At 41.1% G+C, this 70744-nt stretch overlaps 4 protein-coding genes and 1 long non-coding RNA gene across 13 annotated transcripts; 4 read left to right on the top strand and 1 right to left on the bottom strand.

The window, feature by feature from the left end:
- The first annotated feature begins 17179 nt into the window (after positions 1-17179).
- Positions 17180-29816, top strand: LOC117550349 (zinc finger protein 239-like). Of its 2 annotated transcripts, XM_034222760.1 has the most exons (4): positions 17180-17499; positions 18614-18691; positions 19031-19089; positions 28442-29816. In XM_034222760.1, the coding sequence occupies exons 3-4, from the start codon at positions 19057-19059 to the stop codon at positions 29459-29461; spliced, it is 1053 nt and encodes a 350-aa protein (XP_034078651.1). In that variant the 5' UTR covers positions 17180-17499; positions 18614-18691; positions 19031-19056; the 3' UTR covers positions 29462-29816. The 2 variants fall into 2 exon arrangements, with proteins under 2 accessions (XP_034078651.1, XP_034078650.1); XM_034222759.1 differs by lacking the exon at positions 18614-18691 and having other exon boundaries at positions 17184-17499.
- Positions 29817-34403: 4587 nt separating this feature from the next.
- LOC117550353 (ladderlectin-like) lies at positions 34404-66289 on the top strand. Of its 3 annotated transcripts, XM_034222770.1 has the most exons (8): positions 34404-35500; positions 35582-35617; positions 37040-37075; positions 37474-37574; positions 38374-38508; positions 38806-38914; positions 39591-39701; positions 66055-66289. In XM_034222770.1, exons 1-8 carry the CDS (start codon positions 35338-35340, stop codon positions 66060-66062), a joined length of 699 nt encoding a protein of 232 aa, XP_034078661.1. In that variant the 5' UTR covers positions 34404-35337; the 3' UTR covers positions 66063-66289. The 3 variants fall into 3 exon arrangements, with proteins under 3 accessions (XP_034078661.1, XP_034078662.1, XP_034078660.1); XM_034222771.1 differs by lacking the exon at positions 66055-66289 and having other exon boundaries at positions 35591-35617; positions 39591-39803; XM_034222769.1 differs by lacking the exon at positions 66055-66289 and having other exon boundaries at positions 34407-35500; positions 39591-39803.
- On the top strand, positions 42510-50518 carry LOC117550350 (V-set domain containing T-cell activation inhibitor 1-like). Of its 2 annotated transcripts, none has more exons than XM_034222761.1 (6): positions 42510-43540; positions 44091-44435; positions 46251-46416; positions 47509-47573; positions 49061-49213; positions 50044-50518. In XM_034222761.1, exons 1-6 carry the CDS (start codon positions 43495-43497, stop codon positions 50190-50192), a joined length of 924 nt encoding a protein of 307 aa, XP_034078652.1. In that variant the 5' UTR covers positions 42510-43494; the 3' UTR covers positions 50193-50518. The 2 variants fall into 2 exon arrangements, with proteins under 2 accessions (XP_034078652.1, XP_034078653.1); XM_034222762.1 differs by having other exon boundaries at positions 42516-43540; positions 44094-44435.
- On the top strand, positions 54504-62645 carry LOC117550351. 5 transcript variants are annotated; one of them, XM_034222765.1, is made up of 7 exons: positions 54504-54815; positions 55672-55974; positions 59825-60070; positions 60383-60427; positions 60850-60870; positions 61780-61911; positions 62313-62645. In XM_034222765.1, exons 1-7 carry the CDS (start codon positions 54785-54787, stop codon positions 62363-62365), a joined length of 831 nt encoding a protein of 276 aa, XP_034078656.1. In that variant the 5' UTR covers positions 54504-54784; the 3' UTR covers positions 62366-62645. The 5 variants fall into 5 exon arrangements, with proteins under 5 accessions (XP_034078656.1, XP_034078658.1, XP_034078655.1 ...); XM_034222764.1 differs by having other exon boundaries at positions 54507-54815; positions 60386-60427; positions 62310-62645; XM_034222763.1 differs by having other exon boundaries at positions 54512-54815; positions 62310-62645.
- On the bottom strand, positions 64974-65962 carry LOC117550357. The gene is made up of 4 exons (XR_004569616.1): positions 65926-65962; positions 65628-65659; positions 65376-65450; positions 64974-65070 (listed from the first exon to the last, which is right to left on the bottom strand). It is a non-coding gene; the product is annotated as an uncharacterized LOC117550357 (long non-coding RNA).
- Positions 66290-70744: the final 4455 nt, after the last annotated feature.

The raw sequence follows: 70744 nt of genomic DNA, 5'->3' as shown, positions 1-70744 counted from the left end.
GAGGAGCAAAACTGCAAGACTGCAAACTCACAAGACAGAGAAATCAAAGTTTTGTTCTCCAGAGAAGAGGTTGATTTCACTTCAATTTTTTATTTCATATTTTCTAAAGATGTGGAAATGGCAACAAAAAAACACGTGAGAGCTGTAACCAAGACAACTGTAACAACAGGAGTAGAGAGCCACCAAGGTTTTTCAAGTCCCTCTCTTACTCCATTTTGCCAACCCAAAACTTCCAGGTACATGACGGGACACCTTGCTTGTTTTTGTTGTTTGCTCTCCTCTGGCTGGGTGCTGGCAGGTGGAGGGCAGTGATGTTGGCAAGGTGGAGGGGCAGTGATGTTACGGGTGGAGGGGCCAGTGATGTTACGGGTGGAGGGGCAGTGATTGTTTAGCTGGGTTGCTGGCCAGGTGGAAGAGCAATGTTTAGTCCAAATATTTCCATTGCAACGGCTAATGGAAATGATTGCAGCTGTTGATCTGTTTGGGGGTTGCTGGATGTGGTATCTTGGCTGCTGTTGTTCCTTTTCACTTTTTGGATTGGCCTCTTGCTTCCAAAATGGCCATCTTTTAATTTTATTTTTTTTTCTGTCATTTCTGATTTGTTTTGCCTCAATTTCTCAGCCTCAGCCGTATAATCTTTTTACGAGTTTTTGTTTGTACTCCACAGCATGACGGAAGCCTGCTGGAGAGGGCCTGAGCTTCTTTCTCCAAGGACACCCACTGCGTTGGGGAGCTGCATGAGGGAGGAACCAGTCTTGGTCTCCTAAATAGTTCCTCAATTGGTGGAATGAAGTCAAAGGCTTCTTGGGAGGGACGACAAAGAGCACCTGCCTTGAAGTCTTTCAAGTCCACTAACAAGCTGTTGTCACCAGAAGGGACTCTCATCATGGTGCTCTGTTGCAATTTTGCATTTTTCACAGATGCTGGCAAAACTTGATGATTTTGTGGACGATTGTAGCCTGCAAGATGGAAGAGAATACATTTCTCAGTTTTTGTGAGGTCAGGTGCTGCTGCTCTGTTCACCGCCCATCAGCTGTTCCACTCTGACTGATGGAGTGATTTTTGGCTCCCCTGTGGTCCAGGAAGTCTGCCAAAAAGCTACTGTGGTCTTCCTGGTAGCTCCCAGAGCTGATGGTGGTGAGGAACTGCCCCACAGATATGATTCTCAGTGCATGTGATGGAATTCCACTGGAGTTGGGACAGGATTTTTAGACCTCACACAGCTGAATGTATGTTTCAAGGCAGTCTTGTGTGAACCTTGACGTTAACACAAACCTGTGTCCTTGTTGTAAGCATCTCCTCTTGTATGGCCAAATTGATGTTTGTTGCCATTATCACCCCTGTTTGAACAGGCTTCCAACCTCCCTTTTGACCTATCTTTATCCCACGAAACAGAATGGACGATGTTCTGGAGGAAGGTGATGGCCTTTTGGTACTCCTCCATCTTGAGCCTGCTCAGGGCTGTTGTAATTGGATGGCGAGATGACATCAGATCAAACCAATGATCAACCTGCTCCAGGAACCACGCTGTCGTCAGGTATGACAGAGGGCGGTTTTCTTGCTGCACCAGTATTTCAGCCCAGCACTTGTAGCCTTACTGAACACATTTAGAGCAAGACCAACCTTCATCTATCAAAGTGACTTGGCTCGATGGCTGCAGCTGAAAGATGGGGAGCTATTTTTAAGGCCATCCTTCCTGAAAGTTCAATAAGTCCTTAATGGGGACCACAGAAACCTCGTTAGAGGGGAGGTTCTCTCTGTTAACAACATCCTCAGGAATTATGAAGACCTGCCCACGGACAAGGGCACTTTTTTAATTTTTGTATCCAGATGTGGGGACATCGGGCATGAAATAGAGCTGCCTGTCTGGTTTTGCCTGGATGTGGCACCGATGTTTTATTTTGGTCCACCCCAAAGGATTTCCACATGGCTCGGTTAGTGGCTACCCATGTCGTGGTGACATCAAGCACATGTAGCCATATGGATGCTGCCCTCTGTATTATCTCAATAATGATTGGCCTGTACTCTGCTCCCTTGGTAGAATTGCCAGTAGTGTAATGAATGCCACTACTTGCTTCCACCGTGTTGTGTTTCCAGCCAACATAAACACACAAGCATGTGTTGCCACCCCTGTGTGACCTGGTAAAGTCCACATCACCGTACAGTTTGCCTGTAATCATGTCTAACTCCACACTTGGTGTGATTGCCATTTCATCCAAGGTCAACACACACTCCCTTTCAAGGTCTGTCAATTTATCTGCCTTCAATTTTTAGGAAATCAAAGACCTCTGTCAACACACCAGGCTCAAACTTAACACATATGCATCCTTCTTTGCAGTTGTCCTTATTCCTGGAAGGGGAATCTTCAATTCCTGCAGTAGTTTTGTAACCGTTTGGTCCGCTCGCAAAGCGAATTTTTAAAGCCTTCTTAATTGTCTCATGCTCCATTTCATCCCCTTTGTGGTGAGTCTTGCCTAATGCCTTCAGTTGGTCTTTTGAAAACGTTTTCTTATATTTCTTGTCCCTAATTTTCATTGTTTTCTTGAGAGCTGAATTTTCCTTCCTCGGTTTTCTTAGTGCAGCCTTTGCTTTTTTGGTGCATTTCCTTCTTGGCTCTTTAATTTTTCTCTTTAATTGTTGTAATAGATCCTGGTTGAATGCGCTGCTGGTTCCCTCGTATGCTGACTGGCTGCTGGTTCCCTCGTATGCTGGACTGGCTGCTGGTTCCCTCGTATGCTGAATGGCTCTGGCTGAGTGGGTGGTGTCCGCCCCTCCCTGTCTCTCCTCACAGCCATGTCCTCTCTTTCTTCACCCTCACTTTCCTTCTCTCAGTCTCCTCATCCCTTCTTCCCTCAATCTTTGAGACTAATGTAAGTAGAAGACATGGGCACTGTAAATGTCGAACATTTAAAAATATTATACCACTAAAATAAGAAATATTACTTTTGTTACTAAGAGTTCATACTTATTATACCTGTTGTCACCTTTCACCACTATAGCTGTGATCATGAGCTATGGGCTTTGTAGATACAGGTCCCGGGTGAATCGTGGTGCAGGGGCCCTTCTCTTTTGACCACAGGGCGATGCACGAAGATGGTGGGTATAGCCTCTGCTCTCAGCCTAGTCTTGCCCTTTTTTGTCTTGACAAACTGGTCTGCATCAAAATATGCCTGCGGAGTGACTTGAGGTTACTTCACACACAGAACAACTGTGTCTGAATCTTGTCTGCCCACATACATATTCCATAGTGGTTGAATACACAGTATTAGGAAACACTTTATACTTACTGGACATGTTATACTCATTACATACTGTATATAAAATATGACCAAGAATGTGAGACAACTTTATAGAAATTCATATCACATCTGTTACTGATGCCATTTGTCATACTTTATTAAATTCACAAATAATAAAGTTCCATAACTTCAGTTGGGAACAAAGACCACACCTTATCTCCCCAAGGCAATTTCCCATCCAATAGGTGTGCTATATAGGTGTGTATAACCCTTTCTCCTGTCTGTTTATCCCTCTTTCAGCACAAGAACCAGAGGGGGATTCAATGGAGCCTGAATACCTGCACTGAGACCCTCACCCTGCACCCTGAGTCTCAACTCTGTGTTTTTCAAGCCTTTCCCTGTTTTTTTTGTATTAAACAAAACATTAAGCTTTCCCAATGGTGTGGTTTTTCGTTTTGTGAAAAAGTGCAAATGCTGTGTTTGTATATAATTACCTCACATATTTGTTTGCTGTTGGTCGTGAAATTGCTCCTGCTGACTTGAGCCAGCCATTTTTTCCTCCGCTCTGTGTCAGTGGAGAAGCCGTACATTCGTACTCCTTTCTCGGAGCGATTTGAGCATCCCCAGGCAGCACAGCAAACCATGGTGGCGACTGGGAGGCAGCACAGCAAACCAGGACAACACGGAGGAAAAGGCACAGACAAACTGCATGATATGCTATTCAATGTTTATTGAATTCCATGTATTTGCAATGGATGTTCCTAAAACAACACATTTAACATCATCATCATGCTGCTGCTGCTAGTCCTTTGATAGTCACCTGTCGGTCTCCTGTCCTTTCTGAAAGCCATAAAGATGACATTAGTCATTTAGATAACTTGTGTCCTCAATTACCATGGGATTACTGAAAACTACCATGAATTTAAGAAAATGGTAGACATTAATCTAATCTGAATTTTAAAGCATTACTTTAGATCCCCTCCCTCTAAATATATCAATAACATTAGAAAGTGATGCTCCTGACCACCATACAAGTTTAAGAAGATAATATTGGTTTTAAAGAATTCAAAGCTATAAATAAACAGCAAAAGGCTTTTTAACCAAGGCACTGTTAGCCTAACATGTAAACTAGTTGTTCACACTAATCCTAATATTATCACTTAATATTAGCAAATTCTATTCTATTTTTTAAAACATATTGATGTAAATACATACACATATCGATTTGTTGTATAAATATTGCAAATCAAAACCTTTATTCACTAATAATTACCAAAAATCGTAGTTCTATCTCCTGTTATCAGTGCATTCACATTGCCCGCCATGAACTTCCGGGGAACGATCCTCGTCTACATGAACCGCGTGACGATAACCGTTTTTGGACTTCCGTTGTCGTAACTCTTCTTGCCAACCCTCCCGATTTTCGCGGGAAACTCCCGTTTTCCTTCCGGGGTCATATTTATCCCGCATTTCTCCCGATTTCTGACTAAATCTGATTTGTTTCATTCTAACATAACGCACCAAATGTTACTGTTTCCACTCGGACTTCAATACAGCTACACCATTGTGGTTTCCATGGTAACGTGTCTCTTTAGTAGCGCGAGCAAATGAAAGTCTGAGAGGGTCTTCAGGAGGAAGATAGTCAGAGAAAACAGAACAAGAATGGACAACTCAACCCTCTGCTCACTCCTTTCCTGAATTAAACTATACAGACCAGCCCACACATATGACAGCGCAGTTGCTCATTCCATCTCTTATTTTTTCCTGCTACGCTTTTGTTTGACAAGCTGAATGTTGACTGGTGTTTGACTGAAGTAAACTCTGTGAAAAGTTACACGCCGTTTGACAGCAGTAAATCTGCATATTTCACAGAAGGCTCGTTTAGTGGTTTTGCAAATAATTAACCACTCTCTGTTTTTGTACCATTCTGCATTGAAGTACCTTCTCTTTGCCCAAATAAGCTTTTATTTGCCAGTCACAATGTCCCGACAACAAACCTCCATGCAGTCGGAACCAGCCTGTTTCGGTTCAACGATGCCGGCGGCGGCGGTTTTGACAGCCTCTGCGGCCGCAGAGCTGCTGCTGGGGTTCATCTGGCTGCGCTGGCTCTATGGTTGAAGGACCAGGCTCCGGAGTTGTGGATGTCAGGGATGTGACATTCAAGATGTTGAATTTCAGCTTAGTTTGACTGTATTTTGTTTGCTTATGCGCCGGTTCTTCTGACATGTTTGCAAGTTTATCTATCTAGGTTAACGGCTGACACACACTGAACAACGTAACACATAACGTAAACAACGTAACAAATAAACACATCTAAGCTTTGTTATTGGTTGTAATGTACATGGATACATTTGAATGGTGTGACAATGTCCTATTTGATTGGATTAAAATGTACATATTCTTCCTGTTATGTCTGCCTGCTGTATTTTACCTAATGCAAAGTGACCTGCTCCATCGAAATCAGTCGCATTGATCCGAAGACACATTTTGAGTTACACTGTTGGAAAGAGGATATTCCTAGCTTTCTAATGATATCAGGATTGTTTTTGTACTATAGGCTATTAAGCAAAATATGTCACATTATATAATGACTGTCACCGAGTCATCATTTTGAGAAAAAGGCCTTTAAAGTTAATTTCCTCTTCTCTGGATCGATCTGATTGATTAGCGGAGCAAATGATCAAAGTATACGGAGGGAAGATATTTTCGTTTGGATTACTGGTCTAGGGGAAGCTCGCGAGTGTGTGCGTGTATACGTGTGTGTGTTTGTGTATTTTTGCGTTTGTTTCCCGGGAAAAACTCTCAGGAGAAACACCGGCTGTTGTTATGCCTGCTGTGACGTCAAATTACTCCGTTCTCCGCTTGTAATAATGCCGTTAAAAGCTTCAAAGCTGTATTTATCATCTGAATTTGCCGAAATAAGTTTAATATTCCGAAAGCAAAGACTTTGTTTATTTGAAATCAGATGAAAACAAACTGTAACGGACCCTGCGGTGTTATCTATGATTACTATGCCTTACATTCATAATGTCAGCGGAGGGAGGGGAAGCGGCGCTGTGGAAGAGCAGAGTGGCGAGTGAGAGGCGAGCTGTGTTCTTCCCTTTACAAGCTTCAAAAATGCCTGTAGCTAATGAGATTGAATATAACAATAAAAAATAACAACATATACACAGCTAGATCAGATGGCGTTCTTTTTAGATGCGACTTTAGAGTAGAGGGGAATTATTGAAACGGGATGTGTACAGTGTTCCGCGGCATCCGCTGCTGCGAAAATGTGGGGCAGGGCCGTAAAGTGGGGGGGGGGCAATGGCCCCCCCGCTTCCGGCGCCCTTGGCTCCCATTAATGCCCTTATAGCCTTCATTTCAGTACTGTTATTGCATTGGAGAATAATACAATCTGTTGATCAACTTGACATGCATTATATGCAATCTGGATTGCATCGATATTAGCTGGCTTTCCATTTTTGTATATTCTTTCTCCAGGTAGTTGGAAACAGTTTTCCGTCCCATATGCCGTGTGCCGCCCGGACATGGTATCATGCTAACTAGCTCCCTGAAAGCGGGTGACTCCACTGTAGCAATAGCCTGCATGTGTTCTACAACATACCGTGCAATGGCTTTATCGACTTTTCCCTGGCCAGCAGTCCCTTGGTTAAAATCCAGCCGCTGTTGCTTAGGTGGAGGTGGAGTGGCGTCGGCTGAGTCTCTGTGGTCTTAGCTACTAGCTTCGTCCCAGCATGTTGTTTTTGCAGATGTTTTAAGAGATTTGAATGACTGGTTTGGGCAGTAGATAGGATCTTTGACCCGCCAAGACACAACTTACATTTAACTAAAACGTTCTTTTCTTTGTGCTCGACAAAAGTGAAATAGTGAGAATATCTCCGGGTGGAGAAACTAGACTTGAGCTCCGCCGCCGCCATGACATGTTAGTAAACAACACAAACACGCCCACAGCCCGTCTCCGCATGTGACACAGGAAGTATCTAAGTACATTTACTCAAGTACTGTACTTAAGTACAGTTCTCATCTCTGTTCGCCTGGCTGTTGACTATATAAAAAAAACTAACACAGTAACGGAGTAACGCACCATGTAGTAACGGTAACTGAGTTACTGAATTTAAAAAGTAATGCGTAGAGTACTAGTTACTGCCAAAAATAACGGCGTTGTAACGCATTAGTCCCAACACTGCTTACAACACACATCCTGATTACGTTGGAGGAATCCTCTGGAATAAATATTAGAAGACTGAGTGGGGCAGCCGTTCTTCTGTTCTGGTTTGTGTCCTCCAGGGGGGAAAAAGACAAGGGTAGGTAAATATGAATCCTTATTTTTCCCTCATTTGTTAGCTTCTTTAACATGTAGGCCTCCTTTCAAATGTTTTTTAAGTAAAGCTTGGGATTGTGTTCAAACTAGTCTTCATAAATACAGATAAGGCCTGAACACCTTCAATGATGTCCATGACGCTGTTTATAATGCTGAATTATTCTTCCTTGCCAGGTGGAGGAGAACGCACAAAACTTACATTTCCACTTCATGAACTGGACATGCTCGTTCACACCTGTAACACAAAATAAATGCACGTTAATCACCTTGATATTGACCTTCCAGAAACTAATTTGTATTAGCATTTATGTTTTCATATCAGCAGAGATTAAACAAATTGCTTTAAAAATTACAATGAGGACAATTATGCTGGGGGTGATTAAAAATTACGTTCCAGTGTTCAGGTTACATTGTTAATAGCAGTTGTCCCCTATTTCTTCCAATCATACCACAGCAGTGGCGAGTTTCATGCAGCAGAGCGATCAAATATGTCACTGTTTGTTGTTTTTGTGGTCTTTATTTATTGCTGTTGTGAAGTGATCCAGACATTAGATTTAAACTCAAGAGCTACTGCTTTCCCTCTCTCTATCCCACGCCCCACCGGCTGTTCTGTAGGAAGGAGGAATATAACAGAGTGGGACTGCACTCAAAAACGGAAGTTTGTTCCAATACGAAGATTGTGACTATCTGAAAAGTGTCCTTAAAACGAGCCTCCTCGCAATTGTATGCACATTATTTATTCAGCCGTTTGCTGTTTAATCTGATGGGAAATATATCATTCAAAAGAGAGAGAAAAGCTTTTTAAACTAGACGAACGCTCAATACAGGCGATGACGTCACGTTTGCGCGTCCCCGCGAACAGGGCTTCAATCTACGGCAAGGCTTCAATCTACGGCACAACACCGGTACCAAAGTGGCCGGTCGGATAAGTCACTAGCACATCCCCCACTCCCCCCGTTGACAATTTACTAGCGGTACCGAAGTGGGCCGGCCAAGAGTCCCGGGCTGATTTTTAGTCCCAGTCCACCACTGGGGCCCTTTCTCATTTCATCAAATCCCCCTCCTCGACTCCTCGACTCCTCGGTCCTCCGGTAGTGACCCGGAAATGAATTTTAGCGCGCCATGTTGAAGGACATCTAATTTCTCTCAATGCACTTCGAGGACCGAGGATCGAGCGTCGAGGAGGCTCTCTGGAGGAGCTATAACCGAGGATACACTGATGGTTCCTCCACGGTCCTCCACGGATGCATTTCCGGGAACAGAGATGTTTCAAAGCGTCGTGACGCACGGCCGGACTTATCTCAGCCAATGACAGCTCTGCATGCATCCCCTGGATATTATTTTATTAACTGCTCGCAACGCAATATTTACAGAGAGAACAGCTGTGAGGTCCGTGCAGAAATCAGAGCAGTGTGTATAATATATATCACTCAGTATAACAGGCCTACTCTCTTTATTTGCTGTAGTTTAGTAGATAACTACAAACAAAGAGTCGATATTTTTCTAAAACCATTTAGTGCTTCACATAATAAAATACACAACGGCTGTAGCCTGATAATATGCTTTCTCAAACCTTTTCATACCAAGGACCACTTAACCAATAAAAAAACACTCGCGGACCACCTAACTCCACAAATATAAAAAAACACATGGTTTTTCTAGAACAGATTACAAATCGCCTGAAAATGGTATAAACAGGTGGCAACATGTGTGACGAAGGTGTTGCCCTGGGCTATATCATGCAATCGAAAGTGAAACATAAGCTCGCTCCATTGCGGAGATATTCCCGCGAGAGTGCGGAAAACTGAAATGTATTTATTTATTTCAAATGTGAAATGTTACCAATATACTCACGGACCACTAGGGGGCGCTCACGGACCACCAGTCGTCCGTTGACCACACTTTGAGAAGCACTGCTTTAGGAGCTGTAGGTGTGTGTTGGTGTGTGTGTGGTACAGTGTGTAGGTGTGTGTGTTGTACAGTGCGTAGATGCAGCGGACAGACAGGTCTCAGTTGGTTTGGTGTCCTCTGCTTACTTTTAATACTTGTAAATACAACTTTTGGCCCGTAATTTATCTCCCTCATTGTAGCGACCAGAGAGGGGGGGGGGATATATCCAGTCTCTGATAGTGTTACGTTATTATGAGAGTGCTCTGTTTGATTCTGAAATGGTATATATTTATATATAGCCTATATATATATGTGTGTGTGTGTGTGTGTGTGTGTGTGTGTGTGTGTGTGTGTGTGTGTGTGTGTGTATGTGTGTGTCCGCATCTGTAGCCTGTTATTGTCTCATTATACCGCATGGTGAATGAATTCAAAGTAAATATATAAGTCGTCATGAACACATCTGTCCATCAGACAGAGGGCTGCTGTGCCTCCTGTCATCATTAATGGACGTCTCTTTAAAATGACCGCTCAGAGGAGAGGAGTTCTCATTTCTCTAACCGCCTGCTGCTTCCCCTCCTCTCTCCTTGGTTCCCCTCCTCGACTCCTCCGTTCGCATCTCCTGTGGGCGGGACTAAGTCTCGAGGATAGGAGTCGAGGACGGGAGTTAGAGAAATGAGAAAGGGCCTGGGTATACATGACTGTATTATCGCCCATATTGACGCACCTAATTCCTAAACTTCTAACAGATAAAACATAAAGCAATCCTTCAGCCTCATATGAGCTCTCAGACACGTTCAAAATTAAACTGTCATCGCTGCCTGAGCTTGCTGCTGTGTGCGCCATCGTGCGTTTGCATGCAGATGCTGGGATCCGGAACCGTGCAGCTGGAGCTCTTGGCCCGCAATTACGTCACACATAATTTGAAGAATTCCCGAGAAGATCCAGAATATGGTCAACATTGAAGGGCAGATTAATGGTTATCAAAGTACAAATATCCCAAATCAGTTCAGTAACGGTTTCAAGGGGACAATATTTACTAAAATTGATGGGGTTGGATGATGGGTGAAACCTGTGTCACAGGCTCTTTAAGCTTCCTGTAACTAATCATTTACTGGGTCTTTTATTTTAAAGGTCCCATTTCATGGCCATTTCCACTGATCATAATTTCATTGTTGAGGTCTACTAGAATAGATTTATATTGTGCAATTTTCCAAACTCACATTGGTTTCTCATACAGCATCTCTGTAAACTACGTGTATTCACTGAATTTCACTCTCTGCCTTTAACGGCTCGTTGGAGCTTCAATAGCCCCAGCCCCCACACTCCTTGTGAGCACAGTGTGCTCTGATTGGTCGGGACGTTGTGAATCACACTGAGCTCCGTGGAGGTGTGGTTTCCTTGTTTAGTGATACACAGCCAAACTCATCCTGAGCACACACAAACTCACAGCCGAAGTAAAAACAATAAGTGTGGCTTGATATTGAGTAAGAAAAAGGTTGATAAATGCTGTGAGAATGGGTCTGCAGCAGTGACGTGCGGTGAGGTTCATGGCTGGTGAGGCACTGACTCTTTCAGAGTCAGATTTACAAATATTATATGTTGTTGACCTTAATCGAAATATTCGGTTATTTTCAAAAGCTTTTTTAGTCTGATGCTTCGATTCATTTTAAACGTTCAACAAAAGGATACCCAAAATCTAAATATTGGATTGTTCTCTCTTAGTAAGATCCCATTTTCATTACAATTGTGGTCTTACCTTGACTTGAAGATGAAGTCCATGCTCTCCTTCTGGACAACAATCTCTATTACTTTTTTGTAAAAGTCCTCCTTATCTCTCTAGTTTCAAAAGTCTAGTTTGTTGTTTGCGTCTACCGTCTCTGTGTAGAATAACAGTAGCAACAAGAACCTGTGGGCTCACTTGCGCCCCCTTCAGTGCGGCAGAGGTTATGGCTGCCTCCCCTGGTGCTTTGTTCATTGCCGTTGTATGATGAGACCAGCGAGCCTAAATATAATATATATATATGTGAAATAAGTTATTTAGAGACTATGGATGGCGAGGATAAATGTAATAAAGGGATCTACAAACATTACATTGGTGACCTACAGTGAGATGGTGCAGGCATGCGCTTAGGGCCCGCTTTCCAGCCAGTTTCTGTGGGGTGACGCATTCTGAGGTGAGGCAGAGCTCATCTGTGCCTCACCTTACCCCACAGTAACTGGCTGGAGCGCGCTCACAAAATAAGTGCCCGCGTTAAATTAGTGCCCGCGCTCCAGCCAGTTACTGTGGGCTTACGAGAGGCAGAGCTCGTCCCTGCCTCACTTCTCACCGCTACCCGTAGTTGTAGCGGAGCTCTGCAAATTTGCTGATTTTGACTATAAAAAAAGCGATTGGAATCAAACATAAATCACATTTACAACACAGATCAGTGGAGACATTTTATTATTATTACTATTTAGTTTTTCTTTAGTTGTTTTTCCGTTACATTGGAGTATGACAGGTGAGGCTCTGCCTCCCCTGCCTCCCCTGACTGCACGTCGCTGGTCTGCAGCATGGGCGTCGCCTGGGGTATGCATCCGGGGGCTAGGTACTTTACCTAGAGGACGACAGAATTGTAATTTCCCGTGTTCAGTGAATGCAACAGAGGCAAGACACCACCAGACCAATCAGAGAGTTGCATGGAAATAAACGTGTTTTATTGGCTGACAGGTACGTACCTCTCCTCTGTGGCAGTGTTTAAACTTTAAACTGTCAGCCACGGACGCGGAGTTTCTGAAGATGGACAATAGACATTTTTTTAATAAAAAAGACGGCAATTCCCAAGTGGTGGTTCACACAACAACCCCAGAGCCACCACCTGAGCCAGGTGAACAAGGTATGTAAATGTCAGTAAACTTACAAGTTATGCGAACATGTAAGCAAAGCATAAATTATAGCTACGTTGACGTTACTTTGAATCGCGCGGGTAAGCTAAACCGTTAGCAAGTAGCTATAGCTAGCCAGATATATTAAATAAACACTTTGTCATACAATCTAAATGTTGTGTTTTTTAGCGTTACCTGGTGATTTCAAAGAAAGCTCTCTGGGAAATGTTGACTTACTCCTGTCAGTGTTCGACATGAAGCTAGAAGCCACAGTACACAGTTGATCCTGAGTCCTGTCAGTTAAAGTGTTTCATAGTTAGCTTAGCTAAGCATCAACCTAGCACTGAAATATATGGATGTTATGTGACAGTATTTCTGAGAAAAAGTCAGCTGAAATGGTGGCATAGTTGCCACTGCTTTCCGTGTTTGTTCCAGGCTGCATGCCTGCCATTTTGTTTACCCTGCTATTTAAAATAAACCCCTTTTTATAATTCTACCAATTCCAACTGGTGTGTGTTGTTTTCCTCTACCCCTAGAGGGGGACATAACAAGGAGAAAGGGACACACAAGAAGGAGATACAACAGACAAGAACGACAATGGAGACAACAATGAACAGGAGGAACACCAGAACAGACAAGAGTCAATGGGCAACATGACTGATTTAGGGACTGCAGATACAGGGCCAAGGCAAGTGAGACATCACTGCTTTCCATCCAGCATGTTTGGCCAGCAAAAGAGATCATTTCAACCGCAAACAGCAAGAGATGAGGGAAGCAGCAAGAGATGAGGGAAACAGCAAGTGATGAAGGAGGGATTATTATTTCCTCCTTCCATCCCTTTTTTCTGTTTAATCTGATTACTAACAACTTCTAATAATTTGACATAGTTTATGATTTAATTGGAAAATGAAGTATTTTTAAATAATAAACCCATGTCTGATTCTGATTCTTTGATTTGTTTTGACATATGGGTGTCGAGAGATGTATCCATATCTCTTAATGTTGCTCTCAAAGTGCACAAGATTGATGCTTTTAACTTCAATATTTAAAAAAATCTTCCTGGGAGACCCCAGAGGAGGTGAGTTCCCCCCAGAATAGCACTTTATCTCTGCTTATGTAACTCCGGTGTAGTGTCCCCTCGGCAACAGATCACTCAGAGCTGGTGATTACTTTCCTGCATTTCAATGGACAGCATATAAAAAGGACACGTGAGCTGCATTGCTTAAAGGAACTATCATGCTATATTTAAATATATATATATATATATATATATATATATATACACACATATATATATACCACGCCCCCCTGCAGGAGAGGGGAGTGTGCTCTGATCAAGTCAGAAGAGGGGGGGAAAAATAGATCTCCGTCGTCCGTGTTTATTATATTATTATAAAGAGTCGTTATTCATTTGTTTTAAAGCTCAATAAATAACAAAGAAGACCTTTGACCGGCACTTTTCAAATTTTGTCCGGAAGATTTCAACTTTAACGGACATCTTGACCGGCGAAAGAAAACCTAACTGAAACTCTGCCGCATGGACGGTCCCCTCGTTCCTTGGAAGAGGCGGAGAGGTGGGTGTTTGTCATCTGCTGGTGGACTAACCGGACAGAATTACAGTGCTTGCCTTGACGGGGAGGGATTGCATTGAATTACAGCAGCGGGAGCAAACGCTTGCCTCGGGGAGGGAGAAAAAGAGCCACAGCGGAGAATAAACAGAAGGGCAACCATGCGCGGGAAGTCTTCTTCGCTGCTTTTGTGGCAGACTACAGCGCCACTTACAGGCCTGGCATATGTACTACAGCATCTCCAGCGCATTCGAGCGGCAATGGCCGGCCGTGGCCCAACCCCACATTCCCCTGATAGGTGGAGAGTTGGCCCAATAGCCGTAGCGCCACCGTCCTGACGTCAGGACAGTGTTAAAATCTGGATCAGTTTTTATCAGATCTGTTGCAGCCCCTTTTTTTAGGGATTTGGGTATGGATGAAAATAGAGAGGGTTGTGTTTTCTGACACTTAGTGAGTTCCCTGGAACACAGAGGACACATATTCATGTATAAAAGACGTACAAAAGTGCATTTTGCATGATAGGTCCCCTTTAAGAGATCCTCACATGCCATCTCTTTTACAAAATAAGTGTCCAGTCAACAACAAAACATCAGTGATTAGTGGTAGTATATTTTTCACAAGCAATGTGAAACATTAAACTTATACAAACTAGTGTACAAAACTCACACACCTGCGTTGATCTTCTGGAGTACTCTTTCTTCTCCACATCTCTTGTCCACCATCAGAGATTGCAAACATTTCAGAAACAGCTAGAGGTAGGGGACAAACAACTTGTTCGCTGGGCATGTCAAAAATCTCCCTGCTTTGATCAAGACTTTAGGGAGCCTTTCAGCCGCTCTAGCAAAGGGACTGGAAAGCAAGCTTTGAAAATTCAGTACCATCTACATGCTTGTCATGTTCCAGACACTGCTCTCAACCACTCAGGGCCTGCACAAATATCTGCAGAAAGAAACAATTGACTTGGTGCAGGCAGTGGATTACAAAACAGCAGTTGAGAACACACTGAAAAGTTACCGAAGTAACGAGAAAGCACATGAGGTCTATAACAAGACCAAGGACCTGTGCAATGATCTTGATATTCCCGAAACTGTGACACCCCTTTCACACCAACGCGTTTTCAGCTCCGGCTCGGAGCTGGAGCCTGAAAAGTGCCGGTTTTTCCTGTTCACACCGCAGCGGCGCCGCCTCTTAGCTCCGGAATCCGGTTCACTTCCAGCTCCAAAGAATTGTCGGTCTAGAGGCACGAGCTTCGGAGCTAAGAGGTGACGTCGCTTACGTCTCTCTTACGTCGAGGCTTGCAGGAAACTAAACCCACCTCCTCTGAACATGTGTCGACTGTCATGCCTGCCTACAAGCAGTAGTGCTTATAAACACACTTTATAAAGTCAGGCAACACTAACCAGGCTTCGTGTGATTCTGTTTATTTGTACCTTACTTTGACCATCCGTTCACTGTTATTGATAATTGTGGAGAGAGGCAGACGTTTTGTTTTGTATTATAGCAGCTATCGGATGGAATCAATACATGGGCTGCACAGGTTGCCGTGTCCGACTATCACAAGTAGAATCATAATAAAAATACGCCGGTAAAATGTGCCTGTAGAAAACGGTTTATGCCACAATAGGATAGCAATAGCAAGTAGTCAGTTTAGCTTCGGTTGCTATGCTAACATCACCCATTTTATACCAGAGAAACTTTCATAACAGCGTTGTGATGCCAAACAGCATCAATTCAGACTGACAAACATTCACTTAAGGGGAACTGGGGATATGTATCAGCTGCTTGTGTGAGTCGGACAGTGAATAATTTAGAGCGGCCGCTGCAGTGTGAGCTAACCGGGAGCTAACGAGAGAATAAACTCCTGTGGAAGAGCAGCCAACACTGCAGCGGTCGGTATGCCGCAGAAACACATTAATAAACAATGAACCACGGCACTCTGGAGCAAAGTATAAGGTTGGAGAAGTCGTTATTTAATTTAATCTGGCTTCGTGTGATTAAAAGCAACACGATCATCGACCCGAGGCAGTTCCCCGTTGTTGTGAGCGCCGTAACGCCATTGGGGAGCAAATCAGCGATGTAAACGGTGACGTCATGACGCAGCAGCGGCAGCACCAGTCAGGCTCTGGGCGGTGTGAACAGAGCGGGAGCAGAAAAGGGAAACCGGAGCTGAACCAGAAAAGCTCTAGCTCGGAGCTATAAAGGGATAAGCGCTGGTGTGAAAGCCGCAACAGAGGAAGAAGCGTAGAAACATGGAAGACTTTGAAGTCGAGGCATCATGTGGAGCAATGTGAAACATTAAACATAAATAAACTGGTGTACAAAACTCACATACCTGCATTTCAATGGACAGCATAAAAGGACACGTGAGCTGGGTTCTGTTGGAGAAATAGCACCATTCTGCTCACATTAGCTTATTAGCTCAGATTAGCTATTCTTTTACACACACATACGGGTATTGGGTCGACGGCGACACCGTACTTCCGGTATCCACCGTTTTACGCGAGGTGCAAGCAGGCCAAGGGTTTAGCTGTACACCGTTTAGGTGTTGCTAAGCTTCCTGTACTGAATATCATAGTCTATTGCCTTAATCAATATCTAGTCAACTCTAAAATACCACATATATGCAATGGCATGAGAATATTATTGTGACAAGTGGGGTATTCACCTGGTGTTTCCAGAAATTAGACGTAGATGCAGTCAAAATCGACGCAGTCTGTAAGGGCAATCCGACAACCCACACAGCTCTAGTTTACGCTGGTAACGACCTAGAGCACACCCCTCAAGTCCAGAGATGTAATCCGAAGACATGCAGCGATTTCTTCGGTCATTAATTCAGAAAAAAAACCTAGTGCGCTCTGCCTGGCTACGTTAGCTAGCTGTTTATATTTGCACTTCCAGGATATTTGCACCTCCATGAAAATGGCGTATTTATATATATATATGGGGCGTGTTGCATTGTGGGTAGCTTGTGACGTCACTGTGTGTGAAATAATTGATGATCACGTTGATAAATCATATAAAACAAATAGCCAATCACACAAAAAACATGCTGCTGACTGTGAGCATCAAACAAACACAACAGTACGTTATTGTCCTTATAAAATAAAAACATACATTTTGTCCACCGACATAATACAGGCACCTTACCCTCAAGAGATCCTCACGTGATATGATAATCTCCCACAATCCATGTAGTACCCCAGAATGCAGTGCGCAATACCTCAACATGGGCGGGAGCTCAACATGGGCGGAGCCTCCATTAATCTGACTGTCAGAGAGCGGGAGATGGGAGGCGGGGCTTAAGGGAAAACTCTACTGCGCATGCTCTGTGGGCCCACATCCGGGTACTTCTGCTCTCGACCATGCTCTCAGGCAGGATCCAGTTGTTGTAAAGCTTCCATCGGTCGGAGTCTTTATCAGCTCTCATTAATATATAACTGTGATATATTAGAATATAACCCGTTCCTCTCAGGAGAAGAAGAGACGAGAGGAGCTTCAGAACAATTCCACCTCTTCATCCGGGTCCTTATCTGATGTTAGCTGCTTCATGCTAGGTGGCTAATGCTAGTCGGTGAACATCAACAAACTGACGAACAAAGAGTAGCAGAAACACCGGGTAATACTGTGTACTTTTACTATAATACTGTGTACTTTTACTACTGAGATTACTGAGTACTTTTACTATAACACTGAGTTGTTTTACTACTGATGATACTTAGTACTTTTTTATAATTTGGAGCTGTTCATCGATCATTCCTCACAGCAGGCTAACCAAGATGGCAGCACAGACAGCAGTAGCTAGCTCTCCCGAGTCTTTAGTGTTTTTAACGTGTGTTCGTCTAGTTCACTGCTAACATCCTGAACCGATAGTACAGCCAGGAGTATACAGTACAGTCGTGAGTTCCTGCTGGACAAGGAAATAACATCAAAACAAACGGAGGAAGCACAAGAGGGGTAAGCGCGGAGGCATCCGAGCTAGACTAGCAGCTAGCCCACACAGGCCCGCTATTCCGAGCATCATAGCAAATGTTCGTTCACTCATAGAGTGGCGAAGTCACGCCCATCTACTTCCGCCCCATGGGACCTTATTTCTGAAAAATCATGTGTTGCAGTCAATGGGGAGAGAAAGATTATCTTTCGATCCCGTTTGAATGATGCCACGAATTACACATATGATGTTTGTCAATCTTAAAAAATCATTTCCATGTCAAAAAAGTCACAGTTTGTCTTAAAACTGTTGAAATATAAGACTATGAAAAATATGCAACTAGAAAGACTACAAATCCCAGAGTCGCGTAGGTGAATTTAGCTAGCTGACATTAACGTTACACATTACACTCCTGTTATTCACCAACACCTTGTAAAGCCAGTCCCGCATGCTGGAACCGACTAACTCCCCGTTTGTGTATGTACAGTTCTCAACATGGCCAGACTTGTTGTGATTTTCACCTATTTGAATACTTTTCGCTTCATTCTGAAAGAAAGAGGTGAAATGTGCTAACGGGACGGCCATCTTGGTGTTGGTGACGTATGACCAGAGTTGTAGTTCATTGAGCGCTTCACACAAAAAAATGTGTTACTTCACAGTTTTACGGCACATTTCAATTTTTACAAAATTAACTTTTAAATTGACAAACATCATATGTGTAATTCGTTGCACAATTTAAACAGGATCAAAAGATAATGTTTCTCTCTCCATTGACTTAAATGCATACTTTTTCCAAAATAAGGTCCCCCGGAAGGGGAGGGACTTCGCCACTCTATAACATGGACATCATAAGACTACTCCGGTCGACCCAGAGTGGTGGGTACGTTTTCACGGAATCATGGCTAAATGACAACATCCCAGAATCTCCCATTCAGCTAGACCGGCTAAGATGCTACCGCTCAGACAGAACTACGGTTAGCGGGGGGAACAGCCGCGGCGTCTGTGTAATTGTTTACATCAGTGATGCTTGGTGTAGGGACGCTGTGGTTTTCTACAAACATTGTTCGCCGCTGGCGGAGTTTATGTTCGTGAGGTGCAGGCCTTTCCATCTTACCCTAACCTAGCAGGATGGAGTTAATTTCTTCCCACCTCTACTGTTAAGCTTCTTCTTAGCTGTAGATTGGTTTTGTGTTGACTGTAGTGTTCATACTTATTTCAGAGACCCAGAAGGAGCACTGGAGCAGCATGGAGGAGAACAAAGAGACCCCCAGAACTCAGGTCAGTGTTCACTTCATCACAATATATTCCTAACACTGTTATCCCTTACACTGGGGGACATTTGTGTTATTTAAGGACTTTAAACCTGTACTTTTGTTTAAGGATAAACAACCTTGAACATTGTGGTTTTTATTTTACAGACTCTTACATTTAGATATGGGTTCAGGTGTACATCAGTATGTAGTGTCTCTACTTTAAAGATTCTTCTCCTGCTGATGTTCAGGTGTATATCATTATGTAGTGTCTCTACTTTAAAGAGTCCTCTCCTGCTGATGTTCAGGTGTATATCAGTATGTAGTGTTTCTACTTTAAAGAGTCCTCTCCTGCTGATGTTCAGGTGTATATCAGTATGTAGTGTCTCTACTTTAAAGAGTCCTCTCCTGCTGATGTTCAGGTGTATATCAGTATGTAGTGTCTCTACTTTAAAGAGTCCTCTCCTGCTGATGTTCAGGTGTATATCAGTATGTAGTGTCTCTACTTTAAAGAGTCCTCTCCTGCTGATGTTCAGGTGTATATCAGTGTGTAGTGTCTCTACTTTAAAGAGTCCTCTCCTGCTGATGTTCAGGTGTATATCAGTATGTAGTGTCTCTACTTTAAAGAGTCCTCTCCGGCTGATGTTCAGGTGTATATCAGTGTGTAGTGTCTCTACTTTAAAGAGTCTTCTCCTGCTGATGTTCATGTGTATATCAGTATGTGGTGTCTCTACTTTAAAGAGTCCTCTCCTGCTGATGTTCAGGTGTATATCAGTATGTGGTGTCTCTACTTTAAAGAGTCCTCTCCTGCTGATGTTCATGTGTATATCAGTATGTAGTGTCTCTACTTTAAAGAGTATTCTCCTGCTGATGTTCATGTGTATATCAGTATGTAGTGTCTCTACTTTAAAGAGTCCTCTCCTGCTGATGTTCAGGTGTATATCAGTATGTGGTGTCTCTACTTTAAAGAGTCCTCTCCTGCTGATGTTCATGTGTATATCAGTATGTAGTGTCTCTACTTTAAAGAGTATTCTCCTGCTGATGTTCATGTGTATATCAGTATGTGGTGTCTCTACTTTAAATAGTCCTCTCCTGCTTTGGTTCAGGTGTGTATCAGTATGTCAGGGGTCTGGGACCCGGAGTAATCTGCGGCCGCGAGCTGTTATGTGCCATCATGAAGCGCATGGTGTTATTTTTATATATATTTTATAACGAAGAGCAAGTTGTGTGCTCGAGTCTTCCTGTCTGTCGGCTGAACTCTGCTGCTCTGCGATGAGGGTCTAGCTTCAGCAGCTACATTACCTACGGGTGCGTTCGTTAATAGTAACTCTGCGGTCCGGTGTCACTGTGGCACAGACTGGACCGCTGGTGAACAGCTGTTAGAACGGGCCGTTCAGGTGTACAGAGCAGAGCTCCCTTTCGGAGCGGCAGAGCGTGATGTGCACTGAAACGTTTTTCTGTCGCAATATTATTTAAGGAATCGTTGAACTAGCTAACTATTATACATAGTCACTATCTGCTAATGTTAGTTTTAGCCTTTGTTTTCTAATAGTTTTTTTCATAGGCTATAAACAGAGGTCGTACAAGTATAGATATTGTACTCGAGTAAAAGTAGAAGTACTCAGATCTTGTACTAGAATAAAAGTAGAAGTACCAGAGTGTAGGAACAATCCTGCAATCAAATGTTCCTCAAGTAAAAGTAGATAAAGTATTATCAAAATATAGTTAAAGTAGCGACAGTAAAAGTAGTCATTGTGCAGATTGGTCCATTTCAGAATAATATATATGATATGTTTTATAATGATTGATCATGAAAGTGTTCTCAAAGCTGATAAAGGTGCAGCTAGTTTTAATGACTTTGTATACTGCAGGGTAGCTTGTGAATTTACTCCAGAGGTCTGTACTACGAAGCCGGATTTTCGTTTAGCGAGCTAACTTCAGGGAAAACTCTGGGTTTCCGGTCCTACGACGCTGGTTCTCTTCTTAGCGGGCTAGATCTCCATGGTAACTGATGCTGAACGGCGAGCCTGCTCCGGAGCAGGTTAGGTTCCAGGATAAGAGATCAACTCAGAGCTCAGTGTGCGGAGTTTAAAGCGATCAAGTCATATTACAGGAGAAAGGAAATACAGTTTAGAGCGCGTTTGTTTTGGATTAGGTAAACCGGGTAACTCAAACATATCCAGGTTAGGTTGAACTGGCTTCGTAGTACATGCCACAGGTGGAACTAAAGTCAGATTTAACCTGTTAAGCCCCGAGCGTGTTTTCCAGGTCTCAGGCTCGAAAATGACATTCCCAGAACATATGACCATATCTTCCCTTCTAAAAAGGCTAAATTAATAATCTTTTTCCTCAAAGTAATGATAAACCTGTGAATTGGATGTAGAAATAGATGTTTTTATTGTAAAGAAATTTCAGATTGAACATAGTAAAGAAATGTAAATTAGAGTCCGTCCAAAAAATAAACATTTCTTATAGTGAAAACCACCCTTGAATGATGGGATAGTATACTAAAAGCTGTAGGAATCCAAACTATAACATGTAATAAGTACCCTGCAGTGTTTCCCCTAGGTTTACTGCCTTGGCAGGGTGCTGCTCGGGTACCCCCCCAACTTCGTACAGTAACAAAGTATTTGTACATTAAAAAGTAATAAAGTACAGTGTTGCACTGTACTGTTTACTATTACTTTTATTCAAACTGTATTCCCTTCTTATCATGTAGCCTACAATTCTTCCTTTCATTGATACATTTAAATCACCTGACTACAGCATATAACATACCCGCTGCAACCCGGTGCTGCTGCTGCTTCTCTCTGCCTCACCCTCTATTGCTGGAGGCAGCTCTGATCTGATATGAAAGCAATCGTGTTATGATCATATTGAGCTATTGGTGTGAGTCTAACATTAAACAAGCAGTCTGCTTGTCATACATTGCTGACGATACATTTTAAGAGGCAATTTGTTGAGTCACTGCTGCTAAATGCCGGTAACATCAAGCAAGCCAATCCTGCATTAGCCTCACATCAACAGGTGTAGACAGAACATCCAATTATCCTGAGCTAATTTACTGAATAAACCAACTCACATCTCCGGTCTTTTTTTTCACCCAACTCATTAGAATATTCTTCTGCTGGCGTTTCATTGTTGTTTTCTGTCAAATTCAATACTGTAGTTCAAAACCGCGGTGCCTGCTCACCATCTGTGAGCTATTTTTAGAATGCGCACGCTACGTTCGTTGTCGCATTTGCGCGCGTCCACCTGGGCAGGCTGTGTGTGTCCTTCTCCTCCGTGACGATAACGGCTTGCGGTTAATAAATAATAATAAACCAATTTTAAACTGGGGGGGGGGACATAAACGGGCAGAGCTCGGGGCAATAATGCAGATTTGTTTGACTTTTTTACACTTTGTTGTTCTTCTCCTTTCCTCCGCTCTTGTTTCTGATTGTGGGCATGTGCATTTGAGTGTGTGTGTGTGTGTATGACGGTACGTCCACACAGCAGCTTTTCAAAAATCTTGAAAATCTTGGAGCTGGGCGTGTCTGAAAGCTTGGGGATTTCGCGACCAACAACCAATCACATGAATCTCCCGCCCCCGACATACAAAGCAAAAAACCCCGGTTCTTCTCCACTATTTCTTTTAACATTTTTAACATTTATGAGATTAATGTTTATGGTGCTATTGTATGCTACATTCCATGCTGGCTAATGATACTGTCTATGCTTGCTAGCAACGAAGTAAACTAGCAACGAAGTAAACTGGATATAAAATTCCCAAACAAGCGAAAACCTACCAGTTTCACCCACTGCCTCTGCCACCTCCCTCCATGCCTGGTTCCTCCGGTTTGTATCCCGGTAAGTAAATAGGGACTGGTCATAAAGAACCGGGTGATTTGCTACCGCAAAAACTAAGTTCTCCTCCATTTTTGTGGAATATAGAATGAACAGTCTGGCTCTCCCAGCTTGCACGCGGTTTGATTGGCTAGCGCTTGAACTGTCAGATTTGCATAAACGGATCTGATTGGCTGTCGCTTCCAGCTCAGCCTCAAAAGTTGAACATTGCTCAACTTTGAAATCCTGAAAATCCTGGAAATCCTGGAAATCTTCGCCTCGCCCCCCCACAATGCAGTTCGGCGACAAGCGAGGGAAAGTGACGTCATCCCCATTCAAAGTCAATGGGCGGAGACGCGCTGGAAGCGGTGGACAAATCGCCAAAAGCTGCTGTGTGTACGGGCCGTCAGTGTGGGGGGGGGGGGGAGCCGAGCCGAGCCCCGCCCTTCAGAAACAGAGCGGAGGGAGAATGTGAATACGCAAAGCAGTGGAGACTGAAATATGCACATACATTGGATAAATAACATAGGCGTTTAGTTTATTTAATTAAAAAGCACATGTTCAATGTGAAAAGTGACCATAGATAGATTACTTCAGTTGCAATTTGGTGCTATATATATATTTTTTTAAATAAAAAAACACCTTGAATTTCAGGCAGGGCTTGGGACTCCGTTGGCAGGGCGCAGCGCCCCGCCAAGACAATGGTAGGGGAAACACTGACCCTGTATCAAGGTTGATGCAAAACAAGTGACATTTGAGCTTTTTAGAGAGATTTTGCAAAAAAAATAAACACTTCTGGGGTAATTTGGGTAGATTTGACCTATCTTTGGCCCCCCTTGGTCGATTTTGGTGATTGACATCTCTTTTTAACCGCTAGAGCCAATAGAATTGAGAGGAAGTCCCACATACACACACACGTTACCAAATAAGGAGTGAGAGTGATGTGTAGCGAAAACAGGAAGCTATCATACACTCTTATCATTAGTAGCTATTAGCTAACATGAAAACTCAGTTGTTGACATAAAAATGGAATTATGGATTATCAATAATTTTTTCTAAGTGACAGACAAATTGGATTAACCTATGGATTAACCTTCAGCTGTGTTTTTCTCATTTTAATGCCCTTGAACACAACTTTTGATCAGAATAACAGCAAAAGGTGAGCATATCTCCGTGTTTTGCTGCCTAAAGCTACGTTGTGTGTTGTCTGTATTTGCTTCCCCTGTAGCGAGTTCTGATCACTCAGTGATGATACTTTATATTTCTGGAATCTCAACTTGTTAGCTAAGCTTGTTTGTGCAGATCCGATAAGTATATTGATCGGTATAGCTAGAGTTCGGTGCTAAGTGCGTCAGCATTTTTTCGCTCAGGGCTCATTCTTGTGAGACTTGTGTTTTTTGTTTCGGTAAAAATGTATCATATCGTCAGTTAGCTGAGTTTCTTCCCGTTAGGAGGGTATGACACATTCATAGTTTATTAAATGTTAAGAAGCCCTGAGACACAGTTTCGTGGGAAAAAAGCCTGTAGCCCCTGACGGCGGGGGCTTAACAGGTTACAGAGTCCTCTCCTGCTGATGTTCAGGTGTATATCAGTATGTTGTGTCTCTACTGGGACATGTCTCCATGCTTTAATGTTCAAAAAGCTCTTTATTGTTCTCATACTGCCTGTGCTGCATCTTTTCACCCTCTGTTTGAAACCAGAGCCGTAGTCAAAATTCAGATAATTTTTGGGGGAAAAAGTCAAAATTGTAAGGAAAAAGGCAGAATTCAGATTTCCAAAACAATTCTGAGGAAATAAAAAAGAAAACCAAATTCTAATGACAAGGTCAAAAGTAGGAGAACAATTGTCAAAATTCTGATTTTTTTTTTTAAGTCAAAATTATAATTCAGAAAATATCTGGTTTGGAAAAATCTCAATATTGAAAAACTGTGTAATTCTGAAATATGTAAATATAAAAAAATGGTTAATAATCATATTCAGAAAAAGTCAGAATTATGTGAAAGTCAGAAAAAACTACAGTTATGGGGAAAAACTAAGAATTATGAAAAATAAATGTATTATGAATAATATATATATGTTTTATAATTATTGATCATTAAAGTGTTATCAAATCTGGTAAAGGTGCAGATAGTTTTAATGACTTTGTATACTGCAGGGTGGCAGTATACAAAGGGTGAATTTACTCCAGGTGGAACTAAAGTCTGATTTAAGACTTGATTAGATTTCACACCATTAAAACCATTCTAAAAGGGGTAAATTAATAATCTTTTTCTCTCAAAGCAATGATAAACCTGTGAGTTGGATGTATAAAAGTCTGAATCAATATAGAATTTTTTTATTGTAAAGTAAATTCAGATTGAACATAGTAAAAAAAAAAGTAAATTAATAGTGTCCGTCCAAGGAAAAAAAACATTACTTATAATGAGAACCACCCTTGGATGATGGGTTAGTAGACTAAAAGCTTTAGGAATCCAAAGTACAATATATAAGTACCCTGTATCAAGATTGATGCAAAACAAGTGACATTTGACCTTTTTTAGAGAGGTTTAGAACAAAAAACTCCACCTCTGGGGTCATTTGGGTGGAAATGGACATTTTTGCCGTTTCTCTGGAACCCATGGGTCGATTTTGATGATTGACATCTCTTTTGAACCGTTAGAGCCAATAGAATCGAAGAGGAATTTCCACATACACACCAACGTTACCATTGAGAAGTTTGCCCAGAGCGAAAGCTATCTTACGCTCTGAAATCTGAAAACTAGTTTTATTGCTGATGGATTATCAGAAATCATTTCAAAGTGACACAGACACATTGGATTAACCTTATTGTTTTAATGCCATTGAAGACAACTTTTGATCACACAACGACAAAGGTAAGACATATTGCCGTTTTGGCTACCGAATGCCACGTGTTGTGATGTCTGTTTTTGTTTATAATGTTGCGAGTTCTGATCATGGAGTGATGCTATAGATACCTATCGATTATGTGTACTCTCACGATGCTAATCGATATGTTGGATGTGCAGTTACGATAAGTAATAAGGGTGTTATACCGTGTTTTCTGTGCTAACGGCGTTAGCATTTTTTCGCTCAGGGCTAATTCAGAGGCTCAGCGTTTGCCTTGTGTTTTTTTTTGCTAAAAATGGTTCACATCATCAGTTAGCTGAGTCTCTTCCCGTTACATGGATATGAACCATTCATAGTTTATTAAATAGTAAGAAGCCCTCAGACGCCGTTTCCTGCAGATTATGCGTTTTTTTCCCCCGCCGGCGGGCTGATGGGGCCTTACAGGTTAAAGATATCAGCTTATAATTTCTCCAGTTAATTACTTACTTTAAGACAATTGTGTTTTGTATTACAAGTTTTCTGAAATAGCATGTTTAAATATGCGCATATTATCATACATTTCAGGAACACAATTCTGAACATTGGATAAAGTCAGGTTCAAAATTCTTGTTTCATTTTGTAGTGCACCAGTCTAGAGTCTAAAGTTTTTACTGAAGGGATTTTGGATATTTCTTTTTATCACTCCATAAATCAGAAAATACTGTCAACAGCCCTAAAATATAATTGTTTTGCCATGTTTTAGGTATAAAATGTCTTATAATTCAGGCTATATATGAACAAACCCTTCTTTAAAAACCTTCAGAATATTGATTGGAATATTACTGGAAGGTTTGGTAAATGTAAGTGCTACCAAAGTGGAAATGTCTCACTCTGAAAAAAAACTCATTTTGAGAAAAATAACTTTAAAGATTGCTGTGTGGCGCTACCTAAACCCTCCTGTTCTCTAGATCAGTGGTTCCCAAACGGTGTGCCGCGGCACACTGGTGTGCCGTGAGGCAAGTCCGGGTGTGCCGTGGGATTTTGTGACAACCATACGTTATTATTGCAATATACAACTACACAAAAATAATATTTTTTTAATTTACTATAATATCAGTACTTTGTAGGTTTATATGTACGTAATATGCGCGACTTGTGCGTCCACATCTCCACGTGCAGTGCTGCATAAACATGGCTGAGTCAGCGATAACTTTTGAGGGGTGGAGGTGAGGTGCAAACTGTGTCCAGGCCAGAAGCTGTTATCCACTGCTGTAAACACCACGTCAAACCTCAACAAGCACCTGCAAAGAACACATGCTAAGGTGAAGCTACCGCACAGCTATTTGTTGTTTGTTTATATATCACGTCGTCTGTTCTTCTTCTCTGTTTTCCGGTTGTTGCCTGTTTTGAATGACAAATACACACTACCCCCGCCTGCTGGTAAGGAAAGTTATTGCCACTCAGGCACGCGCAAGTTCGTACGTGCTCGGCGAGTAAAGTAACGAGTTACTTTATGTAGATAGTAACGAAGAAGTGCAATATATTACTTTTTGAAAAGTAATATGTAATATATTTTTTAAAAATAGTAACGACCCCATCTCTGGAGTTGGCGTTCTCTACTCTGATTTACATGAAGAACAACAGGAGGTCACGGGACTCACGGCTCTCTGTTGAACAGGACTTGCGAGTGGCCCTCTCCTCAGTGCCACCAAAGATACAAAAAATCTGCGCACCCCGACAGGCACATGTATCTCACTAATTTGTAAGTCGGCAAAATATTTACAATAGCACATGTTTCAATGCTGATTGCTGAAATGTTAATTTTGTGACCTGTCTGGTTTAAATGAGTGTGTTGCTGCTTTGATGAAACCTAATTTGATAAAGTTTCAAATTAATTTCTGAAATATTTCGTTAATAAATATTTCATGAGTAATATAGTTGTCTTTGTCACATTTTATTTGGCATTAGCAAATAATTATGCACATTTACAGATATTTTACATGATATGAGGGATAACACGTGTTATAAGGGCTATTTTGCACAATAGGTGTGCCTTGAGATTTTTACTTGTCCTTTGGTGTGGCTTGGGCACAAAAAGTTTGGGAACCACTGCTCAAGATGACAGCTTGCGCCTCGACACACTCCGTGAAGGTATTTAATGTTCGGGGTCATTTGTTTTTTGTCTAATCTTGCTTCGTGGAAGTGAAAATGGTTGTCGTCTTCTGTGAAAGTTTTTTTTCGCTGTTCTTTTGCCATTTTGAGATTTTAAATTTCCAGCGAAAGCTAAACCAGGAAGTGTTTTAGCACACCACGTGACGCATCTGAACGAATCACATTGTCAGAAATGTACACCAGTCAATGAGATTTCGTTTTTTGGTTTAAGACCTCTTTGTACACGATTGGTTGCTGATACAAAAGAAATAACCATATTTGGATCCAATGAGATTGTGCAGGAGAAACAGAGCTTTCCAACGATACCTCTGATTACATGGTGCAAACAGCGGTCGCGGTACTTTATGTTACGTTAGAATGCTAACTTTTGGTGAATTTAGGAGAAATCTACAGACGCAGACTGCTTCATTTGAGTGATTCTTCAACAGTTATTTAATAACATTTGTTGAGAATTAGTTGAAATGATAGCTCAATCACTTTTTTGTTCAAGAAGACATGTTGCAAAAGATTGTAAAAAAATGTACTTAATGAATATCTCTCTATGTCTGTTGCTTTAGAACCAGAGAGGACTCAGACTTCACAGCTGTGACCTGTGTGACAAATCCTTCAACTCCACTGGGAACTTAAAGGTTCATCAGAGAGTTCATACTGGAGAGAAACCGTACAGCTGTGACCTGTGTGACAAATCCTTCAACTCCACTGGGAACTTAAAGGTTCATCACAGAGTTCATACTGGAGAGAAACCCCACAACTGTGACCTGTGTGGGAAACCGTTCAGTACTCTATTTCAAGTGAAGTGCCATTATCGTATTCACACTAGAGAGAAACCATACAGCTGTTACCAATGTGGGAAAACCTTTGCTCAGAAAGGCACCCTTTCATCTCATCAGCGCATTCATACTGGAGAGAAACCCTACCGCTGTGACCAGTGTGACAAGTCATTCACTACATCAAGTCTTCTGAAGTGCCATTATCGTATTCACACAGGAGAGAAACCACACAGCTGTGATGAGTGTGGGAAAACGTTCGCTAGATCAGATAAACTCACAATCCATCGTCGTATTCACACAGGAGAAAAACCATACTGGTGTGAAGAGTGTGGGAAAATGTTCACTTCATCAAGTCAACTCACAACCCATCATCGTATTCACACAGGAGAGAAACCATACTGGTGTCAAGAGTGTGGGAAAACTTACAACAGATCAGGTGAACTCAAAATCCATAATCGTGTTCACACAGGAGAGAAATCACACAGGTGTGACGAGTGTGGGAAAATGTTTTATTGTTGTGGTGACCTTAAAGTCCACCAGCGCATCCACGCTGGAGAGAAACCGTACAGCTGTGACCAGTGTGACAAGTCATTTATTACATCAAGTACTCTTAAGAGGCATCATCTTATTCACACTGGAGAGAAACCATACTGCTGTGAACAATGTGGGAAACACTTTACTCAGATCAGTACCCTTAGATCTCACCAGCGCACTCACTCTGGAGATAAACCATACAGCTGTGATTTGTGTGACAAGTCATTTACTAGTTCAGGCTATCTTAAGATTCATCGTCGTATTCACACTTGAGACAAAACATACAGCTGTGAACAGATCATTTCCCTTAGACCAGTGTTTCTCAAACTTTTTCATACCAAGGACCACTTAACAAATAAAAAAACACTCGCGGAGTGAAGTTCAAAACACTAAGACACGTTAGGTATGAGAAGTGATAAAGTACATATGTGACGTTCTTGTTCTGTTTGAACAAACATTGTTCTAGTGAAATTCTGATATAATATTATCTCATGTTCATTATTTTACTTCATTGTGATGGCTGTTAATTTTCTGTTTTCTCAGTAAATGTGAGTCTTGCTGCTGTAATAATCTGAGCTGTAAATTTAAAACTTGTTTTCTATTTTCTCATTAAAGTTGTCGACACAAAGAGACTCTTTGACTCATCATTAGAAACTGTTTAATTTTTTATAATTACTTACAATCACTTTGCTTTAGGCTTTAATTTTTTTTAATGCCTCATCTGAAAATGTTGTTTTTTTTACGTTTTATTTTATTTATAATATATTTATGTGTTCATAATTAGAGCAACTGCCAAAAAAAACAGGTTAAATCATTTTTCTCTTAAAGAAATGCTCCACTCATTAGATAATTAATCAAAACTTCAGTATTTAGTGAAACATTATGTTTAAACCATACCCTGAAGAAATCAGCGATATTCCCCGGTAAATAATGATTTTATAGCTCTTTTTTATCAAAACCTGTATATTCTGTCAGGCCGCTGCCATTTTTGCCATTTTCAGTAGTCACGTGATGGTCGTGACGTCATCCATGCGTTCACTTTGTAAACACACGAAAACATGGCGGAGTATTTGAGTTCGGACTCGTCAGCCGAGGAAGAAGTTTTGAGCAATATGAAGAGATTGGATGGGGGAATTCAGCCATACAGGTTCGAGCCAAGTAGTCAGAACCGTCAGGAATCCAGGGACAGTGACGATGAGGATGAACAGCACGGTGATCTTGCTGGAGACGATCCCTTTACTCGTGCAATTGATTTCGGGAGGCGAGTAGGAAGACCTGTACATGAATGGTGTACCTAGAACCACGATTTTATGGGGCCGGAAAAACTGGGGGAAAATACCCACTAGCCGGTACTACGCTATATGGAAAGGCCACCAAAAACTGGCCTGGCCTGGACGATAAAGGACGTTTAAACGGGGCTACCCGCTGCAATGGAAATGCGCTATAACATACCTTATTCTTACTCCGAGCACTACTTCTGGTCCTCCGTCGCTTCACACTTGCAGAGGGCGATTTCTCAACTGGCCGAACTGGTCGGTGATGACACCAGAAAGACCGATGGTACTGCATCTCCATTAAGTAATGGTTGTTCAATAAATCCCATGTTATGTTTTATCATACTCTCAGAGTAGTCGTCCGGAAACTTGAAATGTTCGCTGCATACATGCGCCTGTGGATCTTTCGGTTCGGGCCGGCCACATTTCGCTAGCCACTGCCTCCGAACATACTTCCTACGCTTACCTTTTGGCAACAGATGGAACCGAGCATTCCGTGGATTGTTCCTATCAGAATTGTGGCAATGTTTCGCGATACAATGAGGCATATTTGAATAGAGTAACTACAGTAAATAACATGAACATCAACGTGTCCTCGAAACCAAACGCATGGTTTACGTCACGTCCGGTAAAATGGCGCCGCCCACAGTGTTGATGTTATTTCATTTGAATCTTTAGTTTTTAAAAAGTTATAAAATGCTCTAAAAGATGAATCCTGATTGTCTCATCCCTCAAACGCACACACACTGTTTTTGTTTTCTTTTTTGTCTCCATGTATATTTTGTCATTAGTTATATGTAATTAACCTTACTGTCTTCTGTGTATCTGTGACACTGTACTTGTATGCACTTGTCTTGTAACTCCTATACACTACATAATTTATTTTTGTTTTAAGTTAACTCAAATGAACTGAATAAATATAAATTATAATTATACCGTTTTTGTAACATTTTAATTATAGCTTATTTGGTGAATTAATTTAATAATGCATAAAATGTACACTGTAAAACATCACAGCCCCATTTAATTATGTCAAGTTACATTGTCTCTTTAATTCAAAGATCTCTGACACGTTTTTGATTTTGAACTCAGCTTTTCTAGTTTTAGAAGGTTAAACTTACATGTATTCACTGTCTTGACAACTTAAACATTTTGTCACATTGACTCAACTTGCCTTAGCAAGTTATCAGTTGAAAAAATAAAAAGGCAGGAGTGCAGGTTTGAGAGCTACAGGAAAAAACGTATGCTTCCACATTCGAGTTTAAAAAAAACCTCTTTAAACTGAATGCAAGGTTTAAGCATGGATGTAATCAACTAGTATATCCTAAAGATGTCATATTTTAATTTGGACTAAAGTAAAGACACATTTTGATCGAAATGAGAGGACTACTGCCGCTGGCGGAGGAACTCTGTGCACCTGCAGCGGTGATCCAATTGAGGCGGAGTAATACGTTAACCTAGAGTCTGAAACACCGGCTAGGACCGTTACGGTTATGGAGGGCATTTATTTCTGCTGCAAGACAGCAATGGAGGTACGTTTGAATGATTTTAAAACCTGTAATTCTTTGTCTGTTACTACGGTTTGAAAACGGATTGGGGGTGGCGGCGAATAATCGATTAATATTCGCCAGGGCTGTCCAATTTTCGAATTTGATCATGGTCAGTTTCTGGCATCCCTAATAGCAATAGTAACGTTCGGATTTTCGTGTGTCGGATATTCAAACTATTACTTTATAAGTATCATACCAAAATGTCATGAGAGTAACTTAGCTTTTTCGGGAATAGTGCAGTGCGTAATGTACGTAGTGTGTGGGCAAACGAGCAGGTGAGAGAGCGTCCGGAGCCGGTGGGGCGTGGGATAGAGAGAGGGAAAGCAGTAGCTCTTGAGTTTAAATCTAATGTCTGGATCACTTCACAGCAGCAATAAATAAAGACCACAAAAACAACAAACAGTGACATATTTGATCGCTCTGCTGCATGAAACTTGCCACTGCTGTGGTATGATTTGAAGAAATAGGGGGCAACTGCTATTAACAATGTAACCTGAACACTGGAACGTACATTTTATTCACTCCAAGCATAATTGTCCTCATTGTAATTTTTAAAACAATTAGTTTCATCTCTACTGATATGAAAATATAAATGCTCATACCAATATATTTATGGAAGGTCAATATTAAGGTGATTAACGTGCATTTATTTTGTGTTACAGGTGTGAACAGCATGTCCAGTTCATGAAGTGGAAATGTAAGTTTTGTGCGTTCTCCTCCACCTGGCAAGGAAGAATAATTCAGCATTATAAACAGCGTCATGGACATCATTGAAGGTGTTCAGGCCTTATCTGTATTTATGAAGACTAGTTTGAACACATTTCAATCCCAAGCTTTACTTAAAAAACATTTGAAAGTACATGTTAAAGAAGCTTTACTAATGAGGGAATAATAAGGATTCTAGCTTGGATATCATATTTACCTACCCTTGTCTTTTTCCCCCCTGGAGGACACAAACCAGAACAGAAGAACGGCTGCCCCACTCAGTCTTCTAATATTTATTCCAGAGGATTCCTCCAACGTAATCAGGATGTGTGATGTAAGTCACTATATTACTATATATTATACATTTAATTTTCTCTCGCTTAATTTGAGGTTTTGCCATAGCCAATATAATGCTCATTGGTGTATTGTTTAAGTATTACTATTGTTAATTTAGGAATTGCAATAATGGATGAAAAAGTGATGACCTTTGTAGTGGAAATGTTTATCATACCTTATACACTGTATGCTTAAACCAAATGCTTCTCAAAACATTGTCTAAAACACCTATACCATTTCATGAGTTGTGCTGTTCTTTCTACTCTAATGAGGGTTTTTATTCCCAAGCGCTTCAAGGCCACAGAGCTGATTTGGCAGACTATGTTGAGACTACTCCTCTTCACACAAAGTCTCACAAGAACTTCCCTATTCTGAGAACCGTTATACGATCTACAGCGTGTAAATAAGTCAATAAGTGTCTTTGTTATTAGGCTCATGGAGAAACCCTCGATGTGATCCTGAAAGGAATGCAGGTTGGACTGTTGATTGGACATGAAGGCTCTCTGCTTGACTAATTTCCTCTGGAAGATCATCCTCCATGACCTCCGAGATGTGCCCACAGGCTTCGCCATGTTAATGGGGGCAATCTACTGCCTCAACCTCGAGTACCCCCGCACTCAGAAATAAACTGCTGAGATATCACCTCTAAACAAATGACTGTGTCATAGCAACTGGAAGAAGGGAGTTTCTGTTTTGCACTGTTGATCTACACATTGTTCTTGTTTCAGCATTTTTTTGTCTTGTTTTGTTTCTTTGAAAGCAGTAAGTTTGTGTCCTTGTTTCTCCCTATAGTATATTTTAAGTCTCTTTGCAGTTGTTATGCATTTCTGCATCACTTTATATTCATTGTGTCTCTTGGTCGTCACTTTAAGTTAGTTTTGTTGGTCATTATGTCTCTTTGTGGTTATCTTGACCCTTATCATAGTGAGTCTAACATTGGTCATTTGTAAACTCTCTCTGCAGCGCTGACGCTTTGTTGACCCGCGCAGATCTCTTAATCCAGTAACGAGTAAAAGGAAGTCGAACATCAGTCCTCAGTTCCTGTTTTTCAGATGTTTTGAAACATTTCACATGGTTTAATGCAGGGGTTCTCAAAGTTTTGATGAGTGAGGGCCAATTTAGGTACCCAATATTGGATTGAGGGCCGCCCAAGAAAAAACGGAACACAAAATAATTCCAAAACAAATCCTTTCTTTATTGTACTAACCAATTACCGCAACTCGCGAGATGCCTAGTTGCCATGCAACCAGTAGTCTAGCAAACTTTCCACAAGCTGTCATTCATAATTTAGGAATGACAACCCAGGGGGCGCAGTTTTACCATTCTTAAATTCCATTCTAATTCTTAATAGATACAACCATGGAGGATTAAAATATAACGCATGCATTTCAGCGTGTCACATTAACTATCGCGGGCCGCCAGAAACATTTCCGAGGGCCGCCATTGGCCCGCGGGCCGCACTTTGAGAACCCCTGGTTTAATGGAATGACAAAACCAACATAATTAAATAAAAGCAGTTTTATTCCTGTGAATAGCATAGTATAAAACCGTTTTATTTTTGTGTCATTTGGATGAAATCACACCTTATTCGGAGGTAAAAACATTTAGAAACAGGTCAAGGTTATTTATTATGATCATATATTATTATATATATATATATATATATTTTTTTTTTATTATTATTTTTTTTATTAAAGTCTTTGTGTCTCTTTGAAGTCATTTTGTAGTTGTTTTGTGATTAGCTGTAATCCTTTTGTTTGCTTTTCTGTCTGTAGTGACCATAGTTAATATGTTGTCTCTGTATTATTTTCTATTTGTTGTTTATTTCTGTGTTTCTTGCATATCATGTTTTGACATTTTGTGTCTCTTTGTAGTTTATGTTATGTCTTTGTAGTTTATTTTGTGTCTCTGTAGTCATTTTTATGTAGATCCTTTGGGTCATTTGTCTTTCTGCGGTTATATGTTCCCTTATTATAGTGGTTGAGTCTTTTTTCAGCAGTTTTTTTATCTAACTGTGGTAATTTGTCGCCATTTTACGTTTATTTATTTTCTCATTTTGTCTCTTTTTAGTAATTTTAAGTAGCTTTTTTTGTCATTTTATCTCTTTGTGGTTATCTTGACCCTTATCATAGTGGCTGTGCTTAATCTGATTTTGGACTTTTTTGAACCCTCTACATTTTGTTGACACATGCAGATTTCACAAACTCATTCCAGTAATAGGAAGTCTCAAATTTCCCTATTTTATTGTTTTGCAGATGTCAGGATAATTTCTAGTATTTAAGCGATGGTTTTCCTCCTGTTCTCCGCCACGGCTCTCCTTCCGCTGCAGGTTCCTAGAAACTCTTTTATCTTTTTTACCTTTAATCCTCTTTTCATCATCCTCACCATGAAGACACTGGTTGTGTTTGTATTTTGTTGTTCCTCCATGGCCTTGGCTGGAGCTGCTGGTGAGTATTATAATTTATATATAACTTATTCTTAATATATTGTCAACAATAAGCCAATAACTACAGTTTAAATCTGTCTAGTTCTTTCAGAGGCAGCACCGGAGGAAGGCGAATTAGGTGAGGAGACTTTGGATTTATTTCTTGTTTAACAAAACCATTAGTTGAATAACACAAAAAGAAATGCAGTTTTTTTATTGTATTATCAGGATTCTATTTTTATTTTTCAATTGGGTTTTCATTATTTTAAGTTGTGTATTAATTCATATAATTTTGTGTGCATTATTCTTCTTCCTATTATTATTATTATTATTATTGTATGCTTTTTTATTTTATATTTGTTATGTTGTGTAATATTACGGAGCCCCTAAAGGACAACAACAAAAAAAAGAGAGAAAAAAAAAGTCGGGATAACGGGTTAGTAAACTATGCCGTTGTCCCGACTTTTTTTTTTTGATAAAAAAATGCTGATACCGCTGCGCCATAGAGGAAGTGGAGCACACAGGAGACTACCATTTCATTGCAGACTTTTATGTTTACGTGGGGAAATTACAGTGCATACATTATTTGAGATATATTTCGAACTCAGACTTAATTTTAAGGACATTTCAGCCAGGGGTGTGTGGTTAAATGGTAGCAGCCTGCGGTCACTCTAACGGCAACTGTCAACGGGGGGAGCCTAGCTGCGGGGAAACGGTGGACCTCTGTCGCCTGTCAGCGCAACTGAAATGATGCCGTTTAAAAGCATAAAAAATAAAGGGCGGTGCCGGCCGTCAGCGAACCGAGCCGGCCGTGTACGGCCCGCTGACGACTGGCCGTTCTGTGATTCTCCAGAACACACAGATGGCCAGTCGGCCCTTGCACACATCTCTACACACCGGGCCTGGCGGCAAAAGGGGGCATTGCCCCCTCAGTTGTCTTATTTGCCCCCTCACTTTGAGCATCATTCATCCATCGAAAAGTAAAATAAATGTCACAATTATTAAATAACTTTAAATAATTATTTCCCCCAACACACGTTACTATATCTAGATCAGATTTTTGGGCAGGCAGTCAAGCAACGTGTAAAAAAGCCTGAACCCCAAGTGAGCTTGTTAATTAATGTTAGCGTGTGCTTAGCTGTAAACACAGTCGGATGGGGGACCAAAACGTCCCCGTTTTCCGGTGGCCGGTACCCGGTTGAAACTCCCGAAATTTGTTCCCGTTTTTGAATGTGCTTTAAAAAACATAGAGCAAGGTGAAACAAAATGTTACATGCACACGAGAAACTATCCTGTTATTCCAACTTTTTTCTTTCTCTCTCTTTCTTTCTTTTTTTTTCATGTCCCTTTAGGGGCTCCGTATAATATTAACTTTTATTATTTATTTAAACTTATTTTAAGTTATATGATACTGTGTTATATAATTATATTTCATCATGTATTATATTATTTTCTTATATCATTTTGTGTGCATTATCATTATTATTTGTATTATATTTAATTATTATGAATATATTGTCAGTCAATAATAAGCCAATAACCACAGTTTCAATCTGTCTAGTTCTTTCAGAGGCAGCGCCGGTGGAAGACGAATTAGGTGAGTAGACTTTTGTTTTTTTCTTGCTTAAAAAAGTTTAATTTAACTAAAAAACTAAGGACAATAATAAGGAAACAAATATGGTTACATTTTATTTTATTATCAAAATTCTATTTAAAAAATATTGAATTATGTTGTATTGTTTTTATTTTAAAGTGTGCTTTAATAACTTATGCTATTTTATTATTTATGTTAATAGTTTTTTTTATGGGCCTATAAGGATATTTTTTTGTTTTATGTTATGCTTTTTCTTCTATAAAGTGTTATTTGTATATGTATGTTATTTAATTTATATTTAATGTTATATCATGTTATGTTACAGTGTGCTATATTAACCTAAGCTGTTTTATTTCATATTGCATTTTGATTTATTGTTAATTTTCTCTTTTTGCTTCCAGCTGAGAGTCCCAGCTCCAATGCTTGCCCTGGAGACTGGACGGAGTTTGATGGCCGCTGTTTTCAGTACGTTCCCAAAGAGCTGAGCTGGGCCAAAGCTGAGGTCAGTGAGAAAAACATCTCCACATATAAACATTACGATGATTTCTAAAGTAAAACATTTCAATATAAAGGAACTACAGCACGGTCACATGACTTCACGTCACCACCGCTAAGCTAAAGGTGGCTAATGTTGGGCTATAAAGGAACTACAGCACGGTCAAATGACTTCACGTCACCACCGCTAAGCTAAAGGAGGCTAATGTTGGGCTATAAAGGAACTACAGCGAGGTCACATGACTTCACGTCACCACCGCTAAGCTAAAGGAGGCTAATGTTGGGCTATAAAGGATCTACAGCACGGTCACATGACTTCACGTCACCACCGCTAAGCTAAAGGTGGCTAATGTTGGGCTATAAAGGAACTACAGCACGGTCACATGACTTCACGTCACCACCGCTAAGCTAAAGGCGGCTAATGTTGGGCGTGATGACGTTTAGTCGTCTCATTTTGAAAAACAAATACTGACTTATTTATGTCCTTCAAGGTACAGTTATTATATGGTGCTTTTATTTTTGAAAAACAAGCCCTATCTTAAGCTTCCTGTAACTATACAGTTACTATATATATTTTTTAAATAAGGCTAATCCTGTGCTTCCTATTAGGATACAATTACTATTAAGTTACTTTATTTTGAAAATAAAGCCTTGTCTGATGCTTTCTGTAAGGGTACAGTTACTAAATTAGGCTTTCATTCTGTTTCCGTCCTGGTTCTCTGTGACTGTTCTTAAGTACACCTTTTAGTTACTTGTACTTTACACAAGTTCTTCTTTCACACCTGCTTCCTGTTGATGTCCTGCAGAAAAACTGCCACTCCATGGATGCACACCTGGCTTCTGTTCACAGCACGGCAGAACACAACGAGATCCAGAAGATAATCATCGACGCCTCGCAGAAGCTGAAGGAAACCTGGATCGGAGGCTCGGACGCACATGAGGTATTTTATAATATTTACTCAAATACTGCATTTAGGTGTTACTCTATAGGTACTCAACTTGAGTATTTTAAACCTGTGCTACTTATTTTGAATAGCGAGCAGAAAAGCATTAATTTTCTGTCTTATTTTTTTTTTTAAATGTCGCATTAAATACACTTTTTCTGCATGTGGACGAGTGGTTCTGGTCTGATGGGTCACAGAAAGAATAGCGAGCAGTAAAGCATTAATTGTCTGTCTTATTTCACAGTTTTTTTGACGATATGTCGCATTAAAAATAAAATACTAAATGTTTCTCAGGTGGGTGAGTGGTTCTGGTCCGATGGCTCACATTTCGACTACAACGACTGGTGTGCCGGAGAGCCCAGTGTACAGGAAGCCCAGAGGTGCCTGCAAATCAATTATACAGGTAAAATAATATTCTTCATTTAAGTAATAATGCCAACTAATTGGGCTTTTATTTTGAAAAAGTAAGCCAAATCCTGAGCTTCCTGTAAGGGTACAGTTTCTCCTTTAGGCTTTTATCTTGAAAAACAAGCTTTACCTGACGATTCCTGTAAGTATACTGTTACTTTGTGGGGCTTTTATTTTAAAATCAAGCCTCATCCAAAACTTCCTGTTAGTAAACACTTAGCTTTTGGGGCTTTTATTTTGAAAAACAAGCAATATCAAAAGCTTTCTGTAAGTAAACAGTTAGTTTCTGGAGCTTTTATTTTTTAAATCAAGCCTCATCCAAAACTTCCTGTTGGTAAGCACTTAGCTTTTGGGTTTGTTATTTTGAATAAGAAGCAATATCAAAAGCTTCCTGTAAGTAACAGTTCTTTTCTGTGGCTTTTATTTTTGAAAAAAAACATTATCCAAAGCTTCCTGTAAGTAAACAGTTATTTTCTTGGGCTTTTATTTTGAATCATAACAACTTTTTCATATAATTTCAATAAGTTCTGTATGATACTCATTAAAAAAACGGACTTTCTGAGTGCATGACTTTTACTTGTAATGGAGCATTTTGACAGTTTATTATTGCTGTTTTCACTTTAGTAACAGGTCTTCTTTCACATAGTGTGTATTTTGTTTGTTTTTTGCAGAGGATAAGTGCTGGGATAACATCGAGTGCTCCACCGAGCGTCCGTCCGTCTGTGTCAAAGACGCAGAAGATTTCCGAGATGTGTTTGTTTGCGTGCATGCGTGTGTCCAAAATATCTAATTTTACATATTTTCTTTGACTATTGCTGTTACACAGAGGCATGAAGGCTTATTCGTGTACGAATAAAAGGCTTAAGCATTACAACAACAAAAAAGCTGGTGTCCATCCATCCATCCATCTTCTTCCGCTTATCCGTGGTCGGGTCGCGGGGGTAGCAGTTCCAGCAGAGAGCCCCAAACTTTCCTTTCCCTGGCGACATCAACCAGCTCTGACTGGGGGATCCCAAGGCGCTCCCAGGCCAGCGAAGAGATATAATCCCTCCACCTGGTCCTAGGTCTACCCCTTGGTCTCTTCCCAGCTGGACGTGCCTGGAACACCTCCCTAGGGAGGCGCCCAGGTGGCATCCTAACTAGGTGCCCGAACCACCTCAACTGGCTCCTTTCGACGCGAAGGAGGAGCGGCTCAACTCCGAGTCCCTCCCTGATGACCGAACTTCTCACCTTATCCCTAAGGGAGACACCAGCCACCCTGCGGAGAAAACCCATCTCGGCCGCTTGTATCCGCGATCTCGTTCTTTCGGTCATGACCCATCCTTCATGACCATAGGTGAGGGTAGGAACGAAAATGGCCCGGTAGACAGAGAGCTTTGCCTTCTGGCTCAGCTCCCTTTTCGTCACAACGGTGCGGTAAAGCGACTGCAGTACCGCTCCCGCTGCTCCGATTCTCCGGCCCATCTCACGCTCCATTGTTCCCTCACTCGAGAACAAGACCCCGAGATACTTGAACTCCTTCACTTGGGGTAAGGACTCATTCCCTACTTGAAGTGGACAGTCCATCGGTTTCCTGCTGAGAACCATGGCCTCAGATTTGGAGGTGCTGATCCTCATCCCAGCCGCTTCACACTCGGTTGCGAACCGATCCAGTGAGTGCTGAAGGTCGCAGACCGATGAAGCCATTAGAACCACATCATCTGCAAAAAGCAGTGGTGCAATCCTTAGTCCACCGAACTGCAGACCCCCTCCCCCACGACTACGCCTCGAAATCCGATCCATGTATATTACAAACAGGATTGGTGACAAAGCGCAGCCCTGGCGGAGGCCAACCCTCACCGGAAATGGGTCCGACTTACTGCCGAGGACCCGGACACAGCTCTCGCTTTGGGAGTACAGAGATTGGATGGCCCTGAGTAGAGACCCCCTCACCCCATACTCCCGCAGCACCTCCCACAGTAACTCCCTGGGAACTCGGTCATACGCCTTCTCCAAGTCTACAAAACACATGTAGACCGGATAAGCGTATTCCCAGGCCCCCTCCAGGATCCTTGCGAGAGTAAAAAGCTGATCCGTCGTTCCACGACCAGGACGGAATCCGCATTGTTCCTCCTCAATCTGAGGTTCGACAATCGGCCTGACCCTCCTTTCGAGTACCTTAGAGTAAACTTTCCCGGGGAGGCTGAGTAGTGTGATGCCTCTGTAATTGGCACACACCCTCTGATCCCCCTTTTTAAAAAGGGGGACCACCACCCCGGTCTGCCACTCCTTCGGTACCGTTTCCGACTTCCACGCAACGTTGATGAGACGTGTCAACCATGACAGTCCCTCAACACCCAGAGCCTTCAGCATTTCCGGGCGGATCTCATCCACCCCCGGGGCTTTGCCACTGTGGAGTTGTTTGACGACCTCAGTGACCTCCCCCCGGGAGATTGGTGTTGATCCCCCGTCATACTCCAGCTCTGCCTCTAACATAGAGGGCGGAGTTGTCGGGTTCAGGAGTTCCTCAAAGTGTTCCTTCCAACGCCCTAACACTCCATCAGTTGAGGTCAACAACGTCCCATCCTTACTGTACACAGCTTGGATGGTTCCCTGCTTCCCCCTCCTGAGGTGTCGGACAGTTTTCCAGAACAACTTTTGTGCCGCCCGAAAGTCCTTCTCCATGTCTTCTCCGAACTTCTCCCACACCCGCTGCTTTGCCTCGGCCACGGATGAGGCTGCTGCCCTTCGGGCCTGTCGGTACCTTGCAACTGCCTCGGGAGTCCCCCGGGATAACAAATCCCTGAAGGCCTCCTTCTTCAGTCGGACGGCTTCCCTGACCACCGGTGTCCACCAGGAGGTTCGAGGGTTACCGCCCCTTGAGGCACCTAGGACCTTGAGACCACAGCTCCCCGCCGCGGCTTCGGCAATAGAGGCTTTGAACACCGACCACTCTGGTTCAATGTCCCCAACCTCCACAGGAATGCCCGAAAAGCTCCGCCGGAGGTGTGAGTTGAAGGCCTCCTGAACTTGGGCCTCCTCCAGACGTTCCCAGTTCACCCGAACTACACGTTTGGGCTTACCAGGTCTATCCAGAGGCTTCCCCCGCCACTCGACCCAACTCACCACCAGATGGTGATCAGTTGACAACTCCGCCCCTCTCTTTACCCGAGTGTCCAAAACATACGGCCTCAGGTCCGATGATACGATAACGAAATCGATCATGGACCTTCTGCCTAGGGTGCTCTGGTACCACGTACACTTATGAGCATCCTTATGTTCGAACATGGTGTTTGTTATGGCCAATCCATGACTAGCACAGAAGTCCAGTAACAAACCACCACTCCGGTTCAGATCAGGGGGGCCGTTCCTCCCAATCACGCCCCTCCAAGTGTCTCCATCATTGCCCACATGTGCGTTGAAGTCTCCCAGCAAGATTAAAGAGTCCCCTTCAGGAGCCCCATACAGGACTCTTTCCAGGGTCTCCAAGAAGGCCGTATACTCTGAACTGCTGTTGGGTGCATAAGCACACACAACAGTCAGAGTTTTCCCCCCCATAACCCGCAGGCGTAGGGAGGCGACCCTCTCGTCCACTGGGGTAAACTCCAACAACGAAGCACCTAACCGGGGACTTGTGAGTATCCCCACACCCGCCCGGCGCCTCACACCTTGAGCAACTCCGGAGAAGAATAGAGTCCAACCCCTATCCAGAAGTAAGGTTCCAGAGCCGACGCTGTGCGTAGAGGTGAGCCCAACCAGATCCAACTGGTAACGCTCCACCTCCCGCACAAGCTCCGGCTCCTTCCCCCCCAGAGAGGTGACGTTCCACGTCCCCAAAGCTGGTGTGTCATAACTATTTGAAAAATGTTCACTGTTACTCTGAATATTATTATTATTATTATTATTATTATTACTGTATTTGTATCATTGTCATACAAGAAGTATACCATTTATTATAGATGTAGGAAACTTTAATTTATTTCAGTCACATGACTTCCTTTCGGCAACTGCTGATGGTTCAAGGTCAGCGAGTCATGTAACGTTCAAGAACATCACAACAAAATTGGATATTACACTATCTAATCAAACTAAGAAAATGTAAAGGAAACGTTTGAGGGTTAGTTAGTTTATTTGAACAGCACATTTTAAGACAGAAAGGCAATTCAAAGTGCTTAAGGGCAATGATAATGCACAGTTACATCGAATGTGTGTGATTTATAATAAAATGAATTACAAATAATAAGCATCAGTGTTCGTTATTCAAAACTGAGGGCATTACGAATAGAAAACAAACTAAAACAACAAGAGGTCACTTCGGAATCGAGGTGTTTGGAAATGTGTAAAATGTTTGGGCTTTTTTGTATAAGTTCATGTCATTGAGAAAAGCTGAGAAAGCAACATCTGTGTATGACATTTTTCTCAGTGCAAAAATCCCAGCCCCCCTGAACGCACCGCAGCGAAACCGAAAGTTAAATGTTTTCTCGGCAGCTGCTCCATTAACTGGGTTTAAAAACAGCGGACGGAGGTGTTTTTTTACTGGAATCTTTTCACCTTTCTTTGAGCAGAAAATACACATCCAACCCGCGAGACTTAGAGATGGGTCCGCGTGCTCTGCTGCTGGCTACTGTGGTGTTTTGTTCAGGTAAAAGTTTCAAGTTATAGTCGCCATTTTGACCACTTGTGTTTTGGAGGATGCTGAATCAATTTCTGACATTTTCAGGATAAAAAATGTCAGTTTTAACCAGATAGTAGCCATATTTGTAGTCCCGGTGAGCTAATTTGGACTACTATGAGCGGAGATTGGATATAGTAGTCACCACATACAGAGCATTTGGTACAACTAGTTCCTGAACAGTGTCCTTCATATGCTGATATACAAGAGAGGGAGTTACACAGTCACAAGATGGAGGAATAGAAAGCAGTATTCAATGTTTAGTTCAGATTAGCTCCACGTCAGAAATGAGCATGCTTGTCATATGTCTATCTCCATAGAGGCTGAATCATCATGTTAATCACATAGCTATCATATGCCTAAAACAGTTCTCATGCTCTTCTAGGTAATCACACATCCTGTCGTGTACACAGCTACAGTTGGGATACCTTTGTTATCATGTGTACTCTGGTGTTGGAAGAGTACGTTCAGTATTTTCCCACCATACATCTTTTAAGTATTTAGTTTTGTGTTTTCCCAGCAGAGTCCTCGGTCCATGGCTCTCCAGAGAAGGTTTGCGTCTCTGCCGGCGGCGTCGTTATTCTTCCTTGCAGTTTCCCTCTCAACGATGTCTTCCGTACATTGGAGTGGTCCAAGACAGACCTGAAGAAAGTGATCGTCTTTCTGTTCCGAGACAACCGCGAGGATCTCGTAGAGCAGAGCCCGCTCTACGTTTCCCGGACGAACCTCTCTGTGGAAGATCTGAAGAGTGGAAACGCCTCGCTGAGGATCTCCAACATTCAAGCTGCGGATGCAGGAACGTATCAATGCATGAGGATGTGGAAGAAAGGCCAAGAAAATATTACAGAAGTGGAGCTTTTTGTTGGTACGTTCAGTCTACCTATCAGGGTTCATTTGGCAGAGATGTCAAAAGTACACACATTTACTCAAGTAGAAGTACAGATACTCGTGTTTAAAAATACTCTGGTGAAAGTAGAAGTACTCAATCAATCAATGTTTATTTATATAGCCCAATATCACAAATGTTACATTTGTCTCAGTGGACTTTACAGTTTGTACAAAATATCAGTATGACAATACGACACCCTCTGTCCTTAGACCCTCACATCGTACAAGGAAAAACTTCCGGAGAAAACCCACAGTTTAAAGGGAAAAATGGGAGAAACCTCAGGGAGAGCAACAGAGGAGGGATCCCTCTCCCAGGACGGACAGACGTGCAATAGATGCCGTGTGACTAAACTTCTTTACTCAAGTCAAAGTAAAGAGGCTTTGAAATGTACTTCAGTAAAAAGTACCCATAACTCCCAGCTGTTTTAAAGAGTACCTGACCTCCCTTTATATTAATAGAACAATAATTTCATTGTTAGCTAATGAATGTTTCCATGCTGAACAACGGCAACATGACAACGTTTCCATTGGTCCCTCTTCTTTAGAGAAGACCAGGAAATGATGGATACACGGATCGTGTTCAAATCAATAGACACGCAATGACTCTAAAGAATAATGATCACGCACCAAACACACATTCAGACTAAAGGAACCAGCTGTTTGGAAAATGAGAGAAGTAGAAAGTACAGGTATTTGTGTTCAACATGTAAGAAGTAGAAAGTACAGGTATTTGAGTTCAACATGTGAGAAGTAGAAAGTACAGGTATTTGTGTTCAACATGTAAGAAGTAGAAAGTCATCTGAAAAATAAGTCGTGGAGTAAAGTACTGGTACCAGAAAAAAAAGTACAGTAACAAAGTATTTGTACTCCACTATTTCCCACCTCTGGTATTTGGACTAGTAGTAGTGAGGCGTGTGGTGCAGTGGGTTGTCCCTTGGTGTTCAGATCAGGGGGTCATAGGTTGAAACCCCACTGCAGTCAGCATGTCGTTGTGTCCCTGAGACACTTCACCCCAAATTGCTCCTGTGGGGATTGCCCACAGTACTGAGTATGTTAGTCGCTTTGGATAAAAGCGTCTAACAAGTGACATGTGATGTAGTACAATACCCCAAAAAGTATGATACTGTACAAACTTAAAGGTGGGGTAGGTAAGTTTGAGAAACCGGCTCGAGATACACTTGTTATATTCCATGGAATGCTCTTAACATCCCGATATCAATGAATATCTTAAGTGCTTTGACAAAAAATCCATTAAAACATGTCATCTGTTGAAGCCGTGGCGCTGTAAAAAGCACGACCAATCATCTGAGCCGGCTAAAGTAACTGGATGGCCTACCTGCCTGTCAGCCTTCCATCTGTGCACAAACTCATCTCGTGCCCTCATTGGTCATGTGCACGTACGTGTGTGTTGGAGGAGGGGCTCTGTGAGGAAGTGGCAGATTTTTTCCGGCTGTGTATTTTCAAATTCTTGCGCACTCGAGCTGGTTTCTCCAAAATTACATACCCCACCTTTTAAGCAGTATGAAATTTATACAAAAAAATATTATTGACTTACAAATTATATATAAACAAATGTTATATCTAATTACACATCAGAAAAGGGGAATACGTTTACACTTATGTAATCCCACCCCTTCTCCCAAAAGCTTAATTATTTAAAAAATAAAATGGTTTTCTTTTATCAAAATGTACATCTAAATGTATGTCTTCATACAATATACATTTACAATTATAAATAATAATTGTTTTCTTCCTGATCCTGATCCCCAAATCTCCGTCATTCCTCTGAAAGTTGGAGGTTTTACTCTCGAATGTGAGGCGACAACCGTGGGGTCGGATGCGGAAATCACCTTTCTCGATGAAAACGGAAAAAACCTTTCTGCCGATGACCCAAAAAAAAATGTCTCCAGAGGATGTTACACCGTGCAACGAGTGACTCTGCAGGAAGCCGCCAGCAGGTCCAAATGTTCAATAAACATTTTTTTATATTGTGCTCGAGCAGGGGCCACATACAGACAAATCTGATCTCAACAGTTACAAAAAGTATACAAACAATAATAAATACAGTGTGATACTATTATTGTATAAATAATATTAATAAAACAAATATATAATAATAATAATAAATAGGAATGACAATAATGAATAATAACACAATATATTATAATTATAAAATGATTATTATAATACCATAATAATGTAAGAATACATTAATAATAACTGGTAATAATATCAATAATAATTGTAATTGCATCCTATATTAAACTATATTCAATAAAACATTAAATGTCCTTTCTTAATATATATATATAAAATATATCTAATTTAGTGCAAATGTCCAGTATAAATTAGAATGTGGGGATAAAACAGGGGCCACAGACAGCCATTCTGATCTCAAGGGGGCGGGGCAAGTAACATCTTAACCTGTAAATAACAACTACTCCCTTTTTTGTTTTAGTGCAAGGATGCAATGTTCACATTTAATTAACTCTCTTCATCTTATTAAAGGGACAACCGGAAATACTTAAGTGTATTTTCAACAACAATAAGCCTCAGTTAATCTTTTACACATGTGCTTACAGAGTATCAGAAACATCTAGTCTCTATGGGCTCAGAACGGTCTCATAATACACACATGCTCACAGAACATCATACCCTCGTGGGGGCGCGCTCATGTGATTGGCTTAGAATGGCTATAGATAGAAAAAATATATGTGCATTGAAAAACACAAGTGTGGATCCTTCTGTGTGCATGTGTGTATTATGAGACTGTTCTGAGCCCATAAGTATCCGGTATCTGGAACTGAACACTATACAGTATTTTACTCTATGATCAAATCTACTGGTCAAGATCTAGAAAATATTTGACATTACTTTCCACATCTGTGTAGTAATCCTGAGCAGCAGCATACAAACTGAAGTGCAATACAATCCCCCCAATGTATAACATGTACACAAAAAATACATAAACTCTCACGTTAGACACGTTTGTGTTGACGGGGACATGCCTGCATTTGCATTTCTGAACAACAAATGTATTTGTATCACAGGGTCACCTGCAGAGTTCAGCGGGCGGACACCAACGAGACCAGAGAGACGAAGATTCAACTTCCAGGTAAACTAATACTGCTCACCTGTACCTCGTCAATCAAATCAACCATATTCATTATATCATAATATCACTTAGTGTCAATCCTCTGTGTGTGATACAAACAGGGAGATCCAAATGCTGTTTCTCAACATCCCAAATAATACAAATATATAAGAATATATTCATATTCATACATACCAGGGTTTCCGCTAGGATTTGTTCTTGCCGGTCAAGTGTCCGGAAATAATTTATTTTACCGGACGTATTCTAAACTTACCGGTCATGTTTCAATAATAATACGATTAATAAGAATTGTGTAGCAGAGTTTCCGTTTGCAGGTAATTACCGGACTATGACCGGTAATATGCTGATGTTTAAAACTCAGTTAATGGGGCTCATTTTTCGCTTCAGTTTATAATCGTAAAAGATCGAAAAGTTGAGATTCAATTTTCAATAAATGATTTGCTTCAACAAACAACATCATTATTACATTCAAACAAACTACTTGTAGATGAAGTCCATTATTCAAAAGTTTACATTAACTTTAGAAAATAACACGGGAGAAATAAACGGAGCCTCTCTCTCTTTCAATTCAATATGCTTTATTGGCATGAATGTCAGCAGAACAATATTGCCAAAGCGTCAAGAATAATACAATTCAATAGTGATATCGTAATAAAATTAAATACAATTCATTCATTAAACTATTTACAACAATATATTATTAAAACCGCAGGTATGAAATGTAAAAAGAAAGAAAAGAAAGACGTATGAAGTAGAGGAGTATCAGAGTGAGCTGTGAGGAGAGGAATGGCTGTTATATGTTGTTGTTGTTGTTGTTGTTGTTGTTGTTGTTGTTGTTGTTGTTGTCTCTTAGGCTGTGACACATATTTCGCTGCTTCTCTGCTGCTGGCACTATTTTCTCCAAGTACATGTTGCATTTTATTCTGATCCGACAGTGATTCAACATCTTGGAGTTTACATGTTATCTTTGTTAGTACTTAGAACTTTGTTCTAAGTTTCTCTCTCTCTCTCTCTCTCTCTCTCTCTCTCTCTCTCTCTCTGATAATGATTACCGGCTAACGGAAACTCTGATACATACGTCATATAATAAAATATATCAATTCAATATATTATATTGTAAAATATAATGCACAGGTACATGTCCAATTATTTCCCCTATTAGCATAACATAAAGCCTCATTTGCATATTTAAACATAATATATCAGAAAACTTGTAATATAAAAAAGAATTGTGTTAATGTCAGTGATGAAGTGAGGGAGTTTCATGGTGATATCTGTTAGTTAATTGTCTTACCGTATTCCCCTGCAGCGTGTACGATATACGATACAGATCTTTAAAGGCTGTTTTCTCTCCTCTAGTTTACACTTCAGTCGTACTAACACGCACACAGCTCTGTTAGTTATTGGAGTCATGTTTTAGGGTGTATACTTTATAGAATATGTAAAATAATGTCCTAATGTCAGCACCATGTTTGTTTGTGTTTCAGTGGAGGAGCCAAAGTCCTGTTCTCTCACCGCTTTGTACACTGTGGTTGTCACTGTATTAGTGACTGTAGTTGTCACTGTATTAGTGGCTGTGTTTGTGTTGAGATGTAGATCAGCTTTGGTCGACTCACTGTGGAGGAAATGTTGCAAAACTGGTAAGTCCCTAACACTCAGACACTCACTCTGCAAGAAGAAAAGTCCAAATGTGGGGCAAAATATTGGTATTAAAAGTGCTTTCTGCGACAAAATCCACGGTAAAAACCATAACACATATCCACAACTTCAACATATTCCCGATAAAACAAATGTCATCACATTGAGACTGAATAAATAACAACATTCAATCCAACTTAAAATAAAAGTAACAGGGTGAAGCTAAAAAATATTGATTAAGCTTTTAATGTGAAAAAGGTGCAGGAAAGACGGTAATATAAGTGGACCAAAAGAAGAGGATCTTTCTTTCAAAGACTCAAAGGTTTTATTGTCATATGCACATAAGCTACAGTGTAGAAATGGCATGGAAATTCTTCTGACCTGAGCTCCTCCAACGAAACATATAATAAAATACAAATAAAAAATAGTGCAAGAAGTCTTTATACACGTAAATAGAATATGATATACAAGAACAGAATGTGAAATTAAGTATTGTACATTAAGACAACATTAAATAAGGTTTATTACGGTGATAACTATTAAGATACATATATAAATTGTAGGATGACAAACAGATTAATGTTTATCGTGGCACTTCGTGAGTTCAGGTATTTAGCAGTCGTATGGCTTGTGGGATGAAACTGTCCCTGAGTCTGGTGGTTTTAATCCTGATGCTGCGGTACCGCCTGCCAGACGGAGCAGTTTTATTTATTGTATTTAAGGGGTTAAATGAAATACTCATTCTGTATACTTAGATATTTCTGTAGTCCTGCAGAAAGAACAATCCGAGCCAAACTCATGTACTAACGGTTCATTTTGTGTCATCCCGCAGAGCAAATGTCAACATTGACTGGAGTGTCCTCGGGGGAAAGTGCTTGTGACATCAGGACAACGCGGAAAATGAGACCATTGAGAAACTACAAACAGAAGTGGCAGCCCAGTCGGAGTGTAATCAGGATAAAGAAACAAGCTGCAAACTAAATAAGGACATTGCTAAGCTGGCCCCTGATGAGATGAATCAGCAGGATGACGAGTCCTCCCATTTACTATCCCCTCCTAAATCCACTTCTCTGCACAAACGTTTGCCACGGAATTCCAGTGAGAGCATCGCGTAAGTAAATCGACCTAAAAGCCTAAGACTAAGCAGTAAAGTTTTTCGGATTTGGACAATTTTGGAGTGGATTTGAGGAGTCATTGAATCCATTTTTGAAATGTTCCGCATAAAAAATGGCAGTTTAACCAGACAGAGGCCATATTTGCACTCTGGATCATTTGGATTAGACAGTGTTTATTTATTTGAAAAAAAATGGTCCACAGTAGAGGTTATCATTTTCGTCTTGACCTCTCTATATCCAATGGCTGCTACATTGCTTATGGTAGTCCAAATAAGCCCACCGTGACTACAAATATGGCCACTTTCTGGTTAAAACTGCAATTTTTTAACCTGATAAAATTGAAAAAACAATGTCTACGCATTGGTAAACTTCTTGGTGGTCAGTTTAGTCTTGGTTCTCTCTTTTTAAAAGTCTCTATTGCAGGTACTTTTGTCAATTGATACATCCAACCTATAATATATTGTATAATATCCACAAACTCATCACCAGGGAGGCGTGTGGTACAGTGGGTTGTGAGTTGGTATTCGGATCAGGAGGTCACAGGTTCAAACCCCGCTGCAGTCAGCATGTCGTTGTGTCCCTGGGACGCTTCACCCCAAATTGCTCCTGTGGGGATTGCCCACAGTATTGAGTATGTAAGTCGCTTTGGATAAAAGTGTCTAACAAGTAACATGTAATGTAATGTAACATACAGTTGCATAATCAGAGTTTTAAACGTGGATTAGTTCTGAATTCAAGCTCTAGGTTAGGTCGAGGAAACTTTACGTAACTAAGCGTAAGTTAACTTGAATTTTAAATGTATTTGACCAATGCATCCTCCTGTTTCCGGACGTAACATGTTTGAGGCAAGTTCATTACAATGTTATTAGCATAATTCCAATTTTTGAGGTAGTTTTGTTAGAGAGCCAAAAGCTAGCTGCTTCCAGTCTTCATGCTAAGCTAACATCATGCTAACCAAGCTACATGTCTAACCTACAGAGCCAAGTTACAATGTTTTGATCTATCATTGCAAGAGCATTTTATACATATATTCTCCTACTAATTGCTCATTTTATGAAATGTGATGCTGTTTCTTTAGCATTTGACTGCTAATGCTAATTCTTCTGCACGTCTTTCAAAGTGATTTTTATTAACGTATGACTGAATGAAACAAAACAGAAAGCTGATTACATCTCAGCAGTGTTGGAAGAAGTGCTCAGGGGCCTCATTTATAAAGGGATATACTCTCAAAAGATGGCGTACGCCAGTTTCTACGCAATGTTTACGATTTATAAAATACTAACTTGACGGGAAAACGTGCGGTCCTCCACGCAAACTCTGACCCATGCGTACGCACTAAGCACAACAACGGGAGAGACAAGAAACTGCGACACCGTTGGCAGAAGGAAGAATGGAGAGAAATATGTGGAAATAATACCATAAATAAAATGTTACCTCTCATTTATCATTTATGAAGAATTCATTTTCAAACATTGATTAAAGCCAATCTTAAAATGATTAAACAAACGCCTGTGTGAGACTCCTCAGTGCACACAAACACATAACTTGGAGGAATAAATAAATACGGATATGTTATTTAAAACCACCTCGAATATGTTGTGTTAACGTTATGAAATGTTTTCTCATAAATGATGCGGTTTTGCATTTCTATAGGTTGAGCATGGTTTTATATACTACCATGTTTAATCATGTTTTATGCCGTTTGCTAAGACTTGATAAGTCGCTCATAAAACACAGGAGGTATGGAAGCTAAGAACACCATATGTGGTAAATTGTACAGTTAATATAACACAACACATTAGTTGTATTTCCTTTAACTGGTGGATATAGAGTTGCTGCAGTGGAGACGCTGCGCACAGTTGATCGACAGCTGGGACACAAACCCCCAAATACGAAAACATAATTCAGATCCAGTCGTCATGACTCCACACCGGAGGGATTCCCCGTTCACTTCTTACAGTTTCTCATCAAGGGGGGGGTCTCCTGTCCCCAGTACAAACACACTGCCTGAGGAAGGCTATGTGTATTTATTTTGTCATTAGCCTTTTCGGACCACTTATTTATTTATTTTGGTGACGATCCGACCTCTATGCTGCTCTGGTTCAAACTGCATCCAACAAACAATATGATTTATCTCCACCTCCCCAAAATAACCCACATCTGACACGGTGTGAGACGTCTTTTTTAGCTGTTCTGTCGTCATTTCCTGCGATCTTCTTCATGCAGTCAGTCAAAATGAATGAATGAATGAAAGAATGAATGGGCGTTTCTTTGACTATTTATAGGCAAATATGGGCGTTACGTGAAGCCCGCAAAAGCTGCACCGCATTTCGAGTCGGTTGTGATTTATAAAAGGGAAACCGGCGTAGGAGGTGCTGTACACACTTTCCTCGCCGGTACGCACTGTTTGGTGAATCGGAAAATGTAGAAACATTTCTGTACCTATTTTTTGGATTTCCACTACGTAAGCAACCTTCCCACGTGAATCCTACGCACGGCGTTATAAATGAGGCCCCAGATCCTTTACTTCAAATACAAATACTCTACGTTACCATTGGAGGTCCTAATTTTAACATCTTAAAGTTAGGGGTTTATATAATTCAGTTTTTAAACATTTAAGAGCGTTTTAGAATCGTAGTTTGTCAATGTAAACACATTTATATATACTGTGTTCAGAAATACTTTGTAGATCTGTAGTAATTAATAAATAACTACTTAAGTACTATACTTGAGTAAATATACTTAGTTACTATTCACCTCTACATTTCAGTATACCCACATTTGAGGATGTGTTTTCCCTGTTTTAGCCACCAAAGGATGCTTGCAATATTACCTGTAGCTGTGTCCTTCTGCAATATCCTCTGTGACTTATAAGATGCACCGGTGCTAATTGTTCCTCTAAACATTGGTAGAAAAATACATTTATTTAAAGTAACTAAAATGTCTTTATATCTGCAGGTTGTTTCACGGTGGCGTTATGAAAAATGTGAAAATATTTTTAGTGTGCTGATAACTCTGAAACTTTATTTTTGAAAATGTTTTGCATATTTTAATGTGTGTGGGATCTATAAAAGCTCGGTTTTATAAAATAAAAACAAGTACTGTATTTGGGATCATATATTATAATTTTTTGTAAACATTATGGAAACATGTACTCAATTTGTGTGTTTTTAAACATGTCCTATTCACTATTTTATTAAATAAAGCACTTTTTTATAACTTTAAAGGTCCCATGTCATGGCCGTTTCTACTGATCATAATTCCATGGTTGAGGTCTACTAGAATAGATTTATATTGTTCAATGTTCCAAACTCACATTGGTTTCTCATACAGCATCTCTGTGTATAGTATGTGTATTCACTCTCTGTCCTACACGGCTTGTTGGAGCTCCTGCCCCCCCCCCCCCCCCCCCCCCCCCCTTTGAGCCCACTGTGCTCTGATTGGTCAGCTTGCCCACTCTGCTCAGATGAGTCCACCACCGTTACAGCGGAACATCAGTGATTATGTGTTAGAATAGCGTTATCAACCAGAAAAGGACACCAGTAAGGACAAACAGATGAGAATGCTGCGTGGGGTCTGGGTGCCGTGTTGGCGGGACGTTGCGAGGCTCGAGGAGCCGACAGTGTGAGCTGGATTACTGGTGTTGTTTCCTGGTTGCTGCATATGGGGTCTGCGAGACAGCGAGACAGCTCAGCCTGTCCCGCCGGCACGGCACTTGGTCTATATTCAGCATCCAGGGAAACACAGCCGCTCCGGGGGTCTCAGCTCCTGAGCTGCTCGGGAGTCTGTCCTGGCAGAGGGTGTGCCTATAGAGAACCGCAGTGACGCGAGCTAAAACCCGGATGTAAACTCCTTCCGGTTCCTTCGTCAAAAACGCAATCCAATTTCTCCATAGGATTTTGGAAAATAGCTCGAAATAAGGTCTGTGGTGGAGACACATTTAAGAGACGGATACAAATAAATCATTATTATATTAATATTGACAATAACAACCGACCGTCAGGGTAGCATTTGCTTGGCATTTACGGGTATTTCTCCACTGGTTAACAATACTGTGTAGCTGTCACGTTTGAAGGGACGAAATCGTGACATCTTCACGTCTCCCAGCATGGTAAATCGTCACATGTTCACGTCTTGCCGTGATACCGGGTTGTGTATATTATGAGTGTTACATTAAGAAGTAGAAATGTTTAAATGTAAAGTGTAGTACGCTAGTTTATAGAAGAAGCTTAGATTTAAATTCGTTTTCTAAAGAAATCCATTAAAGCTTGTTTTGTGTTGAAGGACATTCCTTCGTTAAGGTGATCGAATCAAAGTCTGTGTTTCTGCAAAATGAGGAAGAGCATTTTAAGGTAACCCACAAGCAGCAGCCCGATGACACGTGACAGAGAAAGTGTGTGTCTCTCCAGAGGAAGTGAGTGAAGTGTGTGTGTGTCCGTCAGTGTGTGTAGCGACAGGATGCAGCTACCACCGTTCTGCCTGATGCTCTGTGAGTACAAACTACCTGTGTGATTTTATTATTTAATATATTTATAAGAGCATTGTTGCGTCGACTCAAATCTGAAATCAAAACCCAATCTCAAAACCAACCGTTCATGAAGGACGTTTTGTTATTAAATAATATTCTTATTCAGGGTTTCAGTATCTGAAGTCTTCACACCCTCTCGGACTTCTTCACCTTTTAGCGTTAAACTAAAAGGGATGCTTTGATGCACATTTACAGGAAATAGGTTGAGGTAATATTTACCTCAACCTATATAACCTAAATATTTGCTTTTGAACGGAGAAGAAACCCGACCACAAAGACCTGCGTCAGGTTTAGAGGTGCTGCATCAAATAACTGATCGTCGTGCGATAGCTCGATGATCAGTTCTTCTCTCCCCCACCAATTTTGTTTTTATCTGTCTTTTTTTTATTTCCTTACTTCTCATCTGCTCTTCAGGCATTTATGAGTATTGTAAAAAAAAAAAAATGTGTTGTATTTATTAATATATAATATTTCTTCATTTGTTTAGTTTAACCATTTTATTTTATATTTTCATTGTTTAATTCTTTGTTTTATTCATTATAATGTATTATTTATTTTCATTTCTTCATTTATTATCTATTAAAAATAATATTTTTTTTGTTTAATTTCTTAATTTATCTTTATTATTATTATTATTATTATTATTATTATTATTATTATTATTTACTTTCAATGTTTTGAATTTACTATCAATTTTGTTTCCATTTATTATCTATTTGTATTTTCTTCATTTATTATTACTTATTATTTTTCTATTTACATTTTCATTTATTATTATGTTTCCCATGTTTTATTATTACCCCTCGCCTCCATGCAGCCTGTCTCCAGGTGAGTCCCGACCAGTCTCAGTTCTTCAGGTATAATTCGTTCTCTCTGAGCTGTGAGGACCAGCTGAACGGCACCGACTGGATGTTGAAGAGGAAAACTTTTGGAGGCGGAGTCCGGGACTGTGGCTCCGGCTGGGGGACCACAGCCTCTGGGGTGAGCTGCACCGTGGGGACCACAGCCTCGGGGGCGTGCTGCACCGTGGGGACCACCTACCACTCTGACACCGGGCTGTACTGGTGCGAGTCCGGAGACGGGAAGAGGAGCAACAACAGCGTCAACATCACTATCACCGGTACGGAAACTAAACAAGGGTAAGGGTTACATGCAGAGAGGGCAAAGTACATCCTTTACTCAAGTAGAAGTACAGATACTCGTGTTTAAAAAATACTCTGGTAAAAGTAGAAGTAATGACTAAACTTCTTCACTTGGTGATGGTGTGGATGTGTAGGATCTATACTTGGATCAAAATCCTGATAAACTCATTACATGTAACCGGAGGTGGGAAGTAGTTGAGTACAAATACTTCGTTATTGTACTTAATTACATTTTTATGGTATCAGTACTTTACTCCACTACTTGTTTTTCTGACGACTTTTTACTTTTACTTCTTACATTTTGTTGAGGTCTCCATATTAGGTTGAATAATTAAAACGAAAGTTAATTACAGTCAAATATTATCAAATATATTCTTGTATAGCCCACAATGAAAATGCATTACGTTTTATGTTGTTCTATAATCACAGTATATACAAAACACAAATGTTTTTGTTAGATTGAGTTTAGAAGCCTATTATAGTTTATGGGTGCCACAGATAAAAGAGGGAAGACAGTTTTCTTCCCTCACAGCTGGCTGCGCACAGGGGGGGGGGGGGCACTGACTCAATGGAAAAGTACTGAAGCCCCTAAATGTGTTTAGGCCATAGAATATGTCTGGACGTGTCCAGTCCTGCACACCAGAGGCCATGACCTTTTCCCACATATATGGGTATGAAGGAGGTGTCTTTGGTTTTCTGTCCCTGTGTGGATCATACAAATACTGGCTGAGAGGGAGAAAGCTCCAGAGCGGGGTTTTTCCCCTGGTTAGTTGTCTCATCTTGGTAAGTCCTCTCAAATTGACTTTGGTTTTGAGTGAATTGTTGAATGAAAGTTTGAATGTGTTAGATACCACTGACCATTTATGAGGAGATCCCTCTAAATGTTGTCGGACTCTAGGCTTGAATGTGTTTTTAGCACTGGCGATCAATGGGGAGATTCCTCTGGGTTCTGTCGGATTAGACTGTAAAGTTTGAATGAGTTTGATAGCACCGACCATTTATGAGGAAATTCCTCTAAATTCTGTGGGGGAAACTGAAGAGGGCAGTTGAAGTTATACTTTAAATGTTACAACTGAAGTGGGCCAGTTGCAGTTAGAATTTAAATGTCACAACTGAAGTGGGCCAGTTGAAGAGAGTGACAAAATAAAATAAGAAATGTAAAACTGGGAATTGAGGTCTCATATTAGTACTTGACCACAGCATGATATGTTTTGTATGATTGTCATATTGTAACGAGAGAAGGTAAAACCCTGTAAAAGTGTGGACCATTTTCTTCAAATAAAATGATCCTACCTTTTTGGATTGGGACAACTTAAAGAAATATGTGCTCTCCTCACCTGCTTAAAAGGTAAGATTGCACAACTGCCACACTCACACTTAGGCAGGGCCACACCTCATTACTGATACCAGAATCCTTCGGGATCGCTTGAACAGATTTAGCGTGACGTCTGAATTGAAACAGCATTTAATTGAACCTGGTTCTTCAGGAGTTAATAGAGGTGAGACCTTGCTGACCTCGGTGGATCCGAGCCGAGCAGTAAACTTACTTAGACTCAATAGCTTCTGTTAGGTCAATTAGTAGGTCTGAGTAATTTCCGGAATAAATTACCAGGCTTCCCGACTCCAGCCATTTCTAACACAAATACCTGTACTTTCTACTTCTTACATGTTGAACCCAAATACCTGTACTTTCTACTTCTTACATGTTGAACTCAAATACCTGTACTTTCTACTTCTTACATGTTGAACACAAATACCTGTACTTTCTACTTCTTACATGTTGAACACAAATACCTGTACTTTCTACTTCTTACATGTTGAACACAAATACCTGTACTTTCTACTTCTTACATGTTGAACCCAAATACCTGTACTTTCTACTTCTTACATGTTGAACACAAATACCTGTACTTTCTACTTCTTACATGTTGAACACAAATACCTGTACTTTCTACTTCTTACATGTTGAACACAAATACCTGTACTTTCTACTTCTTACATTTTGAACCCAAATACCTGTACTTTCTACTTCTTACATGTTGAACTCAAATACCTGTACTTTCTACTTCTTACATGTTGAACCCAAATACCTGTACTTTCTACTTCTTACATGTTGAACACAAATACCTGTACTTTCTACTTCTTACATGTTGAACCCAAATACCTGTACTTTCTACTTCTTACATGTTGAACACAAATACCTGTACTTTCTACTTCTTACATTTTGAACACAAATACCTGTACTTTCTACTTCTTACATGTTGAACACAAATACCTGTACTTTCTACTTCTTACATTTTGAACACAAATACCTGTACTTTCTACTTCTTACATTTTGAACACAAATACCTGTACTTTCTAATTCTTACATTTTGAACCCAAATACCTGTACTTTCTACTTATTACATGTTGAACTCAAATACCTGTACTTTCTACTTATTACATGTTGAACTCAAATACCTGTACTTTCTACTTCTCACATGTTGAACCCAAATACCTGAACTTTCTACTTCTTAAATGTTGAACACAAATACCTGTACTTTCTACTTCTTTCATGTTGAACTCAAATACCTGTACTTTCTACTTCTTACATGTTGAACTCAAATACCTGTACTTTCTACTTCTTTCATGTTGAACTCAAATACCTGTACTTTCTACTTCTTACATGTTGAACTCAAATACCTGTACTTTCTACTTCTTACATGTTGAACCCAAATACCTGTACTTTCTACTTCTTACATGTTGAAGACAAATACCTGTACTTTCTACTTCTTACATGTTGAACACAAATACCTGTACTTTCTACTTCTTACATGTTGAACTCAAATACCTGTACTTTCTACTTCTTACATGTTGAACTCAAATACCTGTACTTTCTACTTCTTACATGTTGAACTCAAATACCTGTACTTTCTACTTCTTACATGTTGAACTCAAATACCTGTACTTTCTACTTCTTACATGTTGAACACAAATACCTGTACTTTCTACTTCTTACATGTTGAACTCAAATACCTGAACTTTCTACTTCTTACATGTTGAACTCAAATACCTGTACTTTCTACTTCTTACATGTTGAACACAAATACCTGTACTTTCTACTTCTTACATGTTGAACACAAATACCTGTACTTTCTACTTCTTACATGTTGAACTCAAATACCTGTACTTTCTACTTCTTACATGTTGAACTCAAATACCTGTACTTTCTACTTCTTACATGTTGAACACAAATACCTGTACTTTCTACTTCTCACATGTTGAACTCAAATACCTGAACTTTCTACTTCTTACATGTTGAACTCAAATACCTGTACTTATACTTCTCTCATTTCCCAAACAGCTGGTTCCTTTAGTCTGAATGTGTGTTTGATGCGTGATCATTATTCTTTAGAGTCATTGCGTGTCTATTGATTTGAACACGATCCGTGTATCCATCATTTCCTGGTCTTCTCTAAAGAAGAGGGACCAATGGAAACGTTGTCATGTTGCCGTTGTTCAGCATGGAAACATTCATTAGCTAACAATGACATTATTGTTCTATTAATATAAAGGGAGGTCAGGTACTCTTTAAAACAGCTGCTAGTTATGGGTACTTTTTACTCAAGTACATTTCAAAGCCTCTTTACTTTGACTTGAGTAAAGAAGTTTAGTCAGTACTTCTACTTTCACCAGAGTATTTTTAAACACGATTATCTGTACTTCTACTTGAGTAAAGGATGTGTACTTTGGCCCTCTCTGACTGTAGCCTTGCTGTCATAAAGGCATGCAGACTCACGTTAACCCCAGAGAAAAGTCTCTAAATGCGTCTCTCTCTCTCCTCCTCAGATCGCCCGGTGCTCCTGAAATCTCCTGTCCTCCCGTTGTCAGAAGGATCCGAGGTGACGCTGCACTGTCAGGCCGAGTATATTTCCTCCGACCACACTTTCGACTTCCAGAGAGACGGCCTCTTCATCGCCAGTAGCCGCACGGGAGAGATGACCATCCGCGGGGTTTCCAAATCTGACGAAGGACTCTACAGCTGCAGCATCCCTGAGGTGGGAGAGTCTGTGGGCAGCTGGCTCACTGTGGAAGGTGAGAACTATCCAGGAGACGTATCATTTCAGTTATATTTTGACTTTGCAAACCCAGAGGCTTCTTCACAACTTCACTGTCTGGCTTCCTTCTGTTCTGTAAACATAAGGATGTTAATGACCTAGTTGCCTTCATCCCCCCTTTCTGTCCTATCTCTCTGTATACATGTATTGGGTTTCTTGTCTGATTTCCTTGTACTACATAGTTATCTGTCCTTCCAGCTGGAATAGGTTGATGCTTTTATATGCTTTAACCCTTCATTAAATAACACAACCTTGGTTTACACTTGTATATCTGTTTGTTTCTTACCAGAAGGTGATTCATTGTGGAATTTCCCCCAACAAGAAGAATCTACAGGTGCTTTATAACTGATGAAAAGTTAAATCAATCAATCGATGTTTATTTATATAGCCCAATATCACAAATGTTACATTTGTCTCAGTGGACTTTACAGTTTGTACAAAATATCAGTATGACAATACGACACCCTCTGTCCTTAGACCCTCACATCGTACAAGGAAATATATAGGGGAGAGTTATATCCTACTTTTACATTTTGTTAGCTGTAATTTGACCCTTCATAGTTTGACTGATAGTCTACAGATTTGTATCTTTCACTGTCAACATAAAAATATATATTCAACTTTGTATTTACTATTTTGAGATGTTTATATTTTATGTTTGTTTATTTTCTACTCTTTTTATTTTATCATTACATTATGTGCATGCCTTGTTCTAACATGCTGCTGTTATGAGTAAAGTACATCTTATCTTTTTAGGAAACGGTACAGACAGAAACGGTAAGAGTGATGATTGGTTGATTGTTTGATTGATGCGTTGATTGTTTGGTTGGTTGGTTGGTTGGTTGATGGGTTGGTTGATTAATTGATGGTTGGTTGGTTGGTTGGTTGGTTGGTTGGTTGGTTGGTTGGTTGGTTGGTTGGTTGGTTGGTTGGTTGGTTGGTTGGTTAATTGATGGGTTGGTTGGTTGGTTGGTTAATTGATGGGTTGGTTGATTGGTTGGTTAATTGATGGGTTGGTTGATTAATTGGTTGGTTGATTGGTTGGTTGGTTGGTTGATTAATTGGTTGGTTGGTTGGTTGGTTGGTTGGTTGGTTGATTGATTGATTGATTGATTGATTGATTGGTTGGTTGATGGGTTGGTTGATTCATTGATTGGTTGGTTGGTTAATTGATTGGTTGGTTGATGGGTTGGTTGATTCATTGATTGATTGGTTGGTTAATTGATGGGTTGGTTGATTAATTGGTTGGTTGGTTGATTGATTGATTGATTGATTAATTGATTGGTTGGTTGATGGGTTGGTTGATTAATTGATTGGTTGGTTGGTTAATTGATTGGTTGGTTGATGGGTTGGTTGATGGGTTGGTTGATGAATTGATTGGTTGGTTATTTTGTTGGTTGGTTGATTGATTGGTTAGTTGGTTGGTTGGTTGGTTGGTTGGTTGGTTGGTTGGTTGGTTGGTTGATTAATTGGTTGGTTGGTTGGTTGGTTGGTTGGTTGGTTGGTTCATTGATTAATTGGTTGGTTGGTTGGTTGGTTGGTTGGTTGGTTGATTAATTGGTTGGTTGGTTGGTTGGTTGGTTGGTTGGTTGGTTGGTTCATTGATTAATTGGTTGGTTGGTTGGTTGGTTGGTTGGTTGGTAGATCGGTTGGTTGGTAGATCGATTGATTGATTTTTCTCCACAGGTTCCTCTTCAGCTCCGCCTGCAGCTTCCTGCCAGGTTTCGGTTCCCCGGCTGATGTGTCACCTGGTGGTGGGAACTCCTTTCTTGCTGTCCACCATATTACTGGGACTCATTTACAGAGACAGAAACAGAGGTAAGACGAGGAAGGGACCACGGATAAAACTTGATATCACACAATGTTATAGAAAGCTGCAGGAATCCTGAAACCCTGAAATTAGTAGCATCTAAGAGCTTCCTTTAGCTTAGCGGTGGTGACGTGAAGTCATGTGACCGTGCTGTAGTTCCTTTATAGCCCAACTGTATTTTGGCCTCTGTCTTTTTCTAAAGCGCTTTTATTTTCCTTTTCTGAAATGTCCTTTGTACATGCCTTGCATAACAAAAATCAAGGGACTTTTTCAGTCTCTAATCAGACCCCAAAGCACTTTAAAAACATATTATGAGTAAAGCTTTCAGCAGGATGATATTTAGTGATTGTTAAGACATAGATTCAACAATTATATTCCTTGACACCTGATGTCTTTCTGCTCGCAGCAGCTCGGACGACTGCACAGAGACGAGGCAGCAAAGACGTCGTCATGGAAATATGATGAATATGAAGCTGTCAGATCCTGACCAACTGGGAAAAATGGGGAAAGAAATTCTGCTCTACTTACACCATGATAATGTTTTACTGCTAGTGTTTAGTTCCTAAGGTAAACATACATTATGGTTGGAAGAAGTATTGAGATTTCTTAACTTTGTGTAATATATTGAATATTTGTGCCTCTTTATATGTCAAAAAGATGGTTTAATCTTTAGGGATGCATTATGTCAAAGATGTATTACGATTTATTTTTATTTTAAATAAATGTAGTCTAGTAAAAAGTATGTAACACCTCCATTGGACTCCTTTGTTTACAGTAGCATCACTATGGAAAACTCACGCTCTTATCGGCTAGCGCTCCAACGTGATAGGCTAAGGGGCGGGACATGTGGAAGTGGTTGACCAATCACAAGAGCCGGCCAGCTAACCAAATCGACATCACAGAAAAAATATGTATAAAAAATGGATTCATTATCGTACTACACAACATCAACAGAAAATACACTTTCTTCGTCCTCTTGTTTCGCGCTTAGTTTTGTTTTGATTCGAAGAAATGTGTAAATGTGAGTTGTGTACAACAGGAACAAAGCACATAACGCTGCTGATGGTGAACAGGAAGTGGAAAGTGTCAGTGGTTTTATTTTCCGTCCATGCAAACAAAAGGTGTGAAGTTTTACCCCAACCTTAAACACATCTCATATCTGTCCAAAGTCGACTCAAAATTAACTGAAAAATGACACAAAAACGTCCAGTTTTATTTATGTTCTCACATTATAGTTAATCTTGAGTGTTGAAGAAACAAACCCAGTTATTGTCAGTGATTTTTATTTTGTTTAATCGGCCGTTTCCTGTCTGCGTGGTCAATTGTGGTGAGATTATTCATAATGAAACTAAGTCGGGGTTATTTCTGAGAAATGGAAACTAGGACATTGTGCTGCTTTGAAACACACAGGCCAACATTTATACAAAACAAATCAAACTGAAAAAACAGGTCCTCGAGTCTATTACACTCTTTTTCAAGAATATATCACAGGTCTCAGATATATACAAAACATGTCTCTGATTGACTGAAACACCAAACAGATCATTGCAGCATTACCCATAATCCCCTCTGTTTCAGCCCTGTTTCCAAAGTGCTGATTCTCTGTCTGTTACTTTAGATGAAAATAAGGAGCCCCTCCCCACGCCCCTCTGAGAGAGATTTGGTTACAAAGAACTCAATGGTGCTCTAGAGGAGATTCAGGTGATAAGGGGGGGGGGGGGGGGGGGTACCTTGGTTGGTGATTGGCTAATGGTTACACAAGACAACACATCCTTATGACATCATCAAGTGGCCAAAATCTGATCAGCTCATTTTCAGACAGGTGTTTATAGAAATTGATCAAAAAGAGAGAGAATCTTTGTTCCTGAAACTTTCAGAGTCTCTTTCCACAGAGGGGACACATGTTGATGTAGAAGAGACATGAAGAAGAGGGGACACATGTTGATGTAGAAGAGACATGGAGAAGAGGGGACACATGTTGATGTAGAAGAGACATGAAGAAGAGGGGACACATGTTGATGTAGAGACATGAAGAAGAGGGGACACATGTTGATGTAGAAGAGACATGAAGAAGAGGGACACATGTTGATGTAGAAGAGACATGAAGAAGAGGGGACACATGTTGATGTAGAAGAGACATGAAGAAGAGGGGACACATGTTGATGTAGAAGAGACATGAAGAAGAGGGGACACATGTTGACGTAGAAGAGACATGAAGAAGAGGGGACACATGTTGATGTAGAAGAGACATGAAGAAGAGGGGACACATGTTGATGTAGAAGAGACATGAAGAAGAGGGGACACATGTTGATGTAGAAGAGACATGAAGAAGAGGATTTTGCATAATAGGGCACCTTTAATATAAAAATGATAAACAATCATTTATTTTAATATTAGTAAACAGTAATCACAGTTTGACATGGCTTCGATGTTTCACAGTTTACACAACTCACTTCCTGAGATTTGGTTTTATATCACAGTAAATGCATTTTATCTTTGTAGTGCTTTTCAGAACCGATGTTATGAAGTGCTTCAGGATAAAAAGGGTAAACAACCCAACTTGTTACCTGAGATATCAACCCAACTTGGATATCAAATCTTGATTTAAAAAGATACACAAATATAAAAAAATGAAGTGTAAAAGGAAGAATATGGCATAATTGCTCACATGATTAAAAATGATCTATGAAAAAATAGCCGCCATGAGTAGAAACAGCACCACCATGTGGTCAAAACAGAGAACACAACAGTACTCGACCAAAAATACAAAATCTAATTTTGCTTTTTATAATTTTACTGTTGAGACACAAAGTTTAAAGAGGCCCTGTTCTTCTTCTGTGGTGTTCCCTTTCCTGTAGAGTGTTCTATAGGTTTCAGTGCATGTCTATGGTCTACAAACGCTAAAATCCCCCCCACCCCCGAAATCGCCTCCTTTGTTTAGTTCCTGAACACAGTGACATCACTCATTGTACGTTATAGGCTAAGGGGCGGGACATCTTTAAGTGATTGACCAATCACAACAAAGCTGGCCAGCAGGAGTTTTTACTAGATGCACCTGACATACAAAATATTTGGATATTAAAACGCTTTTTTATTTGGACGCTGTGTTGATTCCTATAACTTTCTCAGAATTTTTTTTCGCTCGTTTTTTTCGTCTCCTCTCGTACCTATATGACACAGAAACAGATTTTATTTTAATATGCATGTGGAGCATTACATTTTAATATTTGCAAATAAAATATGTATAGAAATGTTACAATAATTTGTATGTGTTACATGTTGTCAATTAATAAGAAATTATTACATGTCACTTGTTAGACGCTTTTATCCAAAGCGACTTACATACATTCAGTACTGTGGACAATCCCCACAGAAATCATGAATAAGTCCTAATTAAATTATACCATAAAAAGTGTTCATGTTTTTTTTTACATTTTTGTGCTTTTAATCTATATTTTGTGACTTTACAGACCTTTCAATGTTTCTTCAGTCGTACAAGAAGGGTCAGTCATGTAGACGTTGCCAAAACCAAAGTAAACACAGTATCCTGAAAGAAAAAAGGTTACAAATTATAAATATTTCTCTGAAATATCAAACACAAAATATATCATTAGTTTATCAGGACCCCGGTATAAAATAAGGAATTAAGGACGAATGAAAAATGTGTTGAATCTGAAAGTACATTATATTTTACAGCCGAGGAGCCACTTTTATTTTAACTCACAGTATGACAGGACTGCTGCTCTGGCTCTTCGTCTGGGGGAAAGAAAAAAAAATATTATTTTTTTTCTTTTCTGGGTGATCCATTTAGTTTTATGTTAATCAACGGTAACAGGGTCTTTCGAGGGCGAAAAAGGGATACAAAATGTAAATAGGCACATTTAAAAAAACACTTTGAAAACATTAAGATTTGGTGTATTGAGGGCATGGATTTATCTTGAATATCATTTTATTTTTAAACAAATACAATGTTGGAATAAAAAAATGTATATTTAACAAAATCCATTTCATTTTTTACTCACAGTTTGATCCTTGGCCTGTTTGTCTTTATCAACCGCTGAAAAAAAGAAATAATGGTGATGTATTATACGGTGGCCCTGAAGTGCAAGACACGTGACACGTGTTTGTTTGCGTGCATGCGTGTGTCCAAAATATCTAATTTTACATATTTTCTTTGACTATTGCTGTTACACAGAGGCATGAAGGCTTATTCGTGTACGAATAAAAGGCTTAAGCATTACAACAACAAAAAAGCTGGTGTCCATCCATCCATCCATCTTCTTCCGCTTATCCGTGGTCGGGTCGCGGGGGTAGCAGTTCCAGCAGAGAGCCCCAAACTTTCCTTTCCCTGGCGACATCAACCAGCTCTGACTGGGGGATCCCAAGGCGCTCCCAGGCCAGCGAAGAGATATAATCCCTCCACCTGGTCCTAGGTCTACCCCTTGGTCTCTTCCCAGCTGGACGTGCCTGGAACACCTCCCTAGGGAGGCGCCCAGGTGGCATCCTAACTAGGTGCCCGAACCACCTCAACTGGCTCCTTTCGACGCGAAGGAGGAGCGGCTCAACTCCGAGTCCCTCCCTGATGACCGAACTTCTCACCTTATCCCTAAGGGAGACACCAGCCACCCTGCGGAGAAAACCCATCTCGGCCGCTTGTATCCGCGATCTCGTTCTTTCGGTCATGACCCATCCTTCATGACCAAAGGTGAGGGTAGGAACGAAAATGGCCCGGTAGACAGAGAGCTTTGCCTTCTGGCTCAGCTCCCTTTTCGTCACAACGGTGCGGTAAAGCGACTGCAGTACCGCTCCCGCTGCTCCGATTCTCCGGCCCATCTCACGCTCCATTGTTCCCTCACTCGAGAACAAGACCCCGAGATACTTGAACTCCTTCACTTGGGGTAAGGACTCATTCCCTACTTGAAGTGGACAGTCCATCGGTTTCCTGCTGAGAACCATGGCCTCAGATTTGGAGGTGCTGATCCTCATCCCAGCCGCTTCACACTCGGTTGCGAACCGATCCAGTGAGTGCTGAAGGTCGCAGACCGATGAAGCCATTAGAACCACATCATCTGCAAAAAGCAGTGGTGCAATCCTTAGTCCACCGAACTGCAGACCCCCTCCCCCACGACTACGCCTCGAAATCCGATCCATGTATATTACAAACAGGATTGGTGACAAAGCGCAGCCCTGGCGGAGGCCAACCCTCACCGGAAATGGGTCCGACTTACTGCCGAGGACCCGGACACAGCTCTCGCTTTGGGAGTACAGAGATTGGATGGCCCTGAGTAGAGACCCCCTCACCCCATACTCCCGCAGCACCTCCCACAGTAACTCCCTGGGAACTCGGTCATACGCCTTCTCCAAGTCTACAAAACACATGTAGACCGGATAAGCGTATTCCCAGGCCCCCTCCAGGATCCTTGCGAGAGTAAAAAGCTGATCCGTCGTTCCACGACCAGGACGGAATCCGCATTGTTCCTCCTCAATCTGAGGTTCGACAATCGGCCTGACCCTCCTTTCGAGTACCTTAGAGTAAACTTTCCCGGGGAGGCTGAGTAGTGTGATGCCTCTGTAATTGGCACACACCCTCTGATCCCCCTTTTTAAAAAGGGGGACCACCACCCCGGTCTGCCACTCCTTCGGTACCGTTTCCGACTTCCACGCAACGTTGATGAGACGTGTCAACCATGACAGTCCCTCAACACCCAGAGCCTTCAGCATTTCCGGGCGGATCTCATCCACCCCCGGGGCTTTGCCACTGTGGAGTTGTTTGACGACCTCAGTGACCTCCCCCGGGAGATTGGTGTTGATCCCCCGTCATACTCCAGCTCTGCCTCTAACATAGAGGGCGGAGTTGTCGGGTTCAGGAGTTCCTCAAAGTGTTCCTTCCAACGCCCTAACACTCCATCAGTTGAGGTCAACAACGTCCCATCCTTACTGTACACAGCTTGGATGGTTCCCTGCTTCCCCCTCCTGAGGTGTCGGACAGTTTTCCAGAACAACTTTTGTGCCGCCCGAAAGTCCTTCTCCATGTCTTCTCCGAACTTCTCCCACACCCGCTGCTTTTGCCTCGGCCCACGGATGAGGCTGCTGCCCTTCGGGCCTGTCGGTACCTTGCAACTGCCTCGGGAGTCCCCCGGGATAACAAATCCCTGAAGGCCTCCTTCTTCAGTCGGACGGCTTCCCTGACCACCGGTGTCCACCAGGAGGTTCGAGGGTTACCGCCCCTTGAGGCACCTAGGACCTTGAGACCACAGCTCCCCGCCGCGGCTTCGGCAATAGAGGCTTTGAACACCGACCACTCTGGTTCAATGTCCCCAACCTCCACAGGAATGCCCCGAAAAGCTCCGCCGGAGGTGTGAGTTGAAGGCCTCCTGAACTTGGGCCTCCTCCAGACGTTCCCAGTTCACCCGAACTACACGTTTGGGCTTACCAGGTCTATCCAGAGGCTTCCCCCGCCACTCGACCCAACTCACCACCAGATGGTGATCAGTTGACAACTCCGCCCCTCTCTTTACCCGAGTGTCCAAAACATACGGCCTCAGGTCCGATGATACGATAACGAAATCGATCATGGACCTTCTGCCTAGGGTGCTCTGGTACCACGTACACTTATGAGCATCCTTATGTTCGAACATGGTGTTTGTTATGGCCAATCCATGACTAGCACAGAAGTCCAGTAACAAACCACCACTCCCGGTTCAGATCAGGGGGGCCGTTCCTCCCAATCACGCCCCCTCCAAGTGTCTCCATCATTGCCCACATGTGCGTTGAAGTCTCCCAGCAAGATTAAAGAGTCCCCTTCAGGAGCCCCATACAGGACTCTTTCCAGGGTCTCCAAGAAGGCCGTATACTCTGAACTGCTGTTGGGTGCATAAGCACACACAACAGTCAGAGTTTTCCCCCCCATAACCCGCAGGCGTAGGGAGGCGACCCTCTCGTCCACTGGGGTAAACTCCAACAACGAAGCACCTAACCGGGGACTTGTGAGTATCCCCACACCCGCCCGGCGCCTCACACCTTGAGCAACTCCGGAGAAGAATAGAGTCCAACCCCTATCCAGAAGTAAGGTTCCAGAGCCGACGCTGTGCGTAGAGGTGAGCCCAACCAGATCCAACTGGTAACGCTCCACCTCCCGCACAAGCTCCGGCTCCTTCCCCCCCAGAGAGGTGACGTTCCACGTCCCCAAAGCTGGTGGTGTCATAACTATTTGAAAAATGTTCACTGTTACTCTGAATATTATTATTATTATTATTATTATTATTACTGTATTTGTATCATTGTCATACAGAAGTATACCATTTATTATAGATGTAGGAAACTTAATTTATTTCAGTCACATGACTTCCTTTCGGCAACTGCTGATGGTTCAAGGTCAGCGAGTCATGTAACGTTCAAGAACATCACAACAAAATTGGATATTACACTATCTAATCAAACTAAGAAAATGTAAAGGAAACGTTTGAGGGTTAGTTAGTTTATTTGAACAGCACATTTTAGACAGAAAGGCAATTCAAAGTGCTTAAGGGCAATGATAATGCACAGTTACATCGAATGTGTGTGATTTATATAAAATGAATTACAAATAATAAGCATCAGTGTTCGTTATTCAAAACTGAGGGCATTACGAATAGAAAACAAACTAAAACAACAAGAGGTCACTTCGGAATCGAGGTGTTTGGAAATGTGTAAAATGTTTGGGCTTTTTTGTATAAGTTCATGTCATTGAGAAAAGCTGAGAAAGCAACATCTGTGTATGACATTTTTCTCAGTGCAAAAATCCCAGCCCCCCTGAACGCACCCGCAGCGAAACCGAAAGTTAAATGTTTTCTCGGCAGCTGCTCCATTAACTGGGTTTAAAAACAGCGGACGGAGGTGTTTTTTTTACTGGAATCTTTTCACCTTTCTTTGAGCAGAAAATACACATCCAACCCGCGAGACTTAGAGATGGGTCCGCGTGCTCTGCTGCTGGCTACTGTGGTGTTTTGTTCAGGTAAAGTTTCAAGTTATAGTCGCCATTTGACCACTTGTGTTTTGGAGGATGCTGAATCAATTTCTGACATTTTCAGGATAAAAAATGTCAGTTTTAACCAGATAGTAGCCATATTTGTAGTCCCGGTGAGCTAATTTGGACTACTATGAGCGGAGATTGGATATAGTAGTCACCACATACAGAGCATTTGGTACAACTAGTTCCTGAACAGTGTCCTTCATATGCTGATATACAAGAGAGGGAGTTACACAGTCACAAGATGGAGGAATAGAAAGCAGTATTCAATGTTTAGTTCAGATTAGCTCCACGTCAGAAATGAGCATGCTTGTCATATGTCTATCTCCATAGAGGCTGAATCATCATGTTAATCACATAGCTATCATATGCCTAAAACAGTTCTCATGCTCTTCTAGGTAATCACACATCCTGTCGTGTACACAGCTACAGTTGGGATACCTTTGTTATCATGTGTACTCTGGTGTTGGAAGAGTACGTTCAGTATTTTCCCACCATACATCTTTTAAGTATTAGTTTTGTGTTTTCCCAGCAGAGTCCTCGGTCCATGGCTCTCCAGAGAGGTTTGCGTCTCTGCCGGCGGCGTCGTGTATTCTTCCTTGCAGTTTCCCTCTCAACGATGTCTTCCGTACATTGGAGTGGTCCAAGACAGACCTGAAGAAAGTGATCGTCTTTCTGTTCCGAGACAACCGCGAGGATCTCGTAGAGCAGAGCCCGCTCTACGTTTCCCGGACGAACCTCTCTGTGGAAGATCTGAAGAGTGGAAAACGCCTCGCTGAGGATCTCCAACATTCAAGCTGCGGATGCAGGAACGTATCAATGCATGAGGATGT

This window comes from Gymnodraco acuticeps, unplaced genomic scaffold, assembly GCF_902827175.1.
Source record: "Gymnodraco acuticeps unplaced genomic scaffold, fGymAcu1.1, whole genome shotgun sequence".
Taxonomy (NCBI): domain Eukaryota; kingdom Metazoa; phylum Chordata; class Actinopteri; order Perciformes; family Bathydraconidae; genus Gymnodraco; species Gymnodraco acuticeps.
Note: the sequence above shows the minus strand (reverse complement) of the source record. Positions and strands in the feature narration are given on the sequence as shown.

Excerpts from the sequence above, each read along its gene's own strand:
- LOC117550353 (XM_034222770.1), top strand. The coding sequence starts at position 35,338 with ATGGTTTTCCTCCTGTTCTCCGCCACGGCTCTCCTTCCGCTGCAGGTT. Across the intron at positions 35,618-37,039 it reads ACCGGAGGAAGGCGAATTAG|TTCTTTCAGAGGCAGCGCCG; the intron begins GTGAGGAGACTT and ends CAATCTGTCTAG. Across the intron at positions 37,575-38,373 it reads TGAGCTGGGCCAAAGCTGAG|AAAAACTGCCACTCCATGGA; the intron begins GTCAGTGAGAAA and ends GATGTCCTGCAG.
- LOC117550350 (XM_034222761.1), top strand. The coding sequence starts at position 43,495 with ATGGGTCCGCGTGCTCTGCTGCTGGCTACTGTGGTGTTTTGTTCAG. Across the intron at positions 43,541-44,090 it reads TACTGTGGTGTTTTGTTCAG|CAGAGTCCTCGGTCCATGGC; the intron begins GTAAAAGTTTCA and ends GTGTTTTCCCAG. Across the intron at positions 44,436-46,250 it reads AGAAGTGGAGCTTTTTGTTG|TTGGAGGTTTTACTCTCGAA; the intron begins GTACGTTCAGTC and ends TTCCTCTGAAAG.
- LOC117550349 (XM_034222759.1), top strand. The coding sequence starts at position 17,445 with ATGCTAGTCGGTGAACATCAACAAACTGACGAACAAAGAGTAGCAGAA. Across the intron at positions 17,500-19,030 it reads AAGAGTAGCAGAAACACCGG|AGACCCAGAAGGAGCACTGG; the intron begins GTAATACTGTGT and ends TACTTATTTCAG. Across the intron at positions 19,090-28,441 it reads AAGAGACCCCCAGAACTCAG|AACCAGAGAGGACTCAGACT; the intron begins GTCAGTGTTCAC and ends CTGTTGCTTTAG.
- LOC117550351 (XM_034222763.1), top strand. The coding sequence starts at position 54,785 with ATGCAGCTACCACCGTTCTGCCTGATGCTCT. Across the intron at positions 54,816-55,671 it reads ACCGTTCTGCCTGATGCTCT|CCTGTCTCCAGGTGAGTCCC; the intron begins GTGAGTACAAAC and ends GCCTCCATGCAG. Across the intron at positions 60,071-60,382 it reads CAGCTGGCTCACTGTGGAAG|AAGGTGATTCATTGTGGAAT; the intron begins GTGAGAACTATC and ends GTTTCTTACCAG.